This window comes from Lactuca saligna, chromosome 9 (assembly GCF_052625555.1).
Source record: "Lactuca saligna cultivar CGN05327 chromosome 9, ASM5262555v1, whole genome shotgun sequence".
Taxonomy (NCBI): domain Eukaryota; kingdom Viridiplantae; phylum Streptophyta; class Magnoliopsida; order Asterales; family Asteraceae; genus Lactuca; species Lactuca saligna.
Window position 1 is genome coordinate 51,046,221 of NC_136425.1, and position 72,089 is coordinate 51,118,309.

Here is a 72,089-nt window from a genome sequence, read left to right on the forward strand (position 1 = left end):
ACCACCATGGCCGCCGGCCTTGGTGGCTGCCATAGATGATGAAATTGTTACCGCAAATGGTCGCCGCTACCGACCGTTTCCTGTGTTGCTGCCGTTGTGCCCACCATAGGTGGGTGTTGGGTTATTTTCCGAGCAAAAAAAAAAGGATGTGTGTGTGGCTTAGTGTGTGAGACTTGGAGTGTGTGTCGTGTGTGTGTGGTTGTCCTGGCCGGAATCACAAGAGGGCCACCACCACCACCGTGAGGTGGTGGCTAGCACCTCCGACCACCATTTTCCACCACAATACGATTGTGTGTATGTTTTATTTGTGTGTGTGTGTGTGTGTTATTTATGTATGTAGCTTAGTGTGTGTTTGGATATCGTGTTATAACATTGTAATCGATCGGAATAGTAACAAAACTCTAAACCACCACCGTAAGGTGGTGGCTGCCACCTCCCGCCTCCACCAGCCGCCGTGTTGGGGTGGCGGTGTGCCTAGTTTGCGTTTTGACTCGTTTGGGATACTTGGGACATGGGAATACCAATTGGATGGGCCTTAAGGAAGACCATATAGAGATCTGGGGCCCAATTTGTAAAATTGGGCCATATGTTGGGCATTGGCCCATTACTTGCCTATTGGGCATTTGGAGTGTAAGTTAGACCTGATGGGTTTTGAGCATTCTAACACTTCCTAAGTGTACATGCAACCCTAATAACCTTGGATCTATGTTTGTCTAATTTGTCATGCAAAGTTGAATTCCAAGGTTATATTCCTATCTAGCATACATGGGGAACAATTTTAACATAAAGTATAGATAGAATAACTTACCTTGTTGTTGTTTGTGTTCCTTGAAACCTTGTGAGCCTAGCACCCCAAGTGTGATGCCTCAAATGCTTCACACAACACCAAATGCTCTTGGAAGAACTTATGACAGTATACACACTTCTCAAAATCGGCCAAGCCCTCTTATTTCTTAGTGTAGCCGATTTTGGGTGGACAATATGTTACTTATATAGTGTTGACACATCTAGGGTTAAACCCTAATGTGTCATGACTCTTCATTTCCATGACCCATGGGTTTGTAACTCCCATGGAGCATCCTATGGGTGGAACCCAACTTGATGGTCCATGGAGCCTTTTAGCCCACTATACAAGATATGGATGATTTACATAATCAACCCATATATTTAATTAGTTATCTTTTGATCACTTAATTAATTCTAAATTAATTCTTGATCAAACTAATCAAATAATATTATTAATATATTAGAACTTATAATATATTAATAATCTCCAAGTGTTATTTCTCTCATTTAGTCTATCCAATTGCATGGTGCCATGCAACCCAAATGGACCATGCCAGGTCGGGTCAAGTACATACTAGAAATAGTTATGGACTTAGACACCTTATCCAACAGTCTCCCACTTGGATAAGTCTAATAACTATTACTGCAAGTATGACTTCAGGAACCGATCGGCAATCGTAGCTCTTTTCAAGGTTTCTCGAAACTGAGAAGATGATGGTACGCCATTTAAGATAAGTGATCATATAATCCTCTATTCTAGATATCAGTCGGACAAATACATGGAACAATGTCTTACTTATTGTCCAACATTTGTTTCCCGATTTCCGATTTGTTTGACAAAGAACTTCATTGAACACATCAATTTAGTTCTGACCGGGCCCGGTACATAGGTCAAAACAAAATCATCGAGGGGCCCAGATATCAGCTTCTAATCCAAGAAGGAACAGATAAACTTCGACTCATATGTTTGTTCTACTACTCATTGAATTACACACAAGAGCACGATTTTATAACATCGAGTTACCAATGCGTTTTTCGTACAATCAATGCATAACCAACTTGTGAGTAACAAATCATATCTCTAGGTTTAAAGACTTATATGATATTACCGTCTCACGATCACTCGAGATAGAATTCCATGAAGTGATTCCAGTGAGCGTGGGTTGAGTCCAATGCTCAGAACTTATGAGCACTCATGATTGTTGTAGCCTTGTCCCAGACCTCTACAACCAAACATGACAGTCTTGATTCATACCTACTTCCGACAAATGACCGACTGTGGAGGTTTGAATAATATGTTATACCAAACAAAATTATTCTGGAAGTCAAAACATGCAAAAGAAATATAGTAAACGATCGACAAGAGATAGTAACACTTTACTCATAAATAAAACACTTTTATTCATCATCAAATGTCAATTACACTTTACAAATTTCGAGATTATCTAACTACTAAATCTAATATCATCCTTCAGCCCTATGCTCCGAGCATGCTGGAGATGCTTAACCCGAGTCAGTCCCTTCGTGAGGGGATCTGCCGGATTCTCATCTGATGATACCCTCTTTGCCACGAGGAGTCCTTCTTCGATCCGATGTCTGATGAAATGGTATTTTCTGTCGATGTGTCTGGATCTCCCGTGATCCCTTGGTTCCTTGGCTAAGGCAACAACGCTTTCACTATCACAGAAAATTTCCATTGGCCCTTTAATAGCTGGTACAACTCCAAGGTCTCCAATGAAGTTCCTCAGCCATAAAGCCTCCTTTGCCGCCTCGCTAGCTGCAATATACTCTGATTCACAAGTAGAATCTGCCACTGTCTCTTGCTTGGAACTCTTCCAAGAAATTGCTCCTCCATTTAGGGTAAAGACCCAGCCCGACTGAGAGCGGAAGTTATCCCTATCAGTCTGGAAACTAGCATCACTATACCCTACAACTCTCAAGTCATCACTCCCACCGAGGGTAAGGACCCAGTCCTTAGTCCTTCGTAGGTACTTGAGAATATTCTTTACCGCAGTCCAGTGTGCCTTGCCAGGGTTCCCCTGAAACCTGCTAACCATGCTCAAGGCAAAGGCTATATCAGGTCGAGTACACGTCATAGCATACATGATCGAACCTACAGCCGAAGCATAAGGTACTCGACTCATTTCTGCTATCTCAGCCTCAGTGTTAGGGCTTTGTGTCTTACTCAGTTTGACATTACTCTGGATGGGCAACTCTCCTTTCTTGGAGTCTTGCATTCTGAATCTCTTCAGAATCTTCTCCAAGTAGGTACTTTGACTAAGTCCAATTAGTCTTTTACTCCGATCTCTCAAGATCCTTATCCCCAAAATATAGGCAGCTTCACCAAGGTCCTTCATAGCGAAACACTTTCCAAGCCAGGACTTTACTTCCTGCAGGGTTGGAATGTCGTTTCCTATGAGTAGTATGTCATCCACATACAATACCAAGAAGCTAACTATACTCCCACTAGCCTTGACATATACACAAGATTCATCTTCACTCCTAGAAAAGCCAAATTCCTTGACCTTTTCATCAAAGCAAAGATTCCATCTACGAGGTGCTTGCTTTAATCCATAAATGGATTTCTCAAGCTTACACACTCTATTAGGGTACTCGTTACTGACAAAACCCTCTGGCTGACTCATGTAAACATCCTCAGCCAACTTTCCATTAAGGAAAGCAGTTTTGACATCCATTTGCCAAATTTCATAGTCATGAAATGCGGCTATGGCTAACAGAACCCGAATAGACTTAATCTTGGCTACCGGAGAAAAGGTCTCATCATAATCCACTCCAGGAATTTGAGAGAAGCCCTTTGCAACCAGTCTAGCCTTATAAGTGTGTACTTTACCATCCATGTCAGTCTTCTTCTTGAAGACCCATTTGCACCCTACAGTCTTTCGACCTGGTACATTCTCAACCAAGTTCCAAACTTGATTGTCATACATGGATTGTATCTCGCTATCCATAGCCTCTTTCCATTTAGCATACTCGGGGCCTGCCATGGCTTCCTCGTAGCTGTTAGGATCATCTTGACTTACTAGTGTCTCATCACTAATAAGTGTCTCACCTTCTGCAGTAATATGGAATCCATAGTAATGCTCAGGTGCACTCCTAACTCTCGTGGAACGCCTCAGAGGTACAGATTCGTCAATTGGCTCAACAGGAGTTTCCTCCTCAAGTTGAGGGCTAGAGTTTGAAGTTCCTTCACCACTTGACTCTTGAATTTCTTCAAGATCAACTTGCCTCCCACTGTCTCCTTGGCTTATAAACTCTCTTTCTCGAAAGACTCCTCTTCTTGCTACAAAGACCACATTGTCACTAGGTCTGTAGAAGAGGTAACCAAAGGATTGCTGTGGGTAGCCGATGAAAATACACCTCTTGCTTCGGGGTTCGAGCTTATCATGAGTCTCGCGTCTCACGAAAGCCTCGCAACCCCAAATCTTGATGTGGTCTAGTTTAGGTACTTTACCAGTCCGCATCTCGTGAGGAGTTTTGGCAACTTTCTTTGTAGGGACTAGATTAAGGATATGGGCGGCAGTCTCTAAGGCATACCCCCAGAATGAGATTGGTAGCGAAGCTCGACTCATCATGGAACGAACCATGTCCAACAAGGTTCGATTACGCCTCTCAGCCACACCATTCAACTGCGGTGTCCTGGGAGGTGTCAATTGTGAGACAATCCCACATTCCTTTAGATAGTCGAGGAACTCTGAACTAAGATACTCACCACCTCGATCGGATCGAAGCATCTTAATGTTCCTGCCCAATTGATTCTCGACTTCTTGTTTAAATTCCTTAAACTTCTCGAAAGTCTCTGACTTATGCTTGATTAAGTAGACATATCCATATCTACTGTAATCATCAGTAAAAGTCAAATAATAACGATTAGCATCTCTTGTGGCATGTTTGAATGGTCCACACACATCCGTGTGTATAAGGTCCAACAAACCTTCACCCCTTTCACACGAGCCTGTGAAGGGTGACTTTGTCATTTTTCCAAGTAAGCATGATTCGCAACTATCATTTGACTTTAGGTCAAACGACTCCAAGACTCCATCCTTTTGGAGTTGGCCTATGCGTTTCTTGCTTATATGTCCAAGACGACAATGCCATAATGATGCTTTATCCAAGTTATTATTATTAGTATAATCAATACACAAAACATTATTTCCTAAGTTATCTACAATAGATACAGCTTCATACACACCATCACAAGGTAATGCTTTAAAATAAAGAACATTATTAAAGAAAGCATTAATCGAACCAACTTCATTATCAAACGAAAAGGTGAAACCTTGTTTGTACAATGCATGAAAGGAAATAATATTTCTTGCCATTTCTGGCGAATAACAACATTTATTCAAATCTAAATTTAACCCACTACTTAGCGATAAAGTATAAACTCCAATCTTGGTGACAGGTGTAACTTTCCTATTCCCCATGATTAAGTTTATTCTTCCTTGCTCCACATTCTCACTTCTTCCTAGTCCCTGCAAGTCACAACAAATATGAATACCGCAACCGGTATCAAGGACCCAAGATTTCGAATGGGGTGAGTTATTAGAAATGATAGTGTAAATACCTGCATGGTTGAGTTTGACTTTCCCATCCTTCACATCTTGCTGGTACTTTGGGCAGTTCCGCTTCCAATGAGCTTTTTCATGGCAATAGAAGCATTCAGCCTCTTTTGGGTCAGAAGAAGGAGTAATGAAACCTTTCTTGGTTCCACTTGAAGAAGAGCCATCAAGGGTCCGAGCCTTGGTACCCTTTGAAGATCTCTTTCTCTTCCTCCCTCGACTCTGCCCGATTGCCAAGACCGGAGTTGAGTCTGGAGTAGGAGTGATAGCAACCGACTTCCCCTTAAGACCTGTTTCTGCGGTCTTGAGAAGTCCCTGAAGTTTGCTGAGGGTGACCTCTTCCTTGTTCATGTGATATGTTATGCGAAATTGATCATAGCACGATGGTAAGGAGTGCAAAATGATATCTATTGCAAGCTCCTCAGGGAAGTTCACATTGAGCTTCAGCAAACGATCCACATACCTTTGCATTTTCTGCATGTGGCTCGTGACGGACTCTCCGTCCTTCATCATGGTTGTTATCATGGAGCAAATGACTTCGTACCTCTCTTGTCGTGCACTTTGATGGTATCTTTCCATCAAATCTTGGTGCATTTCATAAGAGTAGAAATCTTCATAAGACTTTTGGAGTTCAGCTGTCATGGTGGCCAACATGATGCAAGCCACCTTGGTTGCATCTCTTTCATGAGTATGAAAGTCAGCGATCTCCTGGGGAGTTGCAGTGGACTCGTCAATTTCCTTAAGCTCCTTGTCAAGGACATATTCTTTGTCCTCGTAGTGGGTAATCATCCTGATGTTTCTGATCCATTTATTGAAGTTGGATCCATTAAAGGTGACTTTCCCGCACAAACTCATAAGAGTAAAGGAGCCATTAGGATTCGAGCCAGAAGCATTGTTTGAAGACATCTGAAAGAGAAGAACAAGTTTAGTTTAGATTTAAGAGAGTCCTTAATAAAACACCCAAATGTAATATTAAGGCTAGGATCCAATCACAATATAATATAACTTAGAAGAGGTATGCCGTAATCTAAGCTATACCATATTTGAAAGGTAGGTGAATGACGATTCACCAATTTCCACCACGAAAACCGAAATATTAGATATTTAGTTTTTATTGGTTTTAGAAATTCCTAGATTCTTTGAGATCCAATGAACTTTTCAAAGGCATGTTTCAATCTCGGGAGTGCCCTCCAGGTTTTGTGACTGGGATGTCGAGGATCACAAAACGAGGTGTGAAGTAACCATGCAAATCACTTGGTACCCTTAAAGTTTATCACTCAATCGATGTGCCAGTAAACCACACACGCTCCACCGATACTATAATAAACCTTAAGTCACCCTTTACCTACCTTGTTAAGTCCAAGTTAGTGTGTCGGTTAACCACACACGCTCCACCAACGACTTAGACAAAGTGTAAAGTGTAATTTCATGGATTAGCACCTTATTCACATTTTTCCTAAAGTAACTAAGATTGGGAATTTAATAAAAATTTAGTTACTTTATTATATTCATCATACTTTGAATGAGAATTTATAAGTCCTTGTCTTACCCGTTCGGCTAACGACCCTCCACCAGTCAAGCAAGCGGTGGGTGAGAATATTCACCCATTAAGTCACCATTTTATAGGCAACAACCTTAGACCCACCTTATAGACCGGCTTCGTGAATGAGGCGTACTAGCGGTAAGACGACTTTATTCTTATACATATATATATATATATATATATATATATATATATATATATATATATATATATATATATATATATATAATTATTAAATCATCATAATATAAGTATAAGGGTTGAATTTTAACTTTTAAAATTCTAGGGGTTGGAACTTAAAGTTTTAACTTAACTTTACTTGTTCCAAAACTTGAGGGCAAGTTTTGTAACTTTCAAAACTTTTCATTTCTTGTAACTTATGAGTTTAATAGAGTAATAAAATGAAGACTCTTCATTTTTCTAACTCTTGTGTTTTCTTAATGGTTTTAACTCAAGTGTGACTCTTGGTTTTCCATAACTTAAGGATAAGTTATGGACTCCATTAAAACACATTATGATCAAGAATTAAACTACCAAATAGGTTACAAATAATTCCTATGATCATCTAAAACATCATAAGAACAAGAACATGAATATGAACACAATCAAAAATTACATAAAACTTTGTAATTTTGATAACTAGTTGTTGTAAATGAATTAGCAAAGACATTACACCACCAAAAACAAGTTTTCAATTACCAAAACAGTTTAGGGTAATGTTTCTAATTCATTTTCCAGCAACTGAATCGAAATTCTGCACTCATTCGACCCTACTCGCCGAGTGCATAAACTGACTCGCCGAGTTGGTTGAAGATACTCATGGACTCGACGAGTCCATTCGCAGACAGCAAAATTTCCGATTCTGTTTTCAACTTTTAAGCACAAATAAGAACAAACAAGCCTAGGCTCTGATACCACTGATGGGTTTTGAGCATTCTAACACTTCCTAAGTTTACATGCAACCCTAATAACCTTGGATCTATGTTTGTCTAATTTGTCATGCAAAGTTGAATTCCAAGGTTATATTCCTATCTAGCATACATGGGGAACAATTTTAACATAAAGTATAGATAGAATAACTTACCTTGTTGTTGTTTGTGTTCCTTGAAACCTTGTGAGCCTAGCACCCCAAGTGTGATGCCTCAAATGCTTCACACAACACCAAATGCTCTTGGAAGAACTTATGACAGTATACACACTTCTCAAAATCGGCCAAGCCCTCTTATTTCTTAGTGTAGCCGATTTTGGGTGGAGAATATGTTACTTATATAGTGTTGACACATCTAGGGTTAAACCCTAATGTGTCATGACTCTTCATTTCCATGACCCATGGGTTTGTAACTCCCATGGAGCATCCTATGGGTGGAACCCAACTTGATGGTCCATGGAGCCTTTTAGCCCACTATACAAGATATGGATGATTTACATAATCAACCCATATATTTAATTAGTTATCTTTTGATCACTTAATTAATTCTAAATTAATTCTTGATCAAACTAATCAAATAATATTATTAATATATTAGAACTTATAATATATTAATAATCTCCAAGTGTTATTTCTCTCATTTAGTCTATCCAATTGCATGGTGCCATGCAACCCAAATGGACCATGCCGGGTCGGGTCAAGTACATACTAGAAATAGTTATGGACTTAGACACCTTATCCAACAAGACCTTGGGCTTTGAACCCAATTATTAATTGGGTTTTGTTTAATGTTGGTAGTTTGGAAATCTGTCAACCAACAGCTAAAGTTTCATCCGCGAGACTTCAGTAATGCCAGGTGAGTTACCTCATTATACTAAGGGGTCTAAGGCACCAAGGTCGGCCCATTGGATATGATATCCTAATAGTTGGTAGTATGATGAGTATGAGTTGGTGTTGCATGCTAGTTGATATGCTAGTTAGGTAGATCTGTAGGACTATTTGTGTTATTATGTGATTATCTATATGCGCATTAGTTGTGTTATATGTTGACATATTATGTGGGATGGGTTGAGGTGATATTGCTCCGTGCGGTAACCAACAAACCCGGGAGCATTCCAGACACGAACTGAGGGAGACTCGTAATATGGGCTCGGAAGCATTTCGTGGGCTCGGGAGCATTACAATTACGAGCTGAGTGAGACTCGTAATGTGGGCTCGGTGGCAATTTATATGTGAGTGGTGGGCCCGGAAGGCAATCCAGACTCACATTGTGGGCTCGGGGGTAATCCAGACTATAAAGTTGTGGACCCATTACATGTTGCTATTTGTATATGTGTTGTTTGTAGTGTATCGTATTTTGGGGGAACTCACTAAGCTTTGGGCTTACAGTTTTCAGTTTTGGTTTCAGATACCTCAGATGATCGCGGGAAGGAAAATGTGTGATCGTACATGTAACGTCCCAAAAATCTGTACCAAAATTTTTTCTTTAAATCATTATCAAAGCCATATTCATAAAACATATCATAATTCATAACATGAATTCAGAGTATCATCTCCAAAACGTATTTTCATTATTAGAATAAAACATCCCAAGCTGACAAATCAATGGTGTGTGCCATGCGATCACCCCGAGCTCTTCCCTCCGCTACCGGAAGTACCTGAAACCAAAACTGAAAACCATAAGCACGAAGCTTAGTGAGTTCCCCAACCTACCACATACCCTGATAAAAACACATACAACACATACTGGGCCACGCCCGCTACCTCGGGCCTCGCCACTCCAGGCCCCGCCTGGCTTCGAGCCCCGCTCGGATACATATTTGTTTCACTTAGGCCTCGCCTATCACTGGGCCTCGCCCGCTAACATATAATACCACATAAACATATCACAACACATAAGCTAAACATATACTAATGAATCTTGTCCTAAGGCCTCGCCTATCTTGGGCCTTGCCCTTGTCCTACTACTGATGAGTCATGGAACTTCGTCCACGCTCCTACTGATAGTGAGAATACGGGCCCAACCCACACTCACTCTTTCCCTAACTTGGGCCTCGCCCTTGTTCTGCTGCTAATGAGATGTGGAACATCGTCCATACTCTGCTATTGGTGAGATACGTGACCTCGTCCACACTCACCTCCCTACCAGGAACATACAAGTATCATACATACAACAAGTATACTTTATCATGCAAACCCTTCCTTGGGCACCCGCCCGCTATCAATGGACCTTGGTCCTAAATAACATACTGGCATACAGTGCCTAGGACTAACCCATGGGTCTTCCTACTTATACCTACATGGGTCGGCATTGTGGCCTTAGACCCATTCACACAAAGGGAAACTCACCTGGAACTGCTAAACTTGCTGGAAATCCCTCTGGCCGCTGTCTGATAACTCTCTCTGAACTGCTGCTCCACTAGCTCCCTGAGCTACCAATATCAATATAGCACTTAGTCAAACTGTCCTCCGAAGCCAACTAAGTCCACCTTGGTTAAAGTCAAAGTCCTGATCAGATTCAACCTTCCAGGTCAACCCTACTCGCCGAGTCTGCCTACTGACTCGCCGAGTGCATATGCTCAGAATCCTTTCATTCGCGAGTCGACTCGCCGAGTCAACCCCTGACTCACCGAGTCTACTGATTTCCGAGTCCTAACCTGTCCAACTCACTGAGTCCCCACTCAACTCACTGATCCGAGTCTTAACTCGAAGGGTGTGGGGTTTCACGACTTGACTCGCCGAGTCCAAGGCAATCTTCAACAGACTCGTCGAGTTCATCTGCATCTTCATACTACTCAGCGAGTCCACTCGAAGGACTCACCGAGTATATTCAGTCCTTCAAACATTCAGAGGCTTTTGAGTCATGCATGGACCCCAAACTCCAGATCCACTCTTCTAAAGCCTGTTCCACACGTAAAGCGGCAAACTTTACGTGTAGCTAAGGAGATATAGGATCAAAACACTATAAAATAGGGTTTAAGACAAGGAGGCTTTACAATCAACCCATAGATTGATGCTTTATGATTCTCTAGGCCAAGATACACTTAGATCTGAAGTAGCAACTTCAGATCTGGGCTTATAACTCGAAATGGTTCTCAAACTTGCCCTTAAAGCCCCAAATCTCATGTTAAAGGTTGATCTATATGCAAAAGAGTGAAGGTAGTGACTCATTACCTTCAAATGCTTTGAAAAATCCCACAAACTCTGGATCTACTACCACTCCTTGAATCCCAAATGGTTCCCTTCTACCTTCTTCCTTTAAATCACCCAAAATGACAAGAAGCTTGAATGTGCAACAATGGAGGCTTAGGGTTTCTATTATGGATAAGAGAGGCTACAAGGAACCCTAAGGGAGAGAATGAGATGCTTAAATAGTGCACAATGTCCCGGATTTAGGGTTCCCCTCTTCAGACCGAACTCGCCGAGTCGGTTACTTAATCGACCACCTAGATCCCGCTCCGACTCGTCGAGTTCCTCCCTAGACTCGACGAGTTGACCCTTTAACTTAGGGTTTTCTTTCCTTTCTTGGCCTTTTTGTCACACCCCCGAAGCAGACGGCGAAAACATCCGGGGGCTTACGCGTGACTTCATCTTGAAATATCATTACAGTGAATATAATTGAAACATAACATCATCATCATCACACATGTAATATTACAACATTCATTGTTTACATCGAGTATTGTATTTGAATATTACATGCCAAAATAGTAAGAGTATGATGAAACAAAATATCACACGATATCCATTAGTTTGTTTCGTTCATCCTGCTTCAACGGTATCCTGAGAATACAAGTTATTTTGAAAACGGTCAACATAAAAATGTTGGTGAGTTCATAAGCATGTTTGTGAAAATGATTTGTATAACTTTGAAAACCACCAGAAAATCCGATATTTTCTGAAAACTGTTTAGTGTGTTTGTGTTAGATCTTGTATTAATGCATGTATGCTATTGTTTATTTGACTAAAAAGGTAAAGAGAATGTAGTGAGAATGTAAGAGCATGTAAAGAGAATGTTCCCAGACAACCCGACGTTGCCTAAAAAAAAGAAGATGTCTTCTGTAAACTTCATAACGTTAATTCCTCTAAGCGAGCCGTCATAACCATACTAAATAATGACAATTTCACCTGTCTTGGCGTCGTTAGATGCCGACGGAAAATAGAATAAGGTTTTCGTCACCCTAGACTGAGTAAGTCTAACTGTAGCGAACAACTGAGGTGTGGGGTGTCAACCCCGTATAGATCTATACACAAATCCCCGTTCTCCCTCTAGGAGACTCTGGTTATAACTACAGGCTACGATCGTACACTTAATAGGTGCCAACCGATAAAAACTCGCTAGATCCTTAATCGAATTTACGCGAAGAAAAATGTATAAACTCATTCTAGGACCAATGATCCATGTAGGTGAACCACTAAGGCGTCGCTAAACATGTAAATCATTTCAAGACCCAAATGGAATGAGATTATATAACATGGGCCCGAAATATATATGAAAGGACAACTAAGGCCCATTTCACATATAAAGTATTTACAAGCCCAAATAGCACACAAATAGTATCCAAGGTCCGGCGCACATGTTAATGGGTTAATGAGGCCCAATAAACATGTAAATAGTATACAAGACCTATCACACATATAAATGGGTCACTAAGGTCCAATAACTTAGATAATGATCAATTTAAATCCATTTGTTGGTTTATCATTGGTTTTAGTTCAAGTATTCACTAAAATAACATAAAAAGAAGAACGCATATAAAACCCATTCCCAGGCCCAATAAACATGTAAGTGGACCACTAAGGCTCACTATACGTGTCTATTATTTCCAGGCCCAATAAGGATATGAATATCGTTTTTAACCCGTTTGTTATAGTTTTGTTTATTTTAGCTTGATTATTTACAAAGTTGATATAAAAAGCCCCCCTTTTTGTAAAAACGACGTTCGTGGCCCAATAAGCCAAAAATTTACAATTAAGGCCCAATTTTTGTAAGAATAACACTTTAATCTCCAATTTTGTTAAAAACTTGTGTTGATGACTACTTAGTGATAAAAATAACATTTTAAACCCATTTTTGTCAAAAATATCATTTTTGGCTTGTTTTTTGTGAAAATACATATTTTTCTGGTTTTTGGCTTTTCCGACCTAGTTTTTAGAAAATTTGTAGAAAAGTTATCGTAAGTCGAAATTTGGATCCGTAAATTCTGGATGTTTGGAAATTTTGTATACTTTGTTCACAATTTTTCTCATAATTTTTGATGGCCTCAAACTAGTGTGAAATTACTCATCTTCACAGGTTGGTCCGAAATTATTTCAAATATGATAGGCAGTTTTGTAAAATTCGCCAAAAATTGTAGAAAAATCGTATGAAAAAATGCGAGTAGTAATTTTAAAGGTATAAACCTGTTCTTTATCCATGTAAAATAGTTTTGAATAATACTTTCATTTGGATGATCAAAACAGTCCGAGATTGGACCAAAACGTTTCTGTCAAGAGCTGTTTTGTGAGATTAGTTTCTAAATCTTTGAACACAACACTCATTTTTGCTATATAAAGTATACAAATCTCAGATCTACATGTTTACATGTAATATTTGTGATAAACATACTTTTCTCAAGATGCATATGAAGATCCTAGTGATAAAATTCAAGTTTCTTAACATATTTTTAGATTAGTGAAGTAATCAACACATAATCACCAAATGTTTCAAGAAAACACACATAATCATGCATATACACATAGATCTACACAAATAAACTTGTATTCTCCCCCCAAAAACAAGTAAAAACCAAAAACAAGGGGGTATGAACTCACCTTGGGGTGTTAGATTCGGTTTTTGGTGAAGAGATGAGTAGATCTCGGCCCTAGCAAACTCCTTAAGGATGTTTTCAAACTTAAAGGGTTCTAGAGATCATGATCCACGAAAATATGGTGTAAGAGGAGATTTTTGAAGAGATCTAGAAGTGAAATAATAGATCTAAGTGAAAAACTTACCAAAGATGGTGATCTTGTAGAAGAATCTCTTGAAACTACACTCCAAAACTTGAAATTTAGAGGAAGGAGATGAGAGTTCTTGAGAGAATAATTGAGAGAGTTTGAAGTTGAAAAAAATGTGTGTGTGTGTTAGTGTTCTTCGGCCGAGAATAGAGAGGAGAAGAAGAAGAGAGAGAGAGTTGCATGGATGTATGGGATGGTGCATGGAAATCCATAAGGTAATAAGGAGGTGTCAAATGGAAGTCAACTCTTCCTCCATTTGAGTTGTTGGGCCGAAAAGAGGAAAAGGGAAAGAAATAATATTGGGCTTTTTGTGTTTAAGCCCATATTATGATTCAATTAGGTAATTTTTGGCCCAAATAAATCAAGGAATGATTTTTATGACCCATTAGGGCTATATAAATTTGTTATGACCCAATAAGGCTCTTTAAAGTTAACCTAGTTCATTTTAGGCTTATAAGGCCCAAAATATTATGTTTCATGTATATGGGTCCAATTAGGGCCCATTTTAGAGTTCTAAGTTCAAGATAGTTAAATTGGAAGCTTATTGGTCCATTAGGCCCAATAAGGAAATTCTAGTCCATAATGGAGTTAAACCGGAATTTCAAGGGTTTCCAACCCTAATTTGAACATATGAGATGTATTTGGAATGAGAATGGAGTATAAAATTCACTTAGAATCCAAGTTATTACACTAGGTGAATGATTGCATGAGAGTAGAATTTCCTAGCAAAAATGCTAGTTGTGACACTTTCTGATTTTGAGTGTTACAGTACAGCTCCTCAATTTTTATGACTATGTTTCTGGGATACTCTGATATAGAACTGTTTTGAAAACAAATTGGTAATAACTGTTGGTTTCTAAATGTTTTAAAAAGTTTATATTTGACCAGATTTTTATGGATGTTACAAGTTGGTATCAGAGCCTTGGTTTGAGTGAATTAGAGGAACATTCGTGTGAATCTAGTCTCAAATCAAGGAAGGATTTTCAAAATAATTTTAAAATCGTTTTCAAAATAAGTGAAGGAGGATGCAGGGTGTACGATCAACCGGAGCCAGTAAGTAGACCCCAAAATACCATACGGTTATTTGATATTGTGATATGTTAGAACAACATGCTAGTACTAGGCTGGGGAACTTCAGGAATTGCATGATAGAATTGTATGATTACATGATGCCTACTAGCCTAGGGTTTTCCTTACATGAGATTGACATCATTATTGTAGTTGCTTGTATATGCATCACGGTTGTACATAATTAAGGTCTTATAGCATGAGAATGTTTGGTTTGGCCTTATGTTATGTTCTTGTTTGATTGGGGGCTTAGGGTAGGATCAGATATTCGAAAGTCTATAGGGTCCAACGTTATGTATGGCTAGCATACACTAGTGCTGTAGGGTTGGTGGAAGTTTCATGGGTGGGTTATGTGAGGTCGGGAGGCCAGTTAAGAGATATTTAGCATTCCTCTAAGATCAAGGATTGAGCGCTCTCTATGATTATGTATATTGTTAGGGCGTTGTGATGATATTTGAGACAAATATAAGTAGGTGTGGAAGGTAGTATGGGCGCATACTACTGAAAGCACATGACCCATACACGTAGCAAGGAAGTCAGAACCCCTAGGGTTGGGTTGGGAGTTGGTCCCCTGTCATTATATGGATTATTAGAGATCTTTCTAGTGTATTACCAGAATGGTGGTTACGAGACGTCTTGAGACCGGATGCAAGTTAGGATCGGGAGCTGGCAGCCAGGATAGGCCAACATTGTCAGAGGACCATGTCAGTAAGATCATCAGTGAGGAGGTGATCAGGGTTGTCCGGGGATAGTTTCCGGAGATGTTTGGGTCTATTAAGACCGTCATGGTTGAGTATTTTGACGAGTGCTATGCAGCCATTGCCGAGACGATTGTCGCGACAGCTATATCAGTTGTAACGACGACAAGGGGAGGAGCTGGTTGAGCTTTCTCGTATCGAGACTTGTTACTGGGACATATTCTGATGAGCAAAGGTGTGACATCCCCATTTTCACGGCCAGAAAGACCGATTTTGTTTATGGTTTATAAAAATCAGAGTATCTCTTTTAATAAAAATGTTGCGGAATTTGTTCCCAGTAAAATATGATATACGTTATCAAAGCATTTTCGAAGAAAAATATTTGTATTTATTTTTAAAACATTTAGGATGTCATCGTCAATACATAAACATAAGCATAAATAGAACTTACATTCATTATCACTAGTGTTTATATCTCTGTAATCTCTCAGTATAATGTTACTTCATATCAACACTTGTGATATAAATAAACTGAGTGGGTCAGGTTGGGAACCTGGTGAGTACATAAGGTTTTCAACCCACAATAATATAATTATTATGTTTAATCATCAAACAGTTAACTCAATTACCTATTCCCATTATATTCTTTACTCTTAAGAGTCTACCCTAAGAATCAGCTATTTCTCATTCATTCATTCTTAAGGATTATCCTAAGGAATAGGTACGAAGTTCATCGTTGTCAATGACAGAACTGTCAAACACAGCTGCTAGTTCTATTACTTAGGCACAGCTGCCAGAATTGTGACATTCTATATGAGGCGCAGCTGCCAGTATCGTCATTCGAGCACAGTTGCTAGGGTTATCTCGTTTATTGACAGTATCGTTTGCGAAAGTCCACTCGCAATACATGTCAATGAGTTTTTAGAGTACACCAGTGAACACATCGTTCACAACACCTACAGGTTGCGAGCCTGCTAGGGGTTTGCAACTTTTTTTCAAATTTTTATTTTTAGTTTTTGTTTATTAAAGCCCTTACGTGTTGCAGAAATGTTCGGTTTGGATTTTTTGTGTGATTCATTAAAACTCTTAAGTTTGATAGAAATATTCGATTTGACCGAGTAAACCTGCAAAAAATACAAAATAAAAAAATGCAAACATCTGACTTTAATAAACTTAAAATATACAAAAGGATAACTCCACAGATTTTTGCAAAGCTTAGAAACTTTAATGTCATTTGCCTTACACTAATAGTTTAATTAATATATAAGCATTTGTGTAATATCCATAAATTTCAAATCAAAATTAAAAATTAAAATGTAATTGAGTCCAATTTTATTTCTGAAATATAACAAGCTTTGAACCAAAAAAGTAGAAATCATGTACACTATGGATAATGGATCATTGGTGTCGGTCAAAATAGTGTACCTTGAAAAATCAGACTATAATAAAGATTTTTCGGTCAAACTAGAAACAAACTTAACCTCTTATATATCTGGTCAACAAAATATGCTTTATTGGAGAATTATTTATTCATTTGTTAATTTAAACTTCTTGTTAATTGTTAAATGATTAAATTCAATAAATAAAAATATAGTTTTGTCTTTAGGTACCACAATATTTTTCTATTAAAATAATAAAATATTATTTTAGTAAGGTATTACTTTAAAAAATTTACTAAGCTATAATATGTACGTATTTTGGTTTTTATTATTAGCTTTCAAATTATAACAGTGCAATAATTGTATATTTGCACTATACAACTATAGTTTTAAGCTGTTAAAGAAAACTATACAACTATAGTTGAATTGATTTTTCAAACTACAACGTCACGAGAAAATAAAAATAAAATAAAATAATAAACTTATAAATTGGCATTTTTTTAATGAATTATAAATTTACCAAACAACTTTGCATTATTGCGTTTGAAGGTTCATTATAATCTTATTCTTTTGGACGTTTCCTTTTGTTTTTGTTAGCTAAAAGTATATATGTATCATGCATGTAGAAAAATATTAATTTATTAATTACGTTAAATTTTTAGAAAAAGTTAGAGATACAATCTTTGATTAAATAATAATAGTTGATCTTGGCACTTTAAATAAACAAACACTTTCATGTCCTTGATTAAGACTGCATGCGAAGACATTCCAATATGGAGTTGCTAAGTGTATCATGTGTCGGTAACCTCTTACTTTTATTTGGATAATTTATTCATTTGATGTCATTACTTTTGGTTGCATTTTCTAGTAAACTGGAAAAAAAAAATTGTTTTTTGCAAAGTACTCCGAAAATAAACCAAAAATCAGATCTAGTAGACATATTTGAGAAGTTCATAATCCCAAAATCAAACCAAAACATCACAAAATGTTTTAAATTATTGTGTTCATATCCCAATGTATCCTTATCTAAAAAATCCAAAGTTTTTTTTTTTTTTTTTTTTAAGTTTAATTAGTAATTACCCTCTGTTTGTATGAACTTTTTTATGTAGGTTGAATGTGAAACATATTTCTTTGCAAGAAGGTTTTCGATCTAAAGTCGAGAGCTTTAAGATTTTGATACATGTAAATACTGCTGGATATGGTCATTTGAAAACATTACAGACCATACATAGTACTTATACAACCAAAATATGTCTTGGTTGATTGTACTAACAATTCATTGCAATTGATAATTCAATTTACCAATTAATTTTTAAAATAGTAAAACTCTCTCTATTTCTGCTCATACTTTTTGGCGGAATTACAAACAATGATGCCAAAGATATTGTTATTAAAATACCGTGGACAATTTCCTATTCTCATCTACAAGGAGTTCTCCATCATGATCTAAAGCCGAAGGTATACCTTCTTTAGCATTTCTTCCATTTAATCTCATTTGAAACCATGGTTTTAGATATATTTGAACTTCAACCTACAATTTTTAAATTTTTTTTTTTTTTTTTTTTTTTTTTTTTTTTTTTTGCAAAACTTTTTGTATGCTGCAAAAGTCAAAATATCCATCCTTTAGGTTATGGATTTCGGCTTATCTTAGTTGTGACTCACAAACGGTAAGCTACCTTTTCAGAGAGAAGACGTTTTTAATGTACCTCAATTATAACATTTGGGTTTCAAACATATCAGTAATCTACATCATAAAATGCCTCTTTACTTTATAGTTCCATGTATTGAAACCCTATATCTACCTCAATCATAACAAAGCAAGGAAAACCTAAGGGTGCGTTTGGTTGTGGAAAACTGTTTTCATTTTCTAAGAAAATATTTTCAGAAAATAGAGTTAAGTTTTCGTTTTCAATTTTCAATGAAAATTTTAGAAAACGCATTTGGTTGAAACAGAAGGAGTTTTCATTTTCCATCTTAGAAATTTGGAAAACTTTGGAAAACTGTAAAAATCAATTTTCTAATTTACATACAATTTGGAAAACTGAAAATGTTCATTTTCTTAGAAAATTTTGGAAAACTTACCGAACCAAATGCGTTATCAAAATTTTCGTTTTTCTTGGAAAATTTTTCTAAAAAATTAGAACCCTAAGTAAGTATAGTCATATCACTCATATACTTTCATCATTCTGCCACTTAAGGCACACAAATATATCATTTACCCGATATCTCAACTCTTTCGTTAAAGTCTGGTTCTTTCTATTGGTCAAATGGGCTTCAAAATCATATTGGTCCAATGGGCTTCAAAATCATATTGGTCCAATGGGCCTCAAAATTATCTTGATCCAATGGGCCTAAGCAGATTAAACGCGCCCGCATTCGTAAATCGTAACATACACGCACCTCTGTGGGAACCGGTGGCGACAGCCATCTGTCTACTTGTTTCTTAATTTTCTTTTCCTGCCATAATCAACTCATCAGATCACTTCCGCAGTGCACAGATCCGGCAACCGTTTTCTCCGACCAACGTTCCGGTGAGCGTATTTTCCTTCTTTCTTACGTTTGTATGCTCATAGTCTTCAGCTCAATTGCATTTTCACTAGATACAAGATAAAGTTAGGTTTTCGAACGGAAAGTGGAGAAAACTTTTTGTAATCTCAATCAATTAAGCTTTTGATTCGTCCAACGGGCATGTAATGTGTCTACGACGGCTGATTAACAGCTTATATTATTGATTTTGTTATTTAAATTTGGTGGAATGACACACTGTAGTTGTTTTTAGGTTTTAACAGCGAGTTTAAGGAAAGATTTTGGGGGTGAGAATCGATTTTTGGCGGAATGGTAACAGCTTAGCTAAACCTTGATTGTTGTGTCTGTAATCTGCACTACATCATTTATTATTGCAATGGAATATGACTTGCTTCCCTCGATTTTTTCTTAACCAGAATTATATCTTAGGAGCTTTCAAGCCTTCTTGTAATATTTCAGTTACACTCAATGATGTGAAAACTCGCAAACAGGTATGCTATTCTTATTGTTCTCATTCTAGATAGATGATTATTGTTTAGTGTATCAATACTTTGGCCTTCTATAATAATGCTTCTTTACTAATTCATCATCAGGTTCCTTTGAAGAAGGAAAATGGTCAGATATCAATGGTGCCTCTTTTCCAAAGTCAAGAAAGCATTGCTGGAGTGGTATTTATTGATGGTTTTTTAATTTTGTTGGATAATAAACCTCTTACATCCTAGCTAGTGATTGAAACAAGTTGAATTTACTTATTTTCCCTTTTTGCAGATATCTGTAGACCCAGTGCAAGGGAAGAAGGTTGAACATAATGGCATTAAAATAGAACTCCTTGGTCAAATTGGTGAGTTTTCTACTTAGTTTTAGGAGAAATTAATTGTCATGCAAATCAATGTTAATAATATTTTGGTATTTTATTTCTGTTTGCAGAAATTTATTTTGACCGAGGCAACTTCTATGACTTTACCTCCCTTGGTAAGTCCATCTGTTTGGAGACTAACTTTTACATGTTCTTGATGAAATGACAACTTTTATGCTGTTTTTTTCATTGATAATTGATAATTCAACATCATTATTCATCAGTAATTTAGTATCTTACCCTTTGTTATGTAGTTCGTGAACTGGATGTTCCTGGTGAAATATATGAAAGGAAAACATTTCCTTTTGAATTTTCTTCAGTTGAAATGCCTTATGAGACATACAATGGTGTCAATGTGCGACTTAGGTAAACACCATCTTATATCTAAATTCAAGTAAAATACAAAAAAGCATAAAACCATGATTATGATTGCATATAAAAAGCACTCATTTTTTTTTTAAAAAACATTCACATTTAATATATGCTCTCAGGTATGTTCTAAAGGTAACTATCAGTCGTGGCTATAGTAACATAACAGAATACCAAGATTTTGTGGTGAGATTTTTTTTTTTTTTTTTTTTTTTTTAATCTCAATATTGTTAATGATTTCTTTTTAGTGTCGGCTTATTTATAAAATTATATGTGTGTGTTTTCAGGTTCGCAATTATAGCCCTCCTCCATCAATCAACAACAGCATTAAGGTCATTAACCTGCCATCATATCTCATATTTGATTTTTAAATTTATATATATATATATATATATATATTAGGGAATATGATTGTATAGATAATAATGTGAGTTGTAATTGACAAGTTTGGGCTTTATGCATGTTGGTTTTTTAGATGGAAGTTGGAATAGAAGACTGTCTTCATATTGAGTTTGAGTATAACAAGAGCAAGTAAGTTGGCTTAATTAACAAGATTTTTATAAAATAAATTCTTTTCCATTTAATGAATTTAGTTTTTGTAAATAATAAATAATATCCAGGTATCATTTAAAAGACGTAATCATCGGGAAGATATATTTTCTACTTGTTAGAATAAAATTAAAAAACATGGATCTTGAGATAAGGCGAAGGGAATCCACTGGTTCAGGGGCAAACACTCATGTGGAGACAGAAACCCTAGCAAAATTTGAGTTGATGGATGGTGCTCCTGTTAGAGGTATTATTAATCTATTATTTGTTTAGTAAACTTTCAGATGATTTGAGTTTGAGTTGATTAATAAAATTATATATATATATATATATATATATAATGTTTGCCAGGTGAATCGATACCAATCAGGCTGTTTTTGAGCCCATATGAGCTCACACCAACGCATAAGAATATTAATAACAAATTTAGTGTGAAGTATTATTTGAATCTGGTGCTTGTTGATGAAGAAGATCGCAGGTATTTCAAGCAGCAGGAAATTACAATATACAGGACTGCAGAGACTGCTTCCTGATTGTTCACATGGTTTTGTCTTTGGGGTTGTTTGTATATTGTGATGGATGTTTGTTGATGTTGGAGGAGGTTTTTTTTGTATTATGGAGTGAAAAATAGCAAATAAACATTGTAAGTGGATATGGTTTTAACTTTTAACCTTTAATGTTGGGAAAGATAGATGAATCCATTAAAGGTGAGGGGTGTGTGTTTTACTTTTATTGGTTGTGATTGTTTTTTGCAGTATTTAATATAATAATGGAGTTGATATAAGTGATGTATTTTTAGTTAGTTAGTTAGTGTGTGTGTAACCATCATAAACCGCGACTTCTCTGCAAATGTACACGCTCTTTGTCTCTTACACCTCAGAAATTAAACGAATTAATGAGTCTAAATCAATCCCTTTTGCTAAATCTTAACCTGAGTGATTAATAACTTAATATATCCAAATCTAATCCTCCACCCAATAATGTTAGCTTTAATTGGAAAATATACTTATTTCTTCCAGTTCGATTATATCAATAACAAACATACGATCAACATAATAACAAAGCGATGACTAACAGCTACTTACTGAAAGTATATTTACTATAATAACGATCAGTTCTATATGAATTCACCATATAGTCGATATATTTAGGGTAGATGGTATAAAGGTAATTATGTTTTTTTCTAAAAAAAAAAATTGACAATGTGTTTTCTTTTTCAATTAAGACACTAATTTTTCCAATTTGTTTCATCTTGACCACTTATCCAGGGTTTGTCGGCCGACATCATTATTTGGTGACATATATGGGTGTCAAAATACTAAAAAAAAATGTATTTTTGATATCGGCTTTTATGCAATTTGGTCTCATCATAAAAATAATAAAAAATTCTAACAAAATTAATAATCAATATACCTTTTTAATGTTAGATAATTTACAGTATACACATCGTCTAGACTAGAGCCTTCGTGTAGTGTGTTATTGTTACGGGTGTGATAATAATGACTTAACTAATCCTTATGTACAACCAATCATTTGATGTATCTTGGTTTCCCTTGTTGCTCTACATGTAGATAAAAAAAAGTTCAAACGATGAGAGTATTTTACTGATGTAACTTAGTAAGTCATTTGAAGTATACTAGAAGAAAGAAACATTTAGTTTGACTTTGTTTGCCTTTTTGTAATAAGATAACTAGGTGAATGTATTTTTGTCATGTACCTTAAAACCTTGGTTAAAGGGATAGTTTGTCATCTAGAATGGCAAAATCGTTGTAGTCATTTCGTTTAACTCGATAATTTAGTTCAATTTTTTTTTCTCTATTTTTAACTATTTGAAATCTAGTTCATATTGGGTTTTATGGTTATAGCTTGCACACAACTTTGTGTTTGGAAGAATACTTAACTTACTATTTTCTTTATTCTGGATCAACGTTTTCTTGTCTCACAAGCATATTTATATTTGTGAATATTATGGCATAATTATGGTAAGCTATTTCATAATTATGGTAAGCATATTTATATTTGTGAATATTATGGCTTGAAGATGAAAAAGAACCGATGAATCTTGTGGGTAGGGTTAGAGTCGTTAAGGGGTTGTGGTATTGGGCCTTTTTTTTTTTTTTTTTAAATTGTTATTAATATAAAAAATTTAAATAAATCAAAAAAGAAATAGATAAGGGTAAATTTCTATTTTTAGGTAGGGTTAATGAAATTAGGGATATAAGGGATGATCCGAGTTAATTTTTAAAAATAGGTACCAAACATGCATTTTAGCATCTGGACGATTCATGTAATTTAGTCTTAACAAAATGAGTATAAAATCTAATGATATATAATGAAATATATTCCTACTGATACGCATTTTGTATCCAAGAAACTTAGGTAACTGCAATCCCCCCAAAATCCAAACATATATTAATTAATATATCTACACATCAAAATATGATATCATCTTAATTAACTCATCAGCTCCACAGCAGATTTGATCAAATTCTCCAACTTTCCACTCAATTCCGCAACCGTATTCACAAGTGGTTCACAATCAAATTCAAACCCCGTCAGACTTAAAACTTGAAGCTGATTTTCTAAGTACTTCCTAAGACTATCTTCAGCCACATTAATCAACCCAAGAGAAGCATTCGTATGCATAATCTTTGTAACAACTAATCCCGCTAACATCACCTGATTTCCCTTCACAAGCTCCGATAAATAACACGGTAAAAGAACTCTTCTAAAAACCAAAAAATCCGCTTCTTGAAGCTTCCGAGATAAACTCCCAACCATATAATTCAAATACGTGAAAATATTCCCGTAACATGGTTTCGTGATTATAGTCGATAGCAATCCGGAAGCCAACAAAGAAATTAACACCTGGTAATCGGTTAAAACCGTGGTTGGAATGTTACCCTCCTTTAGTTTATCCTCAACCACGGTTAAAGACTCCAAATGTAACTTCTCGTAAGGAAGTAAAACCGCAATCTTAAGCGCTAAATAGCAATCTACTTTCAGTAAAGACTGTGTCAACTCACAAGCGGAATCCTCACTCAACAAAACCCCTTTTTGTTTCGGTTTCGAATCGTCGATGATTTTTAAAATGTCGTTGGATTGAGACAACGATGTGAGTTTCTTGAAGATCTCCGCCCAACATGAGTTTAACGCGTGAACCGTAAGGGTATTATCGTCTTTTTTCGTTTCTTTCTCGACTAAATCTTCTTCTACTTCCCATCCTTCATCCCAATCATCGTTTCCCCAATCATTTACGGGGGTCTCGGGGGGTGGGTTTTTAACGTCCTCTTTCACGCTCAATTTACCAAAAAGCCCTTCCCATTCTCCTAACACCGACATCAAAACATTGATATGGGGTCGCGAAACCGCATGTTCGGATAAATTCAAGAAACAAGAAACCGCGGAATCGATAGTCGAGAGGTCGTTTGGAGATACCTCGAGGGTCGGTGAGATTGTTGATAGTAATTGTGATGATTTAAGAGCGATTAAAGTATGTGTAAACCTGTTGGATGAATCGGTTACCCTCGGTGTATTTGAGCTTGAAATTCCTATATTACCCCACCCGTCCCACGGGATGACATTTTCTTGAAGCTCGGTGGAAAAAGAACTTGATGTTATAAATTGCATAACTTCGAGCATATGAACACGAATATGACTCGGGATTTCCATGTTATCGGAAAATTCCGCGAGTCGATCCCAAATTACGGTTCTAACCTTCTTCAACTCGTCCAAATCGCCCTCCAATTCGCTTAAACTTGACAACACACGATATAAATTTTGGTGATCGAGGGACCCATGAGCCAAATCCTTTAAAATCGTCTCCAAGATTCTTAAATAAAGACGTGACAAATCCATGATGTTCTCATAATGCCTTAGAATCTCATCGGAAAAATTAGTGTCGGCTGGAAACTTTGAAATCGCTGCGTGATAAACACATGCGATTGTTTTAAATCGACACCCGGAAAACACCATCGATCTGCAAAAAGTGAGAATCTCCGTGTACACATCCCCCACGAGACCGAAGTTAATATACGAAAAAATAGCCACCCACCCGTTGCTCGTAGGGATACTTTCGTCTTTTACAGATTCGACAAAAGATTCAAGACAAATCAAGACACAATCGGGAGAGAATTTCGCTTCGAGATCATTCGAGGAAACAAACGTCTTCAAATCATCGATCAATCTGAGCCAGAAATTCACGAGAAGAAGCAAATTCTCTTTCCATTTTGAATCATGAGATAAATGATCAAACCCTTCGTTCAAAGATGGAGTTATCTTGAAAAACTTCTTCATTATACCCATTACAGGAGCACCAGGGTAAGCAATAAGTTTGATGTACTTTTTGCATTTATCGTATGTAACCTCAAGGTCGCTAATGAAGAACCGAAGGTTTTCGGGTGTTTGAAAATGGTGGTTTGACTTTGCGCTGTTTTCCAAGAAAGTCAACGAAGTTGACACATAGTATCCGTAGACATACGGCCACGGGATCAAACCCTCGGGGACATGATCTTTATAAATTCCCGTGAGTGTCTTCATTGTGTCTGCTAATTGTTCAACTGTATCTTCGTTGACATGCGCATATACTTCATTTGTAACACATCCTAAATTTGGGCCGTTTAAATTCGCGATGTTTTTGAAGTTGAGGTCTTTGATGAATGAAAGTTTACTGCATTCTTGTTCCATGAGGGTGTAGAATTTATCGAGCTCGTTGATGGATAGGTGTGATGGATCTGTGGCGATGGTGTCGAATAGTTCGTTTTTTTGTTTGATTATTGGGAAGGTAATGGAGAGGAGGTGGTAGATGTATGAGAGGCGTTCTTTGTTTTGGCCTTCGATTTCGGGGTATATTGACAAGGAGATTGTTTTGAAGATGTCTTTGGGGTGATCGAGGATTTTGCTTTCGAATGGTGAAAGCTCTGATTTGATGTCATCGATTGTCCAGATTTCAGAGAGAAGAGTTGAGGAAAGGAATTTTAGTAATACCTGAAATTTGAAGGACATGAGAATGAGAACATTGTTTAACAAATTATTTGCAGAGAAATGCAACATACTTTCACTATTTCATAGATTCAGTCGCTTAACTATTTTAGTATATTTCAGAAATCGTCTCTGTTGTTTATCAAAATTTATGGATTGGGTCCCTTGCGAGGATTTTTAAACTGTTTTGTTCCTATGGTTTCATTTTGTAATTTTGTTGCATTCATCGTTGCTAATTGATGTAAAAAGACTATTTTACCCTTGTCTATGTAATAAACAAATAACAGAAAAAAACATTTAAAAACTAATTAAAATAATCCTTTTATGTCATAATAAAAAAATGAAACTATTTTATGTAGTGATTAAAAAAATACGTAGCAGAGACAGTGGCATACCTTGGTTTGATCTAAGCCATAATCCGAAGCTAATTTCATGACATCTTTGAGGATTCTCTTTTTTTCAGTTTTTACTGTCTCAATGAAGGAGAAAATCACACTCTGCATATAGTTGATGTCTCCAGATAGAAAGCGTGATGTTTCAATACCAGGAACAATTTGCTCAATTGCTCTTGTGTGATCAGCCACTCGCTTTTGTTCCTCTAATTTCAATTTCCATTCTCTCCAAAATGACGACTGTGCTTGGTCAATTTTGTTGCGTTCATCTACATTCAAAATAAGGGTGTAAAATGTAAATAGCAGAAGACGGATAGTTTCCCTTGCATCAATCTTTTTAAAAGAAAACTTGCAAGAGCATAAAAAAGGATTAAATGCATGAAATAGAAATGTACTTCTGTTGATTTGTTTACTATAGCATCTTACTTTCATTTCTTCCTATTACAACAGTGTATTTGGAAAGAACTAAATGCATGATTAGATAATTAGATAATAATTTCAAACAAAAACGCCTTGATAAAAAAAAACAATTGGAAGTACAACGCTGTAATAGAAAGAAATGAAAACAGGATGGTACATAATACATAAATAAATGAAAGTACATTGTAATTATTAGCATTTAACCCTGAAAAGAATATGGTTATACAAGAATCACCTGAACTTAGCGAAGAGTATTTCTCCTGGAACTTTCTTAACAGCAATTCCCTCCGCTCAGCAGGACCCTCACACTCAGCACCAGAGTTATGCAGCAAACTATAAATCATCCCCAGATTCATCATACTACATATCTCCTCATAATCTTCTCTTGACTTCACCTGTTCTTCAATGATTTGCACACCATAAAACGCATCATTCAAATTCAACAAAAACGCACACCCTAATACATCTTCCTCTTCCGTAACAGGTGGCTCCATAATCAATTTCGCCAAAGAACCAATCAAATCATCCTTAGGACAAAAATCATTCCTTCCCAACCATGACACAGCAGTCGCCATCGCTCGCATTCCAACACTCACCCGGAAGCTTCCGGAAACAAACCTTTTACCATTATGCCCTTCTCGACTCACCTCAAGCAACCACGGGAGTCGTGAACCCAAAAAAGATGAAATTTTACTGTTTTCTCTGAGCATAGAATCGGAATCGGAATCGGAATTGTAGTTAGATACATAAGAGAGTGTCTTTTTTATGCTGCTGAAATCTGGTTCTTCAACTTGGTCAACTGAGGGGTGGTCTCCGGTCAACATGAATAGCTTTTCACATTGGCTTTGCATATCGAGATCTTTCCATGCGTGTAAAAGTTCACCAATTGAGTCTTTATCACAGTGGCTCAATGCAAACCCTAGGAGTTGCTTTCGGGAATTTATATCCATGTTTTCAAGTGCGGGCCCTCTTGCGAGTGCAGTGCATAAATCCCAAACGGGGCCGTGTCCTTTTTTGGCCATGACAAGACATAAATCGAAAGCAAGTTGAAGGTCTCCTGCAACTGCTGCTTCTCTAGCAATAGCTTCTTGAACGGATGAGATTTCATCTTGAGAATTGAGGCCGAGAAGTTTGGCGATTTCAATGAGCTCGTTGATGTTGAGGTAGGCCCCGGTTTGGCTTGTGATTGCTAATTTGATTATTTCCATTGGGTCTTTGATTTGGCGATATTGTAATGGTAGAATGTGTACTCCTAATCTTGGGAGTTTCACTGTTAGGGCTTCAATGATGTCTGACTCTATCATTACGTTTCTACTGCTTGGAAGAATATCTAGACATTCCTTCGCCTTCCAGATCTGAAACAAGTCCCACAATTTTTTATTTCATATAATAGAATTATTCAAGAAATACCATGCTCTAGCAGAAAGAAATGAAATTGGGATGTATAATAATAATAAATACATAAAAGTATGTTGCTATTTTTTTGCAATAAACCCTGATAAAAAAAAAATGGAGCAAACGCGACTTACTTCTGAGCTAGATAGACTTGAAGCTGAGAAAAAGTACTCTCTTGCTGCCAAAATGACGATATTTTCAGCTTTATCTGTTGGCAACACGAGTGAACCAGAGCCTTTTAGATAGTTTCTAGCAAGAGAGAACTTCCCAGCTTTTAGTAACCCCCTGCAAAACTCCATCAACATGTATTCTAAATCCACAAAAGGAAATGCCTTTTCTTGTAGGGACTGAAAATCTCGCCACATATTTGCCCAATCATTATCTGTTCTGCCAGGCTGGCGACGAATAAACTTTGAAAGTATAAGGCGGAGAATTTGTTTCACACTTTTGCTATCTGATTGTGCCTCCAGGAAGAAAGCAATTGGCTTTGGAACCTGAATGTAGACAAAAATAACTTAATAAATGAAATGCAATTGGCTTCTTCATGTATCTAGAATTACCTTCAATAAAGAGAAAAAAGAGGTTCTTGGGAACCTAAATTGATGCCTTTAATCTATTTATAAGGACATCTCCAACCCAATACCAAATCTGGTGCAAAATTTCTTAGTACAACTTGGTCCTTTGACTTAGAATTTTATGCATTTCTAGTTTATTTGTATAATGATATTTTATATGTAATACTTGTTGCTTTGGAATATTATATTATATGTAAAATCGACACATTAACTGATGATATATATTAAATTTATTCATTTAAAAAAAAAAATAATAATACCTTTTGATAGATGTAGAACTAGTTCTTAAATACATGTATAATACTTTTATAAATGCATGTGTAATATTAATATAGATATGTGTTGAATGTAATTGTTTTTTGTTTAATAAAATGGTTGTTTTAATGATATGATAATCCTAAGTTAATTATATGCGAATAATATATTTTGTTTATAATTTCCTGATAATATAATTTATAAAACTATAGTAATAAAAAAAAAAAAGAAGTAAAAAGCTAATAACTATAAGGATATTCTTGAAAATCAATATATAAGTTAGACTAGAGAATATTCCTTTTGGTGTTGAAAATGGTGTAAGGGTTGGAGATGAAACACTTTTTGCACCAATATATTACAGCATTTTGGTGCAAGAAATGGTTCCATGTTCTAATAATGGTGGAACAGAATGAATACCTGGTAAAAAGCCAAAAGCCTTCCAGCCTCAACATGACCTTCTGCAAGTTTAAGCCGCTTTTTGAGGTCATCCACTTCAGAACCTGCCCAAACAAAGTAAGGCAATGCAGTTTGAAAATGCTAATAATTACAAATATGTGAAAATACTCACCATGCAAATGTGGAAGTTTAAACAACATTGAACCCATGGTACTCCATTTATCAGTTGCAGTAAAGAAATACAAACACCGAAGAGCACAGTCTACTGCTTCAGCCTCATTTCTGAAAAAGTAGCACCCCTCTTCAATAACAACCAAACAGACTTCAATCTTATTCTCCATAGCAACTTCTTTCATCCATCTAACCAAAAACGAATCAACAGTGTCCGCCACATCAGCGCTAGGACCATGATTCTTCTCCATAAATGGTACTGCTCTATCTCGTAGCTTTTTTATTACATTTTCCTCATTGTACCCCTTAAGCATCAACTTGAACTTTTCATAGTCAGACAGCTGTTCCCATGTAACCAGACTCATGCTAAAATTCATATCATGATCATCATCATCCTCAGAGTAAATAAGCTCGTGTAGATAAGAAATAAGCTTGTGGAAATCTTCCAATTCTTTGATCCCCTTTCTGCAAGCAAAGTCGATTAAAGAAAGACAGTTGTCCAGCTGTCCACTTAGGGTATCCATATCTCTAGCTCTATGTTTGTACCAGGTAGATAGTTCGTTTCTTGATGGCCATGCGAATCCTGTTAATTGTTTCACAATTGGTTCGGTTCTGATCTGGATGTCACTCTGTGGGAGGGTATTAATGTAATTTACCATCTTTTTACATTCAACCCAGTCTTCTTCCCTAAGAACAGTAACCTGAAGAGGGGAAGATCCAGGAAGAAGCTGTGCATATGTCTGAACAGGGACTGTTTCAGGGATAGCAGACAAAATTTCAAGCATGGAAGGAGATATTGAGTAAGGATGGCGCTTGAAAAGAAGATTTAAAGCTCCAAGTTTCCCACTTTCTGCAAGTGCAATAGCAGCTTCATGGATGGGTAATGAGCGAAATTTGCTGTAATCTTGTGCAGAAAATCTGAAAGAGGCTAAGTCAATGTGTTCTAGTCAACAAATGCAAGAAATAGCAATGTACACAAATAAATGAAAGCATGTTGTTATTTCATGCATTTAGCCCTCAAAACATATAGAGGATTATGCACCAGATAATAAGATAAGATGCAATTATGGGAAATGAATAGCCTTATTACCTGTTTATCCCAAGAAATGTCACCAGCCTGTCTCTGAACTGCAACATTTTAAGTCTTGCTAACCGGAAATCCCAACTTGGGCTACCCTCTTCATCTTCCACATCAGAAAATTTACAACGGTTTGTTAAATTGAGTCCATAAGAAAGTAAAGCCCTGACTGCATCTTCTGTTTGTCCAACTCTATCTAAACACTCAGAAAGTACAAAATCTTGATCCTTAATACGCGAAAGTAATGTATTAATTTCACTAGTTCCCTGTAAAGAACACAACCACTGTGCTTTCAACACTTCATCTTTATCCAACCCATGACGATCAGCTAACTCTAATGCTGCCTGAAACTGTCGACTGCTGATATAAATATCATATAGTTCCTCAACAGATCTTTTGGCAAATGAAATTAAGCTCCATTGCAATTTAGCAGAGTCAAACTGCTTGTATTTTTCCAGGGTTACTGGCTCAAAAAGAACCAAATCTGAAGCTTCAAAATTCTTGCTTTCTAGGATAAATATGCATCCTGACAACTGTGTTACTCTTTCTAAAGTAGGCAAAGAGTATTCAGAATCATCTTCCAAGATTTTAACACCACTTTGAATGTCAATCATAGTGATATTGCCAGTCCTAGTGGCAACAACAAGGATATGGTCAGCCCACCAAGTGAAATCTAATATATTGGTCAAGTCTTTTTTTTGTTTGTAATGAACTACTGAAAGCAAGTGTTTTTCATCAAGCTTGTAGATGACTAAACATCCTCTTAAATCCAGTGTTGCAATGTATTCTCCTTGTGGTGAGAATACAACTTTTGGACATGACATTTGATCTGTATAACCTTTTGTTTTGGTATATAGACCTTCAAACTCAGCAGAAGCCATTTGCTGTAAGCCTGATTGTCTACACCATTGCCAAAGAGTAATACTGTAAGGTCCTGGAAGAGATAAAAAAAAGTAGATGAGCAATTTTTGTAATTCAATCTCAGTTATAAACAGGAATAATCAATCAAGATTCAAGACAGATATTGAATGTTACCAATGCTAAGGCTGGAGGTTGATGTGATGCTAACAGCACTACTAACTACAGCAAACAATGAGTTATCTGGATGGGACCCACAACAAGAAATGTTTTGAGGGAATTGCTTTTGTAACAATGCACCAACATTTGAGCTGCTCGTTGTGGAAATGGAGGCACTTGGGTCCTGACTAATCTCAATCTCATGAACTGAACCATCTGATGCAAGGATGCTAAACGTACACCTGTGAAAATGTGTTCACTTTAAGAAACATAGACATTCAAAATGATAATAACACTGATAAATTAATCAAGCAAGCATGCAAGTAAATGAACACAATTGGTAATATTAAATTAGGTTAGAGATTGAGTTTTGAGACAGAGTCATAGTACTTACAAACAAGACTTTTTCACATCCTTATCATCATGAATAACAAAACTGATAACTGGCAAAGGCACTTTTAAATGCTGCTTTGTAATTCTGGTTATCTCTTCACCATTTGCTCTTATGAAATAAAGGGTATCGGTATTATCAAAAATTCCTAGAACACCATGATCTTCTGACCAGGCTCCAAACGTGTATGTGATAGGGTAGCTGCCTGGTTTCACAGAGCTTAATTAGTCGTGTGTCGTTAAGCTCTCTTTTATGAAAGAGAAAAGATCCACAATCATGTATATAATGGTATTAAAGTAAACTATAAGATATAATGACAAGCATTTAGGATCTTACAAGTGAATATCCCACAAGGCTCTTGGTAATTATCATCTCTCTGTAGAATGGTTATCTCATTTCCAACTGCTATAGCCACATGTTCGCCACTTGGAGAAACAAACATCGATATCCATTTGCTCAACTTCTGTGGATATTTACTTGTGGCCCATTTTTCTCTAAACTCATTCAGACCTTCATGGTATAGTAGAAGCAATAAAGGTATAAGAAGAGAATAGTAATGAAAAAAGCAATATCATATCCATTGTAGATCATCTTGAGAAACTCACATCACATGTAAGAAAACACATAAACTTACATGTAGATCATATATGGAAAAGATAACAAAAAAGAGAAAATAGAGCACTCCTCATATCCAAAGCAAGGGACAACTTTTCATATGTTGACAGTAATTATTTTTTAGCTACAAAATCTGCAGCATGGAGAATCTCAGTTTGACTTTATTGATAGGAACAAATAGTGATACATGTCTCATTACTTCTAAGTTCACTAAAATACGATAAATAAAACACAAGACCATAACATACTTATTATCTCTCCCCTGATCTAAATATAAAGTATTATAACCGCAATGGTCAATGGAACTAATGGATCCTTCTAAAGACTACTCACAATAACTGGTTCACACAAACCGATGCCTATCAAGACCCTTAAACCAAGTGGTTGTGAGTTCAAGCAATTAAAGAAAGAAAAGGACTACACGTTCTTCAAGTTGTGTGAGACTGTGAATAATTTTGATCCTATAGGACCAGATCCTTCTGTCCCCAACAAGGACCTAGGCATCAATTTTACAAACGTAGCACATATCAATGCAGAATTAGTTTTTTAATTTTGTTGTACATCTTATATAATTCTACATGAAGTAGTTAATATCAAGTGGAATGTAGTTAGCAGAACTTCATTAATAAGTTTATACTACACGTCAATTTCGAAGTTGAAAATCAACTCCTATGACGCCCAAAGTCGAAGTGCAGCGAAGCAATCACGATTTCAATCGATACGCAGGTAAATCAAATACTACATAATCGGCCAATTTGAATTTCTAAATGCAGTTAAGAGAAAAGGTGAAGATCGGAATGTACCTTGAGCCGAAAGAAACCTGAGGAAACCTCCTTTAGCTGTTTCATTTAGCTGAAATTCCAATTTGAAAACTTTTATTAAAATCATGAACTAACGAACAATGATCATTGCTAAAGGAAATCGAACCTGGTGATGAACAGGGGGGTAATTTGGAGAGTAAGGTCTAGACGCGTGATGACGAGTCTCGTAGAGAACTTGAGGAATGGTTCTTCTTTCCTCCTCAATTTCCATTTTAGAGTATATGCAACTTGCTACTGCTACTGGTATTGCTGCTCTATAGAATCAAAATCTGGTGGTTTTACCCTGGAGATCTTAGGAAGAAGAAAAATGTCGTACGGGAAGACGATTCCATTGAAACAAAAAACCGGGTCAGATGAAACCGTTTGGGGTTTTTTTTTTTCTCCTTTAGTCGGTTAAAGAGTGCCGACCCAAAACCGTGCTCAGAGCCTCAGATCATAACGTGGCCCGGTATTTGGGCCATCTTTTCATTTATTAGCCTATTCATATTCATATTCATATATGGATTTTTTAGTTGAAAAAAACATAGTCAAATTACTAAAGTGTGTGACTGAAAGACCAAATTAACCCCGATATAACATGATTAAAATCTCATGAAACTACAATGTTAATTAAACAAATATCAAGCATCTGATAAAAACGACAATAATAGCATATGTACCGAGGGGCAAAACTGTCATTTGTATTCAAACTATTAAAAAAATGAACAATTTCTAGTAGTCTATGGTATCAATGTTGTTAACGTAAGCCACTGGACTTAAAAAAACATCTTAATAAAACTTTCTGCAGTAAATAGTAGTAGCACATTCAGGTCCTATTATGATTCTTCATCATTCTTAATTTTTTGATACCAACGACTAGGAGTATGAAGCTATCTCGATTACAGAAAATTGCTAATTTGTAACAGTTGATACCCCCTACACACTTCTAATCCCTTTTTGCATAGGAGTTGGAGAGATTGTAAGAAATTTTGGATATGGAGAAAGGTCTTGCTTTTATAATAGCGAATAAGGATTAATGATAATGTAGAAAAGGTAATGGAATATATAAGCTGAAATTTGACCCAAAATGAATTTTTAACAGCGGGAATTTGACAAAAAAATGAATTTTGATAGTCAAAAATATAGACTACTGTCGTGAACTTTGTGCATATTGAATTATAATACAATAAAACCATGTTTTCATCGTACTATAAAAACCGCGAGTTTTTACAAAACTGAGTGGGAACTAAAAAATTTCAAAAGATAGAGCATACAGGTTAATAGGAATTCAATTTTGCACAAGGGTAATGTTAAACACTAAATACTATGGAAACTATTCCACCGTACACGATTTCCATTTTCTCCAAAAAAAAAAAAAAAAAAAAACCTAATTATTTACCTGTTGTTCATTGGAGGGTCATCTCTTTAATCGTATCCGAACAGTACCTCCACGTAATACCAAAAATCTAGACCACCACACAGCTGTGCACGATTTTTTCTTTCCAAGGATTTGAACGCAGATCGATCTTCTTACAAGTATCCCTCTTTTTGTCTATTAAAAAATCAGAATGTATAATGGATTTTTCCATTGATGTAATTAAAGATACTTATTAGCCCGTGTAGTTATAACACACATGGTAATCTAATTAGAATTTGTTTTATCTTTAATTCATTCATTTTGTAAACGTAAATTGATATTATTTAAATTTGAATAATAATTTTTTTTTTTTGTAAATATACATTTTAATTCAGAAAATTTATATGATTCATTAGTAACGTGTTGTTTTCCGATAATAGTTAAAACTTTAAACAATTGATTATTAAAAGTTAATAAATTATATAGTCGTTGGCAACTAATATGGTCTTTTTAGTTGTTTTATAAATGTCATATTTAGCAAATACTAAAACCAAAAAGTATTATGTTGTAATTAATTTCTTAAACAAAAAATCTACAATTTATGACATATACATAATCTTTTATTCATGTATCTTTGATACGGTTTTTTAGTTGTTTTATAAATGTCATATTTAGCAATACTAAAACCAAAAAACATTATGTTGTAACTAATTTCTTAAACAAAAAATCTACAATATATGACATATACACAATCACTTATTCATGTATATTTCGGTAAGTCCTACATAAATTAGTTAATAACTACAATTTACGACATATATACAATCACTTATTCATATATCTTTCGGTGAGAGTCCTACATAAATTTTAGTAAATAATAACTAATTAGATGTACATTAAGTTCACACATTTATTCATCATAAATACATATGAGTGGTACCTAGTAACATTCATGCAAGTAACTATCAAAGATTTTATTTTTACATATGGACAATTTGTATGCTGTCTTAGCTGCATTTTAAAGTAGATAATGATTAAAATTGTTCCTTTTAGACTTATAAACAGAACTTCCAACATTATATATAGAGAATTTTTTAGAAGTTTATAAATAATTTGTATATTTTAATTTTGTATATCTTTTTTTTTTTTTTTTTTTTTTTTTTTTTTTTTTTTTTAAATTTTAAGTAAATCGCACTCCATTCATCATTTAATTTGTAATTTAGTGAGATGTGTTTATGTATATTTTAATTTATCGTATATAACAATGTCATTTTTATAATTGATTGTGTTTTTTTTTTTTTCACTCTATTCAAATTTATATTGTATCATATAAAATCATAATTTTATCAAATGTCTACACATATAGAACGTTCAAATTTATATTGTATCATATATGATCATAATTTTATCAAATGTCTACATATTAAACCATATATTAAACCATGTAAACACTAAAGAAACAATATAATCCAAGATAAAAGAGGGAGAGGAGTGTCTTCTGTTGGAGAGATGACTATTTTTCGCCTTCCAAATACACAACTATGACCCATAACGTATAATTTGGAGAAGCCTGGTAAGGAATTTTACACCAATGGAATAACTTCACCCAAACACATACCACATTCGGACATGTACAGTCTCCAAACCTTAAAATTTTGAAAAATATAGTTTCTATTTCTCGCAAAATATGAATATATTATGTCATTCTATAACCCATGAACTCGAATCTTCAAAGAGAATTTATTGGTAACCCAACAAAAGCCCAAAAATGGCATCTTATAATTAAAAAAAAAAAAAAAGATGAGAGGTGATTAAAGATCCGGCATGCCCTTCCCGGTTTTAGCATCATACGTCTTCTCCACCACCAGCTCCATAGGAGTATCCTTTGGACCCGCTGTTGTTAAAAACACAACGAGAAAAATTCTAAGAAATGCTATTGTGATTTAAGACATAATAAACAAAATAAATGAGATATTACCAATTGTTGGGCGTGGAGTAGCTCTAATTTTCAAAATTTCAGGACGAGGGATGATTGACCCTGATGCCCCTATGCCTCTTGAAACTCTTACTTTACTTCCATCTTCTTGATACCTTATTCCAACCTTACATGGCTGCCTACAATTTAAAATACATACATATATATATCATCATCATCTTACACAAGTGTTAAATTAAAAAATGTAAAAAAATATTACTACTTTGTCACGGGATCGACAATTTGAACATTCGAGACATGTAGAGGGGCTTCTACTGTAAAAATCCCACCTTCATGCCCTTGCCCTTGCTTTATATGCTTCTTTACCTGCAAATAACACCAAATTCATTATTAGCAAAGATAAAAGAAACTGGGATTGGATTTGGGAGACTATTTACCAAGTTCTTTCCCTCAACAATAACACGATTCTGGGAGCGAATCACACGTTTAACTGTTCCACTTTCCCCTCTATCTTTGCCCCTAATAATCATTACCTGCAATTCAAATATTCAATAAAGAATAATCATTTACACTTACACATGACCAAAAAAGTAAAAGTTTTCTTAATTCTTATACATTATCTCCTCTCAAAATCTTCCAGTGATGTATGAGCTTCTGAGCTGCTTTCCATCCCATTGCTAGTCTGAAATCAACATTCAACAAGTTTCTATTAGCAAGGATAAAAGCATGCCCAAAATTCTTCTAATATCTTCATTATTATGATTGGGTTAAATATATTTATGAATTGAACAGCAAGCAGTCTGTTTTAAGGTTGTAAGCAAATTGACACGGCTTTTGAGCTGGAGTTTCACTCAACGGTTTTAGGCTATGTTCAAACTTGATTCGATAGCTTAAAAAGGATTTGAGGTCAATATGAGAGCAGTGTAACGGGTTCACATGTGAAATTAGACTGCCATTTTTAGTCACCAAATGAGTTCAAGGTCTTTTCCCCTTTGTTTTTGGCATTATAGACATCAAATTAATTCAATGTATTGTCATATGTTCAGACAAAACAATAGATTGCTTGGCTAGATTTCACAAAGTAAAAAACCACATATAATATAAAACTAAATTAACCCAAAAACTTAGGTTAGATAGTTTAGGGTATATACAATAACATACAATACATCACAAGAATTAGATCAAACAATTTAGAAAAAACATGAATTGGGTTATACTTACCTGAAACTTGAGAGGCGGAAAGACAAGTGCAGATGAGTGAGAGGCCGAGAAAGATGATGAAATTCAAGGTACAGCGATATGGTCGAGATTCCAGAGTCTAGAGTAGGGAGGCGATAGTGAAGGAACCCACCGGCCACCACAGTTCAAGGCTTTTTATTTTCTTTTTCCTTTTTTATTCGCGTAAACTGCAAAGTTGGTCCTTCGTTTTCTAAAAATTACGGATGAAGTCTAAACTTGTATAAAATTGGTTCTTTATTTTCTAAAAAATATGGACGACTGGACGAGGTCTAAAATTGTATAAAAATGGTTCTTCATTTTCTAAAAATTATGATGTCTAAAATCTTTTAACTAAATAAAAGACTAAAAAAAAAATAAGTGAGAATTAAAATTAAAAGATTACATAAATGGTCCTAAGGTTTATAAAAAGTCACACTCTAGTCTATATAATTTTTTATACAAATGCTCTTTGTGGTTTCTAAACGGTTTCTAAACGTGCATAAATAATCTATTTGGTTTCTAAAACTTGCATGAATATTGATTTTGAAATGACTTTCTTTATCATTTCTTAATTCTTTTTTTTTTCTTTTTCTTTTAATTATTTAAAATAAAAAATAAGACCCCCCCTTGTTTTTTTCTCCTTCTCTTTTTAGCTCACACCCATATTTTGATTCATAAATTGAACCATAAAATTCAAACATAAAATTAGAAATCGACACCACAACTAATTCCATACAAGAAGAATGAAAAATCAAGTGAAATAGGTTCACCATTTATGAGCAAATCAGAAACCGTGTTGTGAATGATCTTGAAATCGAGAAAAAAGAAAAAAGATAGTCGACGCTGAGGGATGAGTTGAGATGAACGCAACATGATGTAACACCTCGAAATAAGATATGTATAGATAACCCTTACTTTTATTGAATTGTCAAAGTTAGTTTTTAATTGACAAAAAGGTGGCAAATGAGTACGCAGGGCGTACTTGTGTGTACGCTCAGCATACTCGTGAGCGTATTATGGACACCGAGGCCACCTAGCACATTGGGCGTACTAGGCTCAAAGTGAAACCCTAATTGTGTGTTGTGTCCCTATTTAAGGAACATGATGGCCTCATTTCCAGCCACCATTTCCAGTCTTCAACTCCCTTCAAAACCCTAATTTTTGTTTTCTTAGCTTGAGTGGCCATTTGAAGCTTTTGAGTGATCTTTGTGGGAGTCTTTAGGTGAAGAAGGAGCTTTGAAGAAAGTAGAGTTGGAGTCCAAGCTTTAGATCTAAGTTTCCCTATGGTTGGTGCATCATTTGGAGGTATCAAGCTCAAAGCTTTCTCATTGTTTTGATTTGTGCATATTGTGGTTCATTTTAGGGTTTATGTCCCAAAGCTTGAAGCTTTATGAGTTTGTTGAACTCCAGAGTATAATACATGTCCCTTTAAGTGTATCTAGGATCGGAGGGTCTTATATGCTTATGTTGAGTATGTCATATTATGCATTTGTGTTTGTGATTTTTGATGTATATTATTTTGTGCTTTATTGGTTAGGATCGGAGGGTCTAACTCGAGTTGTGAGACCGGAGGGTCCTCACTGAGACACATGGATCGGGTGTCCTTATAGAGATATAGCCATGAGAGGCTAATTATTTGCGTGTGGTATTTTTGGGAAATCACTAAGCTTCATGCTTACCGTGTTGTGTGATATGTGTTTCAGGTACTTCTCAGGATCGCGGAAAGGCGCCGATTTGATTGTACACACCAGTTAGAGATCATGATTTTGAGGATTTTGGGATTTTATTAAACATTTGTTGACTTGTGTTTTGAAAACTTATACATTTTTGTGGTTTTTGTAAATGTGATATTGAGTTTATGTGATTTGAAAAATGAAAATTTTATTTGAAATTTTACAGTGTTACACATGAAACCAACTCTGGTGAAGTTTAGATTTCATCCTCCCCATATTTTCCTCCAGAGTTAAGTACCGAGTTGAACTTTTCTATCTTGTAGAGGCAATATTATTTCAATTCTGATTTGGGGGTGAAGCGGCTCACCTAATATTAGAGTTGGCAATAGAGACGACGGTGTTGGTTCAGCGGCGGAGGTGGTTTCCTTGGTGTTATCCCTTTTGAATTCGAAGAGAGCTCAAGGTCACATTCTTTTTGTGATAGCAACCATATTCAAATGCAGATTTTATTTACTGAATCCCCGATTCCTCTATTTTATTTCCTCGTTTTTGTAACACTCCAAAAATCATGACTAAAAATTTCATTATTTATTTATTAAATAATCCATAGTTATCAAAATCATTCCATCTAAAAACATAAATCATAGTATCAAATTAGAGTATCATATCAAAACATCAGAGTAAACATCCAAGGCTAAACATCATGGTGTGTGCAATGAAGTCATCCCGAGCTCTTCCCTTTGCTACCAGAAGTACCTAAAACCAAAACTGAAAACCGTAAGCACGAAGCTTAGAGAATTTCCCCCAAAGTACCACATACCATACACATAATCATGCTACTAGGATATACGAGCCCCACTCACACTCAACGAGATACAGGTACCGCCCACACTCGGTTAACTAAGAGATATGGGCCTCACCCACACACCGCTTACTATGAGATACGGGCCTCGCCCACACTCATATACCTATGAGATACGGGCCTTGCCCACACTCATCTATTTATTAGATACGGGCCTCACCCACACTCAAATACCTATAACATACGAGCCTTTCCTACACTCAGCTACCTATAAGATACGAGCCTCACCTACACTCAGCTACCTATGAGATACGGGCCTTGCCTACACTTAGCTACTAAGCACACATACGAGTACCACAGAGACAATAAGTATAACCAATCCTATCAATCAATTCCATATCCATACTCAAATAATGCTAAGATACGGGCCCTGCCCACACTTAGCTACTAATATGCACACATAACATACACGGGCCGACATTGGTGCCTTCGACCCATTCAAACTAGGAGGAAACTCACCTCACTGTCGGTTGATAGCTGAAACGTTGTTGCCCGAAATCAACTCTACTCACTCCCTGAACCAAAACAACCTCTTATATACCATTCCATACTCATAACCCTTAAGGGTCAACTCTGATCAAGTCAATGTCAAAGTCAACACTCCGAGTTGACTCAACTCGTCGAGTTTACCCTTCAACTCACAAAGTTCCCAGGAATCACAGATTTTCCAAAATGTGATGCAACTCGTCGAGTTTTCCTCCAACTCGTCGAGTTCTTCCCTTTATCAGAATCGGGACTGCTTAACCCAACTCATCAAGTTCCTCCATAAACTCACTGAGTTCCTCATGGTTCTTAGTCTATTAATCCCTTTCCTTTGATCTAAGGTTCTAGAATATAGATCTACATTGTTTCCATGGTGTACATCTATAAAGTCAAAAACTTGATGGCTTTGCATGCCTCAAATGGACCCAATTTTGAGATATAGCAACCTACTTCTATGGATATGGTCTCTTCTTGGGTATGAATGACTTTAGGACCCTTTTTATGAATCTAAGGACCAAATAACACTGAGAATGGATGTTTTTAGCATCAGGACTATGAAGGTTTATCATGCTCCAACAATGGGGTCAAAAGACCCATAAAACAAGATTAAGAGGGATCTAAGCCATTAAGCATCAAGTTTGAGACTTTTTACCTCAGAAAATTGCCAAAGAAGGATGAGATCCTTAATATAATGCTTCTCCTCAAGCTCAATGACCTTCTAGTTCTTCCAAGTCTTTTACCAAGCATAAGAACACACAAAAATCCACTCAAAACCTTTAGTTTCTCAACAAGGAGATCACAATACGATTTAGGGTTTTAGGGAGACTGGTGAGGGGCTGGTAAAGGAAGATTAAGTCCTTTAAATAGGGTGAAAAACCCTGGAAATTAGGTTTTCATCCCAACCGATCTACTCGTCGAGTTGAGGCCTCTCAACTCATCGGGTAGGTCACTTGTTAACGCGGTCCTTATAATCTCTACTCGACAAGTTTGGGGCTTCTAACTCGTCGAGTTTCTCTTATTATTTGAATAAATAATAAATTAAATACATACCAGGATTCAGGCATTACAATTCTCCCCCAGTTGTCTCAAACTTCATCCTCGAAGTCTGCTTCCTCAAATAACTATGGTTAATGATCCCTCATCTCCTTCTCTTGCTCCCAAGTCCACTCCAAGCCCTTATAGTTCTACCATTGTACCTTCACCAACTCCACCCTCTTATTCCTCAGCTCATTCGTCTTCTTGTTGAGAATGGCTACTAGTCTCTCGATGTAGTTCAGGCTGTTATCCACCTGGATATCCTCTAGAGGCACAGTTGCGGAGTCATCCACCAACCACTTCTGCAGCTCGGAGACATGAAAAGTGTTGTGGATCTAGCTAAGCTCAACTAGCAGATCCAATCAACAAGCAACTCAACCCACCCAAGCCAAAACCCTGAACATATCGATGTACCTGGGTCCGGGCTTGCCCCACTTCTTGAACTGGATGATACCTTTCCAAGGTGACTCCTTCAGGAGGACCATATCCCCTACCTGAAACTTTAGGTCTGAACGGCGCTTTTCGGCATAGCTTTTCTGCCAACTCTGAGTAATCTGGAGCATAATCTGGACCTGCTAGATCTTCTCTGTGTCTTGAGTACCATCTCAGTAGTCCCTATGACTCTCTTACTGACCTCGCCTAAACATATTGGGGTCCTACACTTCCTCCCGTAGAGAATCTCAAAGAGAGGTCGATCTATACTGGTGTGATAACTGTTGTTATACGAAAATTCCGCTAACGGATGATACGTATCCCAACTACCACCGAAATCCAATACATATGCGCGCAACATATCCTCGATAGTTTGGATTGTCCTCTCACTCTGCCCATTAGTCTGAGGGTGAAAAAATGTGCTGAAGTGAAGACGAGTACCCATCTCGTCATGAAACCGCTTCCAAAACCTGGAAGTGAAGCGAACATCTCGGTCTGAGACTACCGACACCAGCACTCCATGACGTGTCACCACCTCGCGAACATAGATCTTGGCTAGCTTCTTAGCTGATATACTCTACTGGGTCGGGATGAAATGAGCACTCTTGGTCAACTGATCCACGATAACCCAAATCGATTCTACTCCATGTACGGTCCTAGGAAGCTTCGTTATGAAATCCATAGTGATATCTTCCCATTTCCACATGGGAATATCCAACGATTGCATCTTGCCGTGAGGTTGCTGGTGCTCGGCCTTGACTTTCCTGCACGTCAAGCACCATTCCACATACCATACTATGTCCCACTTCATGCAGGGCGACCAATAATCAGGGTGAAGATCCCGATACATCTTCGTCTCCCCGGAATGAATGGAGAACCTAGACTTGTGGGCCTCCTCCATCAGAACCTGACGCACCGCCCCAGTAAGGAATCCATACCCTCTGATGCAAGGTCAACAACCCACGACTGTCATAATAGAATGAGGCCACCTGGCCTATGATTTGATCACACTTACGGTGCTCCTCCTTCATACTATCGGCCTGAGCCTCCCGAATTTGCTCCAGCAGTGGAGTAATCACTGTCATCCTCAAGCATATATCTCGTATCGGAGCTGTAACCGCCTTACGTCTGAGAGCATCGACCACCACATTGGCATTCCTTGGGTGGTAGAGGATCTCACAATCATAGTTCTTCACCACATCTGACCACTAACGCTGCCGCATGTTCAGATTCGGCTGATCCATCAGGTTCCTCAAGCTCTTGTGGTCCGTGTAAATGGTACAACGAACTCAATAGAGGTAGTGTCGCCAAATTTTGAGGGAGAAAAAGACACCCCAGCTCTAAATCGTGCATCGGGTAATTCGCTTCACGAGGCTTCAACTGCCTCGAAGCGTATGCTATCACGCAGCCCACTACATCAGCACTGCACCCATATCCATAATCGAAATGTCACAGTAAACCACAAAATCGTCAACACCCTCTGTCAAAGTCAGAATCGATGCCTCACATAACCGCTGTCAGAGAGTCTCGAAATTTGCTTGTTGCTCAGGCCCCCAGCAGAATGTGACCGACTTCTTGGTCAGTCGGGTCAAAGGAACAGCAATCTTGGAGAAATATTTGATGAATCTCCGATAATAACCCACCAAACCAATAAAACCCCGAATCTCGGATGGAGACCTCGGAACCTCCCACTGCATCACAACCTTTACCTTGGTCGGATCGACCAGAATACCCTTCTAGTTAATAAGGTTCCCCAGAAACTACACCTCGCCCAACCAGAACTCGCACTTGGATAACTTTACAAAAAATCTCTCTCTCCTCAGTGTCTCCAGTACCTCCCCAAGGTGCTCCTCGTGTTGCTCATAAGTATTGGAGTAAATCAAGATATCATCGATGAAGACTATCACCGACCGGTCCAGCATCGGTCTGTACACGCAGTTCATGAGATCCATGAACGCGGCAGGAGCATTGGTGATCCCAAACGTCATCACTACAAACTCATTATGACCATAGCGAGTCCGTAAGGCTGTCTTCTACACATCGCCGTCCCTGATTTGCATTTGGTGATAACATGATCGCAGATCAATCTTGGAGAACCAAGATGCACCCTGAAGCTGGTCAAATAAGTCATCAATCTACGGGAGGGGATAATGGTTCTTCACCGTTACCTTATTCAACTCCCGCTAATATGTACACATAAGATGTGACCTGTCCTTTTTCTTCACGAACAAGATCGGAGCTCTACATGGCGAACTGCTCAGCCTGATAAATCCCTTGTGTAACAGTTCCTGCAGCCATGTAGACAACTCCTGCATATCGGGATGAGCCAACCGATATTGTGCCTTGGCTATCGGAGCCGCACCAAGAACTAGGTCAATGCTGACCTCTACCTGTCTCTCCGGAGGTACCCCAGGCAGATCCTCTGGAACACGTCCAAGTACTCCCGTACTATCAGTACATTATGCACGGTCGGCTTACCCTTATCCCGAGTATCCATAACATATGCGAAATACCCTATGCAACCCTGTTGTAGATAGAGTCTCGCCCTCGCTGTCGAACACAAAGTTAGTCTGCATTGCGGTCTCTCGCCCTGAATCACCAAGCCTCCCTCACTTGGGGTTTGAACTCGTACAAGTTGTTGCTTGCAATCAACCACTGCCCCATTAGGGCTCAACCAGTCCATACCCACGAAAACCTTATTCCACCGCAGGGGAATAGGGACTAAATCCATGAAAATCTACTCATCAAACAACTGCAGTGTACATCCCCAATGAACCCTCGCAACCCATACTGTCCTATCATCCGCAATCTCTAGCTCAAGAGGACAGTCCATCTCCCCCAGAGCTCCAACAAATCGCTTGCTAAGCGCGAGCGATACAAAAGATTAGGTATCCCCCGAGTCAAATAATACCAGAGCAGATATACCATTCACAAGAAACGATCCTATAATAAAACACATAAACGTGAGAAATAATCAATATAAATAAAGAGATAAGGAGAAGATACATACCCATCATAACATCGGGTGTTGCACGTGCCTCCTCTATTGTTAGCTGGAAGGCTTTGCTCTTCGTTACAGGTGCCTCTGTCCTGCCCTGACGGTCATCTGTAATCCTCAATGTGGCAAGAGTGGGTTTTGTCACCTGTCCTGTTACTGCTAAACTCGGGCATTGGGACCTCTTGTGGCCCCTCTGATTGCATTGGAAGCAAATCAGATGAGATAATGTGGTGGTGGTGGTAACAGTACAATCCATGCTGACATGGCCAATTCGTCCGCACTTAAAGTAGCCCGAACTACCCACCCGGAACATCCCCTCGTGCATCCTCCTACACTTGCCGCAATGGCCTCGGTGCTGCTGGCCCTTCCCTCGGGAATCTACCTTGGGCTTCTTGCTCGAGCCCTCCACACCAGTTTTCGCATCTGGTTTCCTCTTCCTCTCCATCTCTAAATCAATCTCTCTCTCTCTCTCTCTCTCTCTCTCTCTCTCTCTCTCTTTCTCTCTCTCTCTCTCGATCCCTCGCAATCATATCCTCCAACGTCTTGCAGTTGGATCGGCTCACAAATTGCTGAATCGCTACTCAACATCTCATGGTACTGGGCCCTTTTCATTTCCTCGTCTGCCACATACTACGGAACAAGAAGGACCCTCTCCCTGAATATGGCGGTGATCTCAGTCACCATCTCAGTCGTCTGCTGGAGATCCTAGAACTCTCGCTCAAGCTGCTGCACCTCAATCACAGGTGCGAACTCGGCCCTGAACCTGGTCGAAAAGTCGCTCCAGGTCATAGCATCAAGGTCATCCTCACCAACCGCATGCCCAACCTCCTCCCACCAGTCGTGTGCCCTGTTCTTCAGGAGACAGGAAGCAAGTCGAACCTTGTCCCCCTCAGGACATTTGTGGTGCGAAAGGCATTGGCAACATCCACCAACCACCTTCTGCTAGCAATGGGGTCCCTAACCCAATGGTAGTCCAGAGCCCCATAAGCTCGGAACTCCCTGAATGTCATCGTGCGCGCCCCCATCATGGCTGCCATCTCAATGCGGAATGCACCCAGTCTCTCATCCAAACTCTCCAAAATGCCCTCCTTGACCGTAATGAAGATCACAGGAGTCTGATCAATGATATTGCACGTGATCTCAAATGAGATGAACTCCCTTATCTGATCAACGAGCTGCCCGACTCCAAAGCCCGAGCCTGATCCCTCGCCCGCACCAGAGCTGCCAACTGGCCTAGTGTGTAGCATCACCATACTGGAAATACACCATAAAAATCATCAAAATACTCATCATAATCCGAGGGAGTTCACATACTACAAGTTTCTTGGGTTCATATCAGCATTCTTGGATTCAAGTACGGATCCTCTACTTTTAGTAGTACAGGCCCATACTACCTTTCACATTTATCCATACTTTCCTCAAGAACTTCCTTGACTACACCAAGTCCCTTTCACTACTACTGCTCTCAGCGCTAATCTCATCCTAGGCTTTCCCTAGGGTAATCTCAATCCCACTCACTGCCATTTGTTGCATAAGAATTCCCTACTACCTTTCCCTAACTAGCTTGCGAATACCATTACATATTACTAAGACCAAATAATTCTTCGAATGAAAGGTCTCTCCCTACAACGGTTAGACTCAAACAAGAGCTAGGAGATAAGGCTAAACCTAACCTTCTGAAATTATTTAGTCCTTGTAATATGTAACATAGCATATTCGTTTACTATTTAGTTAAAGATAGCAAGAATTCCTAAAAGCACAAAGCAAGCAACATTTGAGCACTGAGTAATCAAAACCAAGCATATCCTAATCATGCCATCATATTACTGACTAATCAGCACTAGCATGCAGTTAAATAAGCTCATACAGTAGGCATACAAGGCATCCTTCCTAGATCCTTAGCCCTAATCTAGCATACAGTTCTCATAATCATATCATATCGTATCATAACAAACATGTATGGGTAATTTGGGAGAACTTACTTGAGCTCGGCTAATTGCATACACAACACCCTTTTCTCTTCTAGAAATCCTTTTTATAACAATGATTTTATTTTGAAAATTTTCATACCAAGTCCTCAGTTTGGGTCCAGAAACACACGAGAGTGTGCCCGAATCCCTCAAACCAAGGCTCTGATACCAACGTGTAACACCCCAAAAATCATGACCAAAAATTTGATTTTTTATTTATTAAATAATAGTTATCAAAATCATTCCATATAAAAACATAAATCATAGTATCAAATCAAAGTATCATATCAAAACATTAGAGTAAACATCTCGGGCTAAACATCAAGGTGTGTGCAATACAGTCATCACGAGCTCTTCCTTTTGCTACCGGAAGTACCTGAAACCAAAACTAAAATCCATAAGCACGAAGCTTAGTGAATTTCCCCCAAACTACCACATACCATACACATAATCATGCTACTTGAAGATACGAACCCCACCTACACTTAACGAGATACGGTCCCCACCCAAACTTAGCTAACTAGTAGATACGGGCCTCGCCCACGCTTCGCTAACTATGAGATACAGGTCTCACCCACACTCAACTATTGTAATGTCCGTAGATCCGGGCTAGTCAATTTAGAGGTAATAGGGGTTGAAAATGACTTTTAGACAAAAGATTATTTAGAATAAATAATCTTAACCAAGTTGTAGAATATGTCACAAGGTTTCCGTACATATAAAGAGCGTCGAAATCCGAGTTATAACGAAGAAGTTATGACCCGTTGAAGTTTCGCGATGGAACCGACACGGCATCGGGAAGCGTAAATAATGATTTTACGATGGAGGACTTTTTAGCCTTAGTGATCTAAACGAAATTCGTAGAATATGTTAAACCGATAAAATCCATTAAAAGAACGCCAAAATATGACTTCGTATGAAGAAGTTATGATTTTTCTAAGATTCAGCTTAGCAGTGCACGACCCGAAACTCGAATTTTAGTTCGAGCTGTTTTTGGCTTACATGACTTAAATGAGAGTTGAAGATCTCATTAATAGGAACTTAACAGTAAAAACACAGACGAAAACAGAGTCCGTATGAAGGAGTTATGAATTATTCGCGGTCATTTAATAGTCTAAACGCCTAGTACTGTTAAATTTAAGACCGGTCGAGAATTAGCCGACAGAGTCAAAATGAAAGTTGTAGATATTATTTTTACCTACGCGTGGATATAAAAAATGTCAAAAACGGAGGTTGTTTGTGAAAGTTACGGATTTTAGAAGTCGGAAGTGTGCTGTGCGAAAATGGGTGATGTGGCACAATCTTGGCTATTGCTTTCTCCCCAAGTCTTGCCACTAGATGGTGACATGTGGCACCAAGTTCAGCCATTTTCACCCTATAAATAGAACCTATCCTACCCTCATTTTCTTCACACCTTTCTCATTCTTTCTTCTCTTTACTCTCTCTCTCTAGAACCTCTCTCTAGCCCCGAAACCCCCCGAAAAGCCTAGGGAACCTCCCTAGCATGAGGCGGAAGCCCCTGAGTGCTCGACGGCTCTGAGAAGAAGATCTTTTCCGCACGGGAATGCTGCTCCACGCAAATCCTGGTTTTCTATAAAACCCGCTGTAAGTGAGCTACACCTACGCTATTTTTAATATAGTTTTTATTTAATTATATTAACATTATTAAGAACATATAATAAGTAATTGGGCTATTATTATGGGTTATATAAGTATTATTTAACGGGTATATAATAGTAATAATAGCTAGACTATTAATTAGTCTCGGTGAATAATAGACTAAACTCTAGTGGTAATAATACTAGGTTTCGTCGAAGGAAATTATTTTTTTCAAGAAGTGAAGCGTTGTCTGAGTTCGGAATCACCACCTTTTCAAGTGAGTGCATAGTTACTTTCATCTTACACATAGATATGAAGTATTTTATATAAATTACGTGTTATGTGTGCATATTATCTGAGTACTTGTTGTCTATGCTAAATGAACGATTTTATACATGTTTTAAATGATTTAAACTGTATATGTATTTTTTATCTACGATAATGTTAGGGTAAACATGGGTAGATATAATAGATGGAATATGAGTTGAATGATGAGTTGAGAGGTGTTATAGACCACGAGGTGAGGGTGAGAGGTGGACGATGTGAGAAGCCTTTTCCTAAATGATGGCCCCGTCATTCAGCAGAGTATGGATGACAACCACGGACTATTCTAGACAGTCCAGTGGAACACTAGCAGGCTCGCAACCTGTAGGTGTTGTGAACGATGTGTTTACCCGGTGTACTATAAACCCTGGTGATCATGCAGACTTGATGCCTAAACCCTGGTGATCATGCAGACTTGATGCCTAAACCTTGGTGATCATGCAGACTTGATGCCTAAACCCTGGTGACTATGCAGACTTAGTGCCCGTTGTGTAAACCATGGCAACAATGGACTTTGTGCCGATTCCTTAGGATGATCCTTAGGAATGAATGAACGAGGAATAGTTGATTCTTAGGGTAGATCCTTAAGATTAAAGAAGATAATAGGGATGGGTAATTGGGTTGATTGTTTAATTGTTTAAACATAATAATTATATTATTGTGGGTTGAAAATCCTATGTACTCACCAGGTTTCTCAACCTGACCCACTCAGTTTATTTATATCACAGGTGTTAATACGAAGTCACATTACACTGAGAGATTAAGGAGATATAGATCACTAGTGATAATGAATATAAGTTCTGTTTATGCTTATGTTTCTGTATTAACGATGACATCCTAAATGTTTTAAAATGAATAAAAATACATTTATTCAGAAATGCTTTGATAACGTATTTATCATATTTTATTGGGAACAAATTCCGCAACATTAAAAGAAGTACTCTGATTTTTATAAAGCATAAACAAAATCGGTTTTTCCTGGCCGTGAAAAATGGGGATGTCATAACTATCTATGATATACGGGCCTCTCCCACACTCAACTACCTATAAGATACATGTCTCACCCACACTTAGCTACCTATGAGATACGGGCCTCGCCCACACTCAACTACCTATGAGATACGAGCCTTGCCTACACTCAACTACTAAGCACACATATAAGTATCACATAGACAACAAGTATAACCAAGTCTATCAATCAATTCCATATCCATACTCAAATAATGCTAAGATACGAGCCCTGCCCATACTTAACTACTGATCTGCACACATAACATACATGGGCTGACATTGATGCCTTCGACCCAATCAAACTAGGAGGAAACTTACCTCACTGTCGGATGATAGCTGAAATGTCTCTGCCCGGAATCAAATCTACTCACTCCCTGAAACAAAACAACCCCTTAGATACCATTCCATACTCATAACCCTTAATGGTCAACTCCGGTCAAATCAAAGTCAACGCTCTGAGTTGACTCAACTCGTTGAGTTTACCCTTCAACTCGCCGAGTTCCCAGGAATCACAGATTCACGAAAATGCGATGCAACTCATCGAGTTTTCCTCCAACTCGTTGAGTTATTCCCTTTATCAGAATCGAGACTACTCAACCCAACTCACCGAGTTCCTCTATGAACTTGCCGAGTTCCTAATGGTTTTTAGTCTATTATTCCTTTTCCTCAGATTTAAGGTTCCAATGTAACATCCCATTTAAATAATAATAAAATACGAAACTCGGAACCTCGAGAAGTGATTTTTATTGTTATTTCATATTATTATAGCCCAAAATCGAATAATATTTAGTGGGGTGTTAGTTTAGGGAAGCCAAATGACAAGGTTTGAACCTCCAGGGGTTAAACAGTAAATTCAGGATTTATTTTGCAATGAATTTTAGAAGTCAGGGGGTGTTTAGTATCATTTGGACGTAATATGAAAGGTTTTTGGATGGATGGTGCTAAAAGAGTAAATTATGTACCTAACCTGAAAAGAATTTGTCATGGAGGGGTCAAATGGTAAATTTGAGAGTTATATTGAAAGAAAATAAGGAATGAGGGACTAAGATTGTCATTATGGACCAAAGTTTGGATGTAGCGGGTATATAGTCGTCCACCTTTGTAACCCTAAACCTAAGGGATTGATACAACCGTCACCCTCCCTCTCTGTAGCGTCCCAAAATACGACCCAAAATTTTTTGTTTAATTATTACTAAAATCATCATTTCAATACCATAAAATAAAACCCATACGTCAATATATCAAAACCATAACACGTATCACAAGAAAACTGTATCAAGACTGAATCAAAACACATCAATGAAAAACTAAATCAACTCCCAGGACAAACTGAAGTTGTGGTGTGTGCGATGCCATCATCCTGAGCTCTTCCCCTTACTTGCGGAAGTACCTGAAACCAAAACTGAAACTGTAAGCACGTAGCTTAGTGAGCTCCCCCAAACTACCACATACCATACAATACATATAAATCACATATTAGGCCTTGCCCACTGCATCGGACCGAAGTCCAGAAACTACATCGGACCGAAGTCTAGAACTGACTGGGACCTTGTCCCCTGCATCGGACTGGTGTCCGGAACTAGCTGCATCAGACCTAAGTCCGGAACTAACTGATCATGGCATAGCATAAACACATATCAAGTAGCATAACACATATCATCTAGCATAAACACATGTACTTCATACTACATCAGGCTATAGCCCGGAACACATAACACATAAATCATGTATGAGCCACGAAGGCATCAAACATACTGACTACTGCATCGGACCGAAGTCCAAAAACTACTGCTAGCTAAACGGGCCAGCATTGTGGCCTTAGACCCATTCCTACTGGAAGGAAACTCACCTCGCGATGTCGACTGCTAAACTCCTGAATGAGAAATCCCTGACTACTGCTTCGACTGCTTCCCAACTATCATGGGAAAAATAAAATACTAAATCGGAATAGGGATTCCTCTATGGGTAAAATGACCATTTTACCCCTACTATGGTGTGGGTCACAAACATGGCCCAAATCCTTAATTCCTTCTAAATCCCCCCCCAATGGCCCACCAAGAGTCCACTAATGGCCCAATTTTCCACATTGGGTCCAAATCTCATTATTGGGCCTTACATTAGGCCCACACCCATACTTGGTCCATAACCACTGATTTCTGATGACCCTTACGACCCAAAAAGCTCTAATTCCAAAGCACGACCCACACCGAGGCCCAAATGCTCGAAGCCCAAACTGACCAGGTACGCGGGGCGTACACCAAGGTACGTTGAGCGTACTAGCTCCTGGCTTGTACGCGATGCGTACTTCCTTGTATGCCCAGCGTACAGCTCTGTTAAGCCAACATCTCATTAAGTGCTTAATAATCCGATCTAGAAGCTACAAATCCAGATCCTAAGCTCATTCCATGACTTAAGCCATACAGTTACTTACTTGATGGTTTACAAGTCTCATAAAGGCTCAAACTTCCACAAATAATATTCTACTTCCATGAAGCTAACTAGATCTCATGCATGGTTCCATAAAAGCCACAAAGATCGAAACTTTACTGCTATGGGGACACTTGAGCTTCAAGGATAGCAATCCCAAGCTCCAAAAACGAAGTTGCAAGATAAAGGTCCTTCCTTTGGACCTAAAAGGTCCAAACTTCCAAAAACTCCTAGATCTAAACTTACAAGAGGAAAGTTGGAAGCTTTATACCTCTTTTGAATGCCAAATGAAGGAATGATCCTAGATCTATGAGCTCAAGGTACTCAAGTTCTCCTTCTTCCACTTCTCTTCTTCTTCTTCTTCTTCACAAAAATAAGCTCAAAGATCAAACACACACAAGCAAGGAGCAAAGGGGACGAACTAGGGTTTCTATGGGGTGAATGATAAGTGAGGAGGCCAAATGGGAGGCTATAATGGGGTTTAAATACGTCTCAAACCCTAAAATTAGGATTTTTCCTCTGGTTGCGTACACTGGGCGTACACTATGGTACACTGCTCGTACGCCTCTCCTCCTCGCGTTTCATTTAGCCATTACGCCCAGCGTACAACGGGTTACACCCTGCGTACGTCTTATGGGCAGGCTATAACTTGGCCCAAAACAACAGGCCCACTCTCATAAACAATTCTATTATAGCCCAAAATAAAACTTGAGAATTTAAATAAATTTATACCTCGGAAAACGATCGTTACACTCTCTGTCTCCCGTTTGTGGCCGCCACCTCCAGCATCCTCATCGTCACTTTACACACCAAATCTCCGCCGGTATGCCACCGACCCTAAGACGAAGACTGCCTTTGGGAGACGTGGTAGTTGGCGATTGGGTGAGGCCAACCTTGGGGCACCCTTGCTATCGTTCACTGCTGTATCCTCCATTGACAAAGCCATCCTCATGCGTCTCTTCCGCCGGCGAAGAACGAAGACCCACCAAGAGCATGGGTTGCTGCTATAGTCGCTCGTGAAGAGCTCCTTTCAGTCATCGCCGATGCTGAAGTTGCAAAGCCGTGAACCACCACACTTTACTCGGCCGGTAAAGTGAGCACTAAGGCTGAAGTCGCACCTGTCGGGAGTTAGAGGTCAAGACCGGAGTTGTATCACCGATAGCGGTCGTTGTTGCCGCTTTCTTGTGTAACTGCCGTCGCCACCCACTTTAGTGGGTGTTGGGTTTATTTTTCCAGGCAAGTAGGTGTGTGTACTACTGTTGTATGGTGTAATTTTGTGTCTTAGGTGTGGGTGGTTGTCTTGGCCAGAATCACAAGAGGGCCACCGCCACCACCGTGTACCACCGTGGGAGGGGTGTATTTTAGTGGGTATGTGTGTGTACATTTGATATTTTCATTGTATAAAAAATGAAATAATGGAAAAGAAAGTCAAAACCACCACCGTGAGGTGGTGGCTGCCGCCACCGACTTCCGTGTTGGGTGACAATGTGCTTGCCTTGTTGTGTTTGACTCGTTTGGGGGATGCTTGGACAAAGTGGGCCCAATGAAGCCCTAATGGGCCCAAGGAAACCCTAATTGACCTAATAAAACCCTAATGGACCCAATGAGGCCGAAAGTGACCTAAAATCCTAACCAATTGATTAATGGGCTAGTATTGGGTAGGAAACCCTAATGGCTTAAAACCCTAATTTTGGGATTGATCTTGACACACACGAGAATAATTTTATAAACTTAAAATGTTAATTAATAATCATTTGCAATTAATCTAAGGCAGTATTGGACTTAATGAATTAAGTCCTTAACGGGTTAAGTAGGGACACTTAACCCTAATCATCATTTCATGAAAGAAACCCAAATTTGGGCCATTAGAATGGAATTGTGAATTACTCCTAATCACACCATATGATTTATCTAGTTGAGTAATGGACTTAATGGATTAAGTCCTTAATGGGTTAAGTGAGAAACACTTAACCCTAATCTTCATTTATGTGAAAACCCTATTTCACTTGGGCCTTGAGTTGGGCCTTTCCTTTGGGTTTTGGTAATTGGATTATTAATGGGCCATCCAAGAATAATCATATGACTGGAATATGTTGATAGGATTAGGGTAAGACCTATATGAGGATGTGGGCCCAATTTGGAAAATTAGGTCGTGGATGGGCCATAGTTTGGGCCATGATGATTATATGATATTAGGCCAATGAAAATGCCAAATGTTTGGACTGGACTAAGTAATTGGGCCTTGATTATGACCATGTAATGGTTTAGGCCCAATTGGGAAAATTGAGCCATATGTTGGGCTTTGATTCCTAGTTTGACTTTTGGGTCTTTGGATTGGGCCTTGGGCTTGAATCAAGCCAAGATGGGGTAATGTTGGGTATTTAGTGTTGCGTCATGGGCTCATTTTTATATATCCAGATTGGGCATGTCCATCCATGATTTTAGATTAGGGTTACATTATTTATAGTGCATGCATGTATGCCTTAGAAACAATGGTCATTATTATTCTCATTATTGCTTTGTAACCCTAAACACCTCTACAATCGAAGTTCTTAATCGAGCTCTTCTGAGGTGTTAAAGTTTAATCATTCGACACCAGTTAAACCATTCAAGTCTTCTTTATTGTGTTCTATATTACGCTGTCGTTCATTATTCTGCTTGAATTTGTCGATTTTTAAGGAATATCATTCCAACAATTGGTATCAGAGCAGGAGACTGTGTTACTCATACACATTCCTTCTATGTGAAGAATTCTTTAGGGTTTCCGCTTTTGTCAAATATATTAAAGCCGTCTTCTTGTTATCGACGGTATTGCTAGTGTTTGATAAAACCCTAATCTCAAGTTTACAAGTCTGATTCTAGCAGATCCAAGGGATAAGCTCATCATGACACACAGTGATTATCAAACCAATCCCATTAACATCTCAAACAACATTGGATCCACTACTAGGGTTCATATTCTCTACAACCAAGACTACGAAGTATGAGTGCATCACTTTAAAGATTACGTAATTGGATCTGAAGATAATAGTTATCTCATCTGGGAAGCTATCATGGTCGGTCCGTTTATTTATGTTGGAACAAACTGGACAGTGAAGACTCAAAAAGAATATAATTAGCTTTTGGTGTACGTAGATAAGATACCACAAGATGAAAAAGATAAGATGTTGTGTAATCTCAAAGCCTTAAGAGTGATCAGATTTTCCTTACAAGCCAATACTTTCCGTCTGTTCAGTTCATGTACTGCCGCTAAAGAGATATGGGACAGGCTAAAAGAACTATATTCAACCGATGAGGATCTAGAGCATTCAATCCAAACCCTATTGCTCTCTGAGTTTGGAGCATTTGCACAAAAACCCGAAGAGACACTGCTTCAAATGTTTGATCGTTACAATCATCTGCTGAGAAAAATGATGAAGCATGGTATTAAAGGGAAGGAGATCGAACAGAAAGTGACATTCTTGAATGGTTTGAGACATGAGTGGATGGAAGTGGTCGCAACAGTAAAGGCTCATGAACAATTCAAATCATACTCTCTGGCAAAACTGATGGGTATCCTAAAATCACATGAAAGCATAGTAACTAAAGAAGCGAAGGTTATGTCAGGTGTAGGTTCTTTGGCTCTACTTTGAAAGAACAAAAGTGTAGTTGAAGAAGAAGAAGAATCTGACATGTCAGAATGTGATCTAACCAATAAGGAGTATGCATTGATGGTGTCAAACCCAAAGAAGTTTGCTCAAAAGAAGTTTCGAGCCAATAAGAACCGAAACTGGCAAGGAAGCTATAGTTCTGAGAAGGTGAAGGAAGAGACAAAGAGCAATTCTCAGAAGGAAGATGAAAAGAAAGAAAGCTAGCTTATGGGAGATTTAGGGTATAATTGTAACTATTGTCATGGAAAGAACCACTTTTCGAAGGACTGTATGCTGAGAAAGATGGCTGAGAAAAGGGATGGTGAAGATGATGAAGCTTATCACATGTGAAAGTTGGAAGAAATAAAGAAAAAGAAGGCAACTAATGTCTCAATGAATGCCCTGATTGTGCAGGAAAATGTGGATGAAGATGAGTTCGGTGGCGTTGAAGTTTGGTCAACTGATTCTGAGGATGAAGAAGTGAGAAAACCCTCACATGGAAAAGCATATGTGGCAAGAGAGGAAGCTACTAGTTCGGCTGGGAAATGTCTAATGGTTACTACTGGAAGATCATCCGAAGATGAGTATAAGGGGCCGAACCTGAATGACGATAAGTGTTTTGCAGCCAAGCCTGTGAGTGAAAGGATCAGCGACAGTGACGGGTTGATCAAAAAGGTACAAACGATTCTTGAATCGCTTAAAGTTCCTGTTACTAATTATGAATAAGAACTAAACGAACTAAAATTTAAAATTTGCAACTTACGTGGTAGTCTCATGCAAACTCGCCTAGCGAATTCTAACCTAACTGACCAACTCAGCAGGGAATCTTCCAAGAGTGAGGAAAGGAGGGCATGGATATAGCTGAAGGAGTAGGAGTTAGTTAGAACTAGGGATGAGATTATTTATTTACAAAGAGACAACTTAATGTTTTTGAAACAACGAAATGTTTTTTGTTTGATTGCAAAACGCTTATATACCAATATAACTCAGGTGCACCTAGATTGTGAAATAGGGAAAAATATTCATAAGATGATGTTACCCTTCCTTGAATTTAAGGAGGATGAAGTCATTGCTGAATGTGAATGAATAATGTCCTCAGATGAGATTTCGGTCACTTACAAATATGGACTAGACAAGATTGAGACCTTCATTGACTCCTAGGAGCACAAATGTATGCTTAAAAACCTTTTATATGAAAATGATAGGTTGAAAATTAAGTCCGAGACCATACAAACATTTGACTCGTCAAATGCCAAATTATGTTCAGAACATAAGATAAATGTAGAAAACGCATCTGAATTTTATGAGGAAAGTGAGATAAGTGATATCTCAGTAGATGATGTGGTTGATTGTTCTGAGTTTTTAAAGAGCGAAACCGAGACTGAAAACCCCTTATATCTGAAAACTCGGTTGAATATGCTCGCTTATCTAATGACAAATCAAAGAAACTAAAAGAGAACGCAATGTTCTATCAAAAGATTCAAATGGTGCCAAATCAAGTGTATGCTGTTAAAGGTGTCACCGAAAAACAAACAGCATAATTGAAAATTTTGGTTGACACAAACAATGCTGAAGGGTGTGACGATTACTTCTGGTCCGCCCCTATCGATAATGCAGACAAAACCGTCGGCTTATCAGTGCGAACATCGTGGAGGGTAAAGGAAGGTATGTTGTTGAACCCATCAACGAAGCCTCAAGTTTTGATAAACCAAGCTCAAGTGGAACAAAAGAGATACCAGAAGAATCAAAGAAAGCATCCAATGTAACCTTCAAGCTAACTGAAGTTCACAAGGAGAAGCCGAAGTCAAGCTTCAATATTCATAAATCTCAAAGCAGCTGGCTGAACAGAAACGGGAAAGAAATCAGAGATACATGAAAAATCTGCATGAGAGGAAACGATTTTGGCAGTCTCAAAACCCTAACCATGTTCCCTCCAAGAAAGAAACAAATGTCAAAGGAAATGACAACTTAAAGAACAATCGAAAGTCCAGTTTTGGTCCAAACTCTTACTATTCTCAGAACCAAAAGCCCAATCTCATTCCCAATTTATCACAGAACTGAACATCTAGTCTCGGTTCCAATCCCAGATCTGAGAACCGAACATGCAGTCTCGATTCCAACCCTAGATCTCAGAACCGAACCTCAAGTTTCGGTCCCAACACCAAGGCTGAAAACCAAAAGTCCACGGTCATTCTCACAATCAACAATAGCCTTATTCAACGAAGGATGTTAAAGGAAAGGGAAAGCTTGATTCAAACTCTAACATCAATAATAAGAAAAAGTCAGCTAACTCTAGGACTCAAAAGAATATTCCAAAACTAACTAATAAAACACCATCTGATAAGTTACAGTTTAAACAAGACAAAAATAAAATAAAAGTTTATACCATCAAAAGGAAAGACGAAACCACACTAATAAAAAGAGCTTATTTGGTTGATCTTTCCTTTGCTATTCCATTTTCTGTAAAAGACTTACGTGGGACCAAGAGACTTTGGGTTCCTAAATTTTCTTGAATTTGAAGGTTAGAAGTGACGGGGAGTTTGATGATGGATGGTACATAGACAGTGGCTGCTCACGTCACATGACTGGAAGGAAGGAAGAGTTGAGGGAGTTTCAGTCCCATAAGGATAGTGGATGTGTGAAGTTTGGAAACAACTCTTATGGCACTATCAAAGGATATGGGATGATAACCAACGGAGAGTTTACAATTCGAAAAGTGGCATACATGGAAGGATTGCAACACAACCTCATAAGTGTATCTCAATTGGTTGTGGGAACATGAGTGAAAGTCTCATTCAATGATGAGGGATCAGAAATTATTGAAAAGCAATCTAAAAATGTTCTGTTGAAGTCTGAACGCAAGGGAGAGATGTATCCTTTAAATCTTAACCCAATTCAAGGACAACCAGTAATATGTCTTTTATCAAAGGCGAACTCTGATGAAAGATGGTTATGGCACAAACGTCTATCGCACCTGAACTTCAAATATATTAATTAGTTGGTGCTTGGTGATCATTTTCGAGGCCTCTCTCTTCTCAAGTTTGATAAGGAACACCTGTGTGCAGCGTGTGAGATGGGCAAACAAAGCCGGAAGAGCCATGCTATACGAATCAATACCAAGATCATTGAAGCTCTTGAACTTTTGCACATTGACTTGTGTGGACCTTCGGCTATTGAAAGCATCGGTGGTAGTAAGTTCATACTTTTCATTGTAGATGATTTTTCACACTTCACCTGGGTTTACTTTCTTAAATAGAAATCAGAAGCGACTCCCAAGTTGAAGGTGTTTATTAAGCAAGTGGAATTGCAGCTGCGAAAGGTGGCGAGGAACATTAGAAGCGATAATGGGCTTGAGTTCAAGAATAAAGAGTTTGAAGACTTTCTGGCCGAAAAGGGAGTATCTCATAAGTTCTCTGCTCCTTATATTCCACAACAGAATGACATTGTTGAAAGATGAAACCGTTCCTTATGTGAGGCGGCCAAAACCATGCTAAACTTCGCTTCTCTTCCACTATACTTCTGGGCTGATGCTGTTGCAACTGCATGCTATACTCAGAATTGATCCTTACTTAACAAGCGATTATCCATCACTCCATATGAGATTCTGAACAATCGAAAGCCCAATGTTAAGTTTTTCCATGTGTTCGATTCTAGGTGCTTCATTTTCAATTCCAAAGAGAACCGAAACAAGTTCGACGTTAAAGCCGATGAGAGAATCTTCCTTGGTTATTCATTCACTTCAAAGGATTATAGGGTTTTGAATAAACACTCCAAATATATTGAATAAACCTATTACATAACCTTTGCTGACAACTATATGAAGAAGGTTCAACCGAGTGAAAATACCATGGGAGAAATATTTCCAAAATCAATACAAGTCTCGGTTCCTATTTCCAACTTATTTGAAGAATACATAAGGCTATTTGATGAACCAGAAAAGGCTATACACTCTGAGTTGAATGCAACAGACAACAAAATCGACCATCTGAAAAAGATCATCGATGATGCTGCGAAAGACATGGAAAGGAATTCTTCTAAACCAACTGATGATCAATCCTCACTTGACCCTCCAAATAACAACTCAGTATTCAAGGGGGAGGGTTCATCTGCATCTAATACAAATGGATTATCAACTGAGGGGGAGAATCCAACTTCAACCGAGGGGGAAAATCCAACTCCAACCGAATGTGAGGATATTGAACCTGACAAGGGATACGCTTCGCCATTTGAGGGGGAGAATGAAAAATCAAATGACGAAGACGATCGATCATAATTTGAAGAAGAGGTAAATGCATAGTTGGATCCTGTCTATGACCTGAATTACCCTCCTATAATAAAGTGGACAAAGGATCATCCCAAAACACAAATTATTGGTGAATCATCTAAGCGAGTTCTCACACGCTCTCAATTGAAAGCAAAACAAACTGCTCTAATCTCTCATGTTGAATTTTGCATGTTTAGTTCGTTTGTCTCCAAAATTGAACCAAAGATGATTAATGTTGCACTTGATCACGGTGATTGGGTACAAGCTATGCAAGATGAAATCAATGAGTTTTAATGTAATCGTGTTTGGAGGCTGATTCCCACTCCAAAGGATGCCTCTGTGGCCGGCTTAAAATGGGTCTTCAAGAACAAGTTGGACAAAGAGGGCAACGTCAATCACAATAAGGCTTGGCTAGTAGTGAAGGGATATTGTTAGGAAGAAGGAATAGATTATGAGGAAACCTTCGCTCCGGTGGCAAGGTTGGAATCAGTTAGAATATTTCTGGCATATGCTGCACATAAAAACTTTGAAGTTTTCCAGATAGATGTAAAATGTGCTTTCTTAAATGGAGAACTAGAAGAAACTACGTACGTTGAACAACCTCCTGGGTTCGTGAACGAGAAATTCCCTGATCACTACTATGTGTTGGATAAAGATGTATATGGTCTAAAGCAAGCACTAGAGGCCTAGTATGAAACGTTAACTCGCTTTCTTAAAATGGAAAAATTCAAGCAAGGTTTGGTTGACCCAACCTTCTTTTGAAAGAAAGAGGGTGAACATTTAATGATAGTTTAGATTTATGTCGATGCTATCATCTTTGGCTCTACAGATCCTAGCTTAACAGCCAAGTTCAGGAAGATGATGAAGACTAAATTTGAAATGAGCACAATGGGTCCAATTAATTTTTTCCTTGGATTGAATATAAGACAGGGACTAGAAGGCATTTTTATCAACCAGGAAGCTTACACGAAGAATTTTCTATCAAAATTTGGTATGAAGGATATTCGAAGGTGAAGGTTCCCATGGCATTTGGCACGAAGTTAACTTCATCCCTGGAGAAACTTGCTGTTGACATAACACTCTATCGTCAAATGATAGGATCTCTTATGTATCTAACGGCTAGTAGACCATATATTATGTTCTCTGTTTGTTATTATGCCAAGTTTCAAGCAAATCCAAGAGAACCTCACATTGTAGCAGTGAAAAACATTTTTCGCTATCTGAAATGAACCTCGTCTCTCGATCTTTGGTACCCTGCTAGATCTGGATTCTTTGTTCAAGCCTTCTCTGACGCCGATCTTGGAGGATGCGGTCTGGACCGAAAGAGCACAACTGGTGGATGCCAATTCCTTGATGGCAAACTTGTTAGCTGGCTATCTAAGAAGCAAACCTACGTGTCTCTTTCAACAGCCGAAGCTGAGTACATAGCTGCAGCATCATGTACCTCACAAGTAATCTGGATACCAAGCCAATTAAGGGACTACGGATTAAGTATGAAGAAAATATCACTCTACTGTGACTCTGAAAGCGCAATCAGAATTTGTCACAATCCGGTGCAACACTCAAAGACAAAGCATATTGCACTAAGATACCATTTCATCAAGGACCATGTTGAAGATAGAAACGTGGAAGTTCATTTCGTTCGGTCCTCTGATCAACTAGCTGACATCTTCACAAAAGCCTTACCAGAAACAACCTTCAATAAAATTTTACAAGGTTTAGGGATGATGGAAGCAGAGTCGGTACCGAAACCTCTAACCTCTCACTAAAAATTAGACAAGCGAAATAGAGCGAACGCTCGGTCTATTTCGGTTCTGGATTTTTCAGGAACCGAAATGAACCGAACGCTCAGCTTATTTCGGCTCCGGATTTTTCGGGAACCAAAATGAACTGAACGCTCAACTTATTTTGGCTCCGGATTTTTTGGGAGCCGGAATGAACCGACCGCTCGACTTATTTCGCTTCATTTATTTAAAGGATTGTTTCGACTGTTTTCTTTGTAAATATTCTTTTAAGCTTTTTATTTGATTTATTTTCCCTTTTATCTTTATTTCTAGAGTTTGTAAAACTAATTTCATTTATTCTTATTTATTTTTCTGTTTCTATTATTTTTTAGAAAATTAAAAATACCATTTTTTTTGTCATTATTATATTTGTTTTTGTTTGTGTGTGGTTTGTTTGTCTTCGTTTATCTCTTTACTAGGTACCAAGGATATGCGGAGAATGAAAATTCAGGGATATTGTTGCAACATGATTTGGAACTAAGGTAGGTATGATAATTCTAATTTGAACTAGTTAAGTGTCCCTAGAAGCATGCTGCTGCATGTAGACCTAAGCCTCTAAGACTATAAGTGAGGCCTAAATGATTCGATCTATACCTATCGTTTCTTCCCAATCAGGCTTCTACATTCACTCAAGTCATGAGCTACCCTACTCTTCTCAAATGAGTTATGAGTTTTCTGCTTAGTCACTTTCATATAGCAGGGGTACTATTGGTTCTTAACCTCCTCCTCTACATTCTCCATCAAATTTCGTTTCACCGATGTAACCCTTGAGACTCTCAGCTATTATCACTGATGTTTATGGTTACACAAAATCTGTATCTATGATCTTTGATGCGTACACCACGTGTTAAGTGAGACCCAAAATCAAACACCTATAATGAATTGACGGTGAATTTTAAAATTCAAGATCTCACTTGTTACCTTTTGAGATATCTTTTTATTTTTGCGTGATCTTTATGAAATTGTCTAACACCAAGGCATTTCTTCCCAACAGATCCATATTAGTTTTTATTTTTGAGATTTCCATTCCATACTCAGTCACAACAAATGATATCTACCCACTTGTTCAACAGACTACATCGGTCTCACAAGTGCTTCACTCAACTTTCAGTGTTATATTAAGTATCGAAATTCGGTTAAAGATAAACCTCCCTTAAATCCGTTATATAAAAAAGAAGCCTTTCGATGTTTCTCAACAAACACTCGATCGTATTTTTTGGGGAACCATACAAGCACTTCAAGTCTTTCTTGACTTTGAAGGAAAAGATTCGTGCCCAGAATTATATGCTTCATGTCTTAATTGACATCACTCACATCCGATACACAATTTGTTTTATTTCTTTATCTTTGGCACACTCTTGCACATTTTTTTTTGTAATTTTCCAAAATTCTAGTTCCTGTTACTCATGGCTTGTTTTCTTGTCAATTGGAGTGAAAGTGGTCAATTTAAAGCGAATGAATGAGTTATGTTTTGCTTGGGCTGAAAATTGAAGATTATTTTGGAGCAATGATATGTGGATAAGAATTTGCATCGAGTGATCAGATAAGGATTGAATTTGGGCGCATAAATTCGAAACGAATCCTATACCCACGCGTGATGACGTCTATCTATGGAATCCCAACTGTCAAATCGAGATTTTTCAGTCGAATTTTCAGCGATCTTACACTCATTATAGATGATTTTTTCTCTCTCATGGAAATGGTATAAAAGGGGATTCTCACACCTCTTGTACATCACTACCTTCTTGTTACAACAGGCGATTATTAATGTTCATCTTCTTCACATCAACAATGGCAGAATCTTCATCTCTTCAAGATCAAACTGCATCATCGTCATTGCTTGCCATCAAACCTAATCAGAACATGATCATTCAACTAAATCCATTCTTATATGATTCCTATATGTTACATGTTGTTGAATGCATCAAATACTCCCCACTGGTAATCACTCTTACGCAGGTGGAATCCGTTCCTATGTCCCTGCTATCTCAAGTTTATTCCACTGCGACGTACGATGGGAACAAGGAGAGGATCGATCTACTTTCGAATTTTTAATCACAAGGCATCAATTTTAAATAGCCGATTCTACTCTCTGTTAGGGCTTACTGTTGATGCTTCAGTTATCTCTCCGAATTTCATTACCATGACTCAGTTGTTTACAATGTTCCATGAAATGGGTTACACTAAGGTCCTTACAACTTTTACCAAGTTCAAGAAATCCTGTCTACCTCCACAATGGAATGGGTTACTCACTATTCTTCACAACGGACTATCTGAATGCGTCGGTGGGTCTGATGGATCAAACAAGTGTTTCATGACCATTCTATATGGTCTCTACAATGGAATTAACTTGGAATATGGTTCCTTAATATGGTCTCAACTGGTGTAGAGTTTGAACTCCTCGACCAAACTCTCTGAAGTTTCTTGTGGTCGTTTCTAGACCCTTGTTACTCGACGGGAAATCAACTCTCTCCAAATCCCTATCATGAAGGATGTTGTGTTTTCTTCAATAGCAACCTTTCACACCAAGAAGATCATTGTTGTTGATCCTACAAAATTTCGTCACAATGGTTCAATTCCTGAAACCACGTATCAATGTGTCTCTATAGAAAGTAAAGTGATGGTTGTGTATCGATTGCTTCCTCCCAAGAATCAACGACAATTGACTCCTGATATGCAAGTTGCTCTGGATGATGTTGAGAAGCTAGCCAAGCGAGGAAAGAAAGCCGATTCCAAGAAGGTGGAAAATGAAGAACCTTCTTCCAAGCCAGATAAATCCAAGAAGCGAAAAGCTGAAAAAGTTGCTTCCTCGGCTCCCAAGAAAGTTAAAAAGATGGCCTGAAAACCAAAGACTCCTTCACCTCCCAGCTCTGACAATGTTGATGGGCAAAATGCTGATGAGGAAGAGGAAGATCAGCGTGAAGGTTCTCCTATGGGTAATACACCACCTAGGTCTCCCACTTAAAGGAGAGTAAGTCAAGCTTGAGAAGGTTCGTTCTGATATTCTAACTGATAATAAGACTTTTCTGTCATCGATTAATTCTCAGTTAGAGAACCTTCAAGCTGATTTAGCATTGGAATGCAAATTTCGAGAAGATCTTGCTCAACAGACCACTACCGTTGAAGTACAGAAGGCTGAACTTGCTAAAGACTAACGGGAGATTGCTTTGTTGAAAACTAAGCGTGCGGTCCTTAGAAGTTATGCTGGTGATGTTCTTAATATGCTCATCAATGTGGTTCATGCTCATGATCCGATTCTTGCTCTTACCATCAGGAATCACCTCACCTCCAAGCTCCTTCCAGTGATTTAGCTTTTATGTGAAATGAAGGGTGTTTTGGGGAAGATTGTTCCTCCACAACAAGGGGAGAAGGTAGGGCCCAAGCTCCTCCTGTTCGTCCCACTGTGAAACCGATGATTGTTAAAATCGAACTGAAGGATAATGTAGCTTTAAGTTATGGTAGTCGAGAGAAGAAGAAAGGTGTCATTAATGAAAATGATGATAGTGATGAAGACAAATAAACCTATGCTGAAGCCATGAAACATAAGAAAAGGGATATGTAGATAAACAAAAACCTTCATGTTTCAAGGGAAGAGGAAGAAAGGGAACGACAGAAGAAAGAAGAGTTTGATGCTCTTGCTTGTAAAAAGACTCTGTTTCCTCCATGGACTAGGGAGGGTCTGATCAAAGAAGCAATCGAGTTTCCAAGCATGTATTGGCTAGAGCTTGTTGTCTCTTTTGATTGTAACAACACAAGGGACTCATAATTCGATATACCTATAACCAAAAAGGCATTTGTTTTCCACTGTTTTGATTCTACAGTTGAAGTCCCCTATCCCCATCCTTAGGTTGATCGTGATCTTATTGACTACTATCTCAAGTTTGGCAACCTCAATACCTGACGTGGAGTGCATAGCAGATAACAACGGTCAAGGTGATGAAACCTTCACCTGCGGGAAAATTTGTGAATGTTCAATTTCGAATAACTAGAGGTTCGGCCAACTCAGTCCATACAATTTACTTAGCAGATTTTCCCAACCTAAATCCTCATGATTAGATTTTATTGTTTAACATTTTGCTCACAAGTGAGAAGGAGTGTGAGCCGATTCTCAATCATCTTAAGAGGATGCTGATCTCTTATATCATTGAAGTTGCCAAAATGGATCAAGAGGTGGCTCTCATTTTAAGGAAAAGGCCAACTGTGAAGCCGACTGGAAAACCTGGTGATGTGAACAAAATGAAGCTTGGTTAAATCGACTCCACTAATCTTACAATCATGTTTACAAGATCCGAAGGTGAAAAACTCTTATTCGTTCTTGTTGATAAGCATTTGTTCTCAATAGCTTGCTTGGAGCATATACTTGATATCATTTACTGGTGTAAGCAGAACAGAGAGTCAAACAAGAAGAATTTCACAGACATGATTCGGTGGTACATTACTTTTAGACAAACTCTTTTGGCCATTATACCGAACATATTCAAGACTGTCAAGAAATCTTCGGTTGCTCAACAGAACTGAGCTCTCGGCTCCATTGATGCAAATGGGGGATTGTTGGATATTTAGTGTTGCATCATGGGCTCATTTTTGAATATCCGGATTAGGCCTGTCAATCCGTGATTTATTTTAGGGTTACGTTATTTATAGCACATGCACGTATGCCTTAGAAACGATGGTCATTAATATTCTCATTATTGCTTTGTAACCCTAAACACCTCTACAGTCGAAGGCCTTAATCGAGCTCTTCTAAGGTGTTAAAGTTTAATCATTTGACACTGGTTAAACCGTTCCAGTCTTCTTTATTGTGTTCTCTATTACGTTGTTGTTCATTATTCTGCTTGAATCTGTCGATCTTTATGGAATATCATTCCAATAGGTAATGTAGCCTGTTACTCCAAGAATTTGTAGCTATATGTTGGGACCCAATTATTAATTTGATGATGTTTTGATATTGACAGTTCGAGAATCTGTCATCCAGCAGTTGGGATTATGTCTACGGGACTTCAACATTTTGAGGTGAGTTATCCTCACTATATCAATAGGGTCTTAGGTACCAATGCCGACCCTTTATGTATTTATATTTGGATTATGGCATGATATGTTTATTGATTACATCCTGGTAGGTAGGATGGTGATATGCTTATACTTAGTGACCTAGTTAGGTTGGTGTCCTGGTTATAGGATGATACTATGTTAGTGACCAGTTAGGTTTGTAGCCCAGTTATCGGGATGTTGCTATGATTAGTGATCTATTAGATCGGTTTGACTGTTATATGATATGAGCTAGCGTATGATATTTATGTGCATATGTTTTGTTTGGTTGGGGGTTGGGTTGAGGCGGTCCTGCTTTGTGCTGTAGGCCAACATACCCGGCGAGCGGTCTGGATAGGCTGTAGGCCCTGCGAGGCGGTCCAGTCATGCCAAAGGCTCGGGAGCGGTCCATATATACTATAGGCCCTGCGAGGTTGTCCAGTCAGGCCGAAGGCTCATTATGCATGATGTTCTGTATTTGTTATATGATATGGATATATTTGTATGGAGTTGGTATTTTGGGGAAACTCACTAAGCTTTGGGCTTACAATTGTTGATTATGTTTCAGGTACTTCTGATGATCGTGGAAAGGCGAATGCATGATTGTACAACTCCTCATATCTCATGGTTTTATGATTTGATTCTGGGGATACTCTGATGATTAAACTATTTTGAAAACAAACTGTAATAACTTAATGGTTTTAAATTTTTAAAAAGTTTTAAATTGGCTTGAATTTTTGGGATGTTACATCCAAAATATAGATCTACATTGTTTCCATGGTGTACATCTATAAAGTCGACAACTTGATGGCTTTGCATGCGTCAAATGGACCCAATTTCAAGATATAGCAACCTACTTCTATGGATATGGTCTCTTCTTAGGCATGAATGGGTTTAGGACGCTTTTTATGAATCTAAGGACCAAATAACACTGAGAATGAAAGTTTTTAGCATCAAGAATACGAAAGTTTATCATGCTCCAACAACGGGGTCAAAAGACCCATAAAACAAGACTAAGAGGGATCTAAGCCATTTTGAGACTTTTTACCTCAAAAAGTTGCCAAAGGCAGACAGATCCTATATATCGTGCTTCTCCGCAAGCTCAATGACCTTCTAGTTCTACCAATTCCTTCACAAGCACAAGAACACACAAAAATCCACTCAAAACCTCTAGTTTCTCAACATGGAGCTCACAATACGATTTAGGGTTTTAGGGAGGCTAATGAGGGGGTGATGAGGGAAGATTAAGTACTTTAAATAGGGTGCAAAACCCTAGAAATCAGGGTTTCATCCTAACCGATCTACTCGTCGAGTTGAGGCCTCTTAACTCGTCGAGTAGGTCACTTATTTACGCGACCCTTACAATCTCTACTCTGCGAGTTTGGGGCTTCCAACTTATCGAGTTTCTCTTATTATTTGAATAAATACTAAATTAAATATATACCAGGATCCAGATGTTACAGTTTTTTTAAGTAATTGAAGATGAAATTGAAGATTTTAAAACAAATGATGGTCTAAATGAGGATATTAAAGTAGGTGTAGAAGATATTAAAGCAATATATGAAAATATGAGGTAGATAATGATGTTCATGTTGTGTTCTCTGTTAAAGATGAATATTCACGAAAGACTTATGATGCTCAAGATGTATGTTTTTATCTTCTGGCTTCTCCTTCAATGAGTTAGCACCTCCATCGTCGTTTCTTAGTCTGAGTAATGTCAATATTACTCAGCTCATACACTCTCTAAGGTCGATGTGGTTTATTCCCCTCTTCTGTGTAACACACGTTTTCTAAATCGGATCAGTGTACTCCATTTGAACTATTGTGTATCAGTGCTTTAAACACTTGTACTGTCGTTAATAAAAACCCGAAAAACCTCAAAATTGCAGATGCACTTCAGAGGAAATCGCAGATGGACTAAGTTCATTTGTGATTTTAGTCAGGTGTAAGGGTATTTATATCGGAAAAAAAACAAAAAAAACCCATCTGAGAACGTACAACTCATAATGCATACCCATTCTTTACCGACTTGTACATTCGTAGATCAAATAGAGAAATTACATATGAGCTTAATCCATGTGCTTTTGTGATGATTATTTTTGTAATGTTGAGTCTTTTTGGCTATTTTCTACAAGGTAATTAAGGAAATTGATTATTTTTGTAATTTTTTTTCTGTGTGTGTGTGTGTGTATATATATATATATATATATATATATATATATAATGTTATTTTTGTTGTATTGTCGTGTTTGTCATTTTTTAGTTGGGTTGTTTTCGTGTTTGAGAAAAAACACAACCTCATATCGTGTTTGGATCAGGGAAAAAAATTTGTTTTGTTATGAAAAACGAAACGACTGCTCGATTTGATACCTCTATCTTAATCCATGACAAGTGTTTTGCTTGCTAAAATGTTTAAAAATAAATTAAAGTTTTCAAATAAATTGGGTGTTGGTTTCCATCTGATTTGTAAATTCATCAAAAAAATTGGTTTGAAATGTAAATTATTTTCATTGATTTCATTTTATTTTTCTTGTTTTATAAAAATTATTGAATTACGATATGCCATTTTTTATTACGATAAATATAAGGATCCTATTTTTTCATGCAAATGTTTTAAATATATATAACTACAAAGCTCGATGCTTTGAGGGTTTCAAATTTCGATGTTTGAGTAGAGTCACAATACTACAAGATGAAAACCGATTTTTTTTACAAAACGAATCCAAATCTCCTATACATAAGTAAAACTCAAAGTACGATAGATGAAATAACACCTATTTTTCTTACGTATTTTTAGAACCGTTTTGTTTTGAATAATTCTTTTCATGTGGTATTCTAGTGTCATTGGTCGTTAACTTTTTACTTTTTAAGATCCATAAAAAGTGTTTTGCTTGAATTCATCAAAATATTAAAAATGTTAAATAATATGATTGAGTTAACTGAAAATTCTAAAACTGATTGCATTATTATTATTTTTTGAACCAACAAATTTTATTAAGAAGAAGAAAGAAGAAAAACCCAAACCTCTGGCATGTATCTATGGAGGAGGAGGGAAACAGAGATAATTATATTTATCGATAAATAATGCAAAAGACCTCCTATTAATGCACCATTTAGTCCAATTGAAATTGTTGCTACCACCATTACTCCTAACTGATTGCATTAATTGGAAACTTTTAACATGATTTAATTGCTTTAAATACGGACAATTTATTAATGAAACGTAAAAGTTTGTTTTTGACAAATTAATATACGTTTAATATCATCAATTAAATATTGTCCTGCCACATTTAAAATTTCATTATATATTCGTTGAGACATTTTGAATATTCATTCGAATTAGCTTAATTGATCTGTTTGTTTCGTATTCCACGAACTTATAATGGCACGATCCATGGCAATTGTTGTGTTTGATGTGGTGCTTCTCGTAGCCCTCATCTTATCAGGTATTGATTTGAGTTATTATAATCTCTCATGGGTCAAATTAGTTAAGTAAAAAACATGATTAAAATAGAATGTCATTTGTGTCAAACATGTTAATAATCTATTCAAATGCATAACCGTTATGATTCTAAATATATATAACTCATTAATTATTTATAGAATTCAAAAGAAATTAATTATCAAAAAGCGTTTGAAGCCCTAATATTTACTCTTTTACTTAATGTTGTAGCCGAAATGATGACACCAACAATGGGTCGTAAAGCATGCTCTGAATTAATACCGATGCAGCCAAATTGGTGTGATGGGCCACGAGTATCGGTGGACTGTTGGGATGCTTGTGGGGAAAGACATAATCCGTATATTGCAGCAGAGTGTTTCCATGAATCACTATTTCCTGGAAATGTTAACGTTTGTAAATGTTATTGGGAATGTTAGATAATGATGTTTTTATTTGGATGAGACATAATATATAAAATGATTGTGTTTTAAAACTTGAAATAATATTAGATAACTTGTTTATTATAATGAAATTTCTTTAACTGGTTATATCAAAGTCTTGATTTGAATTGATTTTTTACTTTAATTTTTCACTCGACTTGTTAAATTTATCAATTCTTACGGAATGCAACAAACTTTGAGTTCTTTGTTAAAAAATTAATTTACTTATGGTTTTCGGTTTTTTAATCATCAAAATAAAGCGGATTGTGAAGTGTGATTTACATCAACATACAATTTAGCTGAAAAATAGTAAAATGATATCTAACATATATTTATGAACAACGCCCATAAATCATTATGCAACAATATGGATATATTTCTTTTAAAACCCATTTTGCACTATTTTAATGTGA

The 72,089-nt window shown here is 37.5% G+C and overlaps 3 protein-coding genes across 4 annotated transcripts; 1 reads left to right on the forward strand and 2 right to left on the reverse strand.

Moving 5' to 3' along the window:
- Positions 1-19,378: 19,378 nt before the first annotated feature.
- Positions 19,379-22,063, forward strand: LOC145018132 (vacuolar protein sorting-associated protein 26A). Of its 2 annotated transcripts, none has more exons than XM_078976047.1 (12): positions 19,379-19,510; positions 19,759-19,817; positions 19,922-19,996; positions 20,099-20,173; positions 20,274-20,346; positions 20,433-20,477; positions 20,616-20,727; positions 20,853-20,916; positions 21,018-21,062; positions 21,206-21,261; positions 21,351-21,526; positions 21,631-22,063. In XM_078976047.1, exons 2-12 carry the CDS (start codon positions 19,815-19,817, stop codon positions 21,810-21,812), a joined length of 906 nt encoding a protein of 301 aa, XP_078832173.1. In that variant the 5' UTR covers positions 19,379-19,510; positions 19,759-19,814; the 3' UTR covers positions 21,813-22,063. The 2 variants fall into 2 exon arrangements, with proteins under 2 accessions (XP_078832173.1, XP_078832174.1); XM_078976048.1 differs by having other exon boundaries at positions 19,388-19,510; positions 19,749-19,817.
- A 1,527-nt stretch (positions 22,064-23,590) lies between these two features.
- On the reverse strand, positions 23,591-34,172 carry LOC145017117 (neuroblastoma-amplified sequence protein). The gene is made up of 12 exons (XM_078975195.1): positions 33,892-34,172; positions 33,768-33,816; positions 32,686-32,859; positions 32,353-32,554; positions 31,977-32,200; positions 30,954-31,875; positions 29,865-30,781; positions 29,714-29,796; positions 28,601-28,960; positions 27,307-28,426; positions 26,655-26,920; positions 23,591-26,265 (listed from the first exon to the last, which is right to left on the reverse strand). The coding sequence occupies exons 1-12, from the start codon at positions 33,994-33,996 to the stop codon at positions 23,734-23,736; spliced, it is 6,954 nt and encodes a 2,317-aa protein (XP_078831321.1). The 5' UTR covers positions 33,997-34,172; the 3' UTR covers positions 23,591-23,733.
- A 2,602-nt stretch (positions 34,173-36,774) lies between these two features.
- LOC145014240 (uncharacterized) lies at positions 36,775-38,420 on the reverse strand. Its single transcript, XM_078972617.1, has 6 exons — positions 38,279-38,420; positions 37,673-37,739; positions 37,495-37,590; positions 37,320-37,423; positions 37,100-37,236; positions 36,775-37,015 (listed from the first exon to the last, which is right to left on the reverse strand). The coding sequence occupies exons 2-6, from the start codon at positions 37,730-37,732 to the stop codon at positions 36,933-36,935; spliced, it is 480 nt and encodes a 159-aa protein (XP_078828743.1). The 5' UTR covers positions 37,733-37,739; positions 38,279-38,420; the 3' UTR covers positions 36,775-36,932.
- Between the last annotated feature and the right edge of the window lie 33,669 nt (positions 38,421-72,089).

What these genes read in the sequence shown, in the direction of transcription:
- LOC145018132 (XM_078976047.1), top strand. An exon ending in CAGAATACCAAGATTTTGTG is followed by an intron (nt 20,917 to 21,017) that starts GTGAGATTTTTT and finishes GTGTGTTTTCAG; the next exon opens with GTTCGCAATTATAGCCCTCC. An exon ending in TTTGAGTATAACAAGAGCAA is followed by an intron (nt 21,262 to 21,350) that starts GTAAGTTGGCTT and finishes AATAATATCCAG; the next exon opens with GTATCATTTAAAAGACGTAA.
- LOC145017117 (XM_078975195.1), bottom strand. Translation starts at nt 33,996, where the DNA reads ATGGAAATTGAGGAGGAAAGAAGAACCATTCCTCAAGTTCTCTACGAG. An exon ending in CAGGTTTCTTTCGGCTCAAG is followed by an intron (nt 32,860 to 33,767) that starts GTACATTCCGAT and finishes TATACCATGAAG; the next exon opens with GTCTGAATGAGTTTAGAGAA. An exon ending in GATGTGAAAAAGTCTTGTTT is followed by an intron (nt 32,201 to 32,352) that starts GTAAGTACTATG and finishes ACATTTTCACAG; the next exon opens with GTGTACGTTTAGCATCCTTG.
- LOC145014240 (XM_078972617.1), bottom strand. Translation starts at nt 37,732, where the DNA reads ATGGGATGGAAAGCAGCTCAGAAGCTCATACATCACTGGAAGATTTTG. An exon ending in TTGTTGAGGGAAAGAACTTG is followed by an intron (nt 37,424 to 37,494) that starts GTAAATAGTCTC and finishes TGTTATTTGCAG; the next exon opens with GTAAAGAAGCATATAAAGCA. An exon ending in TACTCCACGCCCAACAATTG is followed by an intron (nt 37,016 to 37,099) that starts GTAATATCTCAT and finishes TTTTAACAACAG; the next exon opens with CGGGTCCAAAGGATACTCCT.